We start from the raw sequence: 72089 nt of genomic DNA, 5'->3' as shown, positions 1-72089 counted from the left end.
TTCTAGGGCCTGTTTCACAGGAGGTCAGACTAAATGATCACAGTGGTTTTTTCTAGCCTTGGAATCTATGACTGTGTTATGGAAAGAGTGAGCCAGTATTTTTAATGAAATTGTACTTAGAATAGGCAATAGGCAGGGAACTATATTAATTTTCAGTATTTCAATTATCTTTGCCATACATTTCAGTCTCTGCAGGATTGGACTACAAATCTGTCATGGTCTCATTCAATGTTTCTGATCTTGGGAGGGTAGAATAACAAAGCCAAAAGCCTCACTAGAGGCTACATTGTCTGGCTTAATACCTAAGGAGCTTGTAATAATACAATGACAGTTTTAAGCTGCAATTTATCAATACAAAAATCTAAGGAAAGGTCAACCATAAAAATGAATGTTCATTGTACCTACTGTAGAAATGGAAAATGAAACAAAGAGGAATTTGAAGAACAAATTTAACAGACAAATGTGATAAGGGTGACTTACCTGGCTACATTCAATGTGGAAATACAAGACATAATACAAGCTCTTCCAGAGTAAATCTTTAAAGGAAGGTTCGGGAGACACGCTTTTCAGGTTTATTATATTTCAAAGAAAGGATATCCTCGGGATCATCTAAAGGAAGTCTCAGTTTGGGACTATGTTCCACTGTTTGGACTTGCACTAATCACAGCAGAAAATAAAGTATATTCAGCATTTTTAAACCTTAAATGCCTAAAGTTAGGTACCTAAACAGGGTGTTGATTCTGACTCTCTTGAGAGTCAGAGTCAAGCACACCCATTCCATCATGTGATCAGACCCTATACTGAAACAACAATCCACAGCTCAGCATCTCAGAGCCCAGGTCAATTGACTCAGCTTAAAATAGTGGCGTAGATATTCCGTCTTAGGCTGGAACCCAGTCTTAGCCCAAACTCAAACATCTACACGGCACTTTTTAGCCCCGTATCCCAAATCCCCCCAGCCTGAGTCAGTTGATCCAGATCAGCAGTAGGTCTTGTATTGCAGTGTAAACATACCCCAAGTGGCCTGATTTTTCAAAGTGCTGGATATATGCAACTCTCATAAATGACAATAGGACCTGATGCATGCTCAGCATCTGAGAAAATCACTGCACTGATGTATTGCCTATATATGGCTTTAGGTCCCAGCTGGGGGCACTCAAGTTGGAACATTTCAGCTTAATCATTAAAAAGATTTTAAGGGGAGCTGTTCAGAAAGTTAAAAAAAAAAAATCATTCTTATCACAGGATTGAAAAATTCTGCTACATTTTCTATGGAAGTTTCCTCTTCATTTGTCAGCCATCCCTAAACATTGTTAATATCATTGATAAAATAAATGTTGGCTAGATATGTTTAACATAGGTGAAGAGTTTTTCATGTTTCTTTTGGTACAGTGAAGGACTTATGGCAATCAACAAAAAGAATAGCAGGATATTCTCAACGGTAAATCAAACTTCCTTTCTGGAATGTTTTCCCATGCCATTGTATGAATATATTGCTGGATTTTCAGAACCGCTAACTACTCACTGAACCCACTAATGGTAAAAGAGAACTGCAGGTGCTTAGTGCCTTTGAAAATCAGCTTAGTAACGTTTTTGTCCCCTAACTACAGCTGCAGAAAAATCATGGGGGTGAAAAATCTTGTGAAGTCAAATTCTCTATCATCCTGGCTGCATGAAGGATCTGCACTTTATGATTAGAAGGGAAATGGTTTGAATATCAGACACGAGAACAAGTCAGTTCTGAGGACATGAGTTCCTCCCACTTCGTGTTTGTTGAGTTCTCATTCAATGGTTGGTAAACTAGTACAAAGAAAAAAAGCACTTGAGAGAGTAGTTTGTAATAACGTAATTGCTGTGGACCCTCTGCTCATTCATTAAGGCCAAACAGTGTAGGTTTGCTATGATAGGATCAGCTCTCAAATGCTGAAGTTGGATGTAAGCGATGCACAGACCCTGTGCTGACTTGCTGCACCTGGGTAAAATTCACCTCAAATGCATTAGCTTGTCCAAGCCTGAAGAATGGTGATCACATGGAGGTGTGATGGCTTGCTCTCATGGGGAAAACTGCATAGGGGTCAGGGCTTAGGTCCTTTGACATGCAGTGAGGTTGATAGGGGAGCCCAGGCCTTCCCACTCCATTGGCTCTGGCCCAGGGCCCTTTGAGGGCTATCAAAGGTCTGACATCGAAGAGCATCTAAAGACTGCCCTCCCTGAGCCACTTCTTACCACTCCACAATTGTCCAAGGTTCGCAGATGGTGGCAAGAAGGTGCGAAGGGGTAGGTTCACCACTGGGTTCCTCCTCGTGGCTCTGCTTGGCAACTCTCTCTCGGGTCAGCAGCTGCCTCCTCCTGTCACTTGGCCCTCCAGCCAGGTCAGTACCCAGTCTGTCCCTTGTTCAGGTAATCCATAAACAGCACAAGGGCAATTAACACAAACTGAATTCATATGGGTTGGGGAGGGGGAGGGGAGAAGAGAATAGTACTTCCCTCTGAGGGTGCATCTGAAGCATCTTCAGGCCCTTGTTGTTAAGAGAGATCCTGCCTTGCCTGAGGAACTGTTCTGCTCCCTTTCAACTCCTCCTCCTCCAGTCCATGCATCTTTTCCAGGTGTGATAGGGTGAGGCTATGGAGTTTGTATATCCCCCACACAGGAGGGTGTTACATTTATCATTTGAAAATAAATTGTGTTCAAGGATGTCCACATGGTTTGGTTAGTGATCCTATGCTTCTCTTTATTTTGCAAAGTTTATGCAATAGCTTTATTCACAGATTTTTGTTGCTATGTCTGGAAATGCCATCTTGGGCTGCATGCCTCAGGAACCTTGTAGTACTACATGGAGGTTGTAAATGCATTCTGGTCATGGCTTTGACATCCTTTTCTCATACAGTGGTTCCAGTTTATATTGATATCTTTCAGTAGCTGAAAGAGGAGGATAAACTGGTTGAATTTAACTGAAACAATCCTTTGGCAATGGGAGAAACAAGGCTAGGTTGTTATCTTTGCCCAAGCAGTATATAATCCCTGCAGTTTACCCTCCTCAAAACAAAAAAAAAGTTTGGTTTGTATTCTATTTGCTTTGTATTAGAGTTACAGCAATTTCCTGCATATCCTTGGGAGACCTTACTGAATTAAGATTAAGTATATTTTGGGTCCATTGCCTTAAACTGATTGTATATGTATTCTCTAAGTGGGACACAACAGACGTGAGACCTGGGAGTTCAAAGGATGATATTGAAAAGTGTGCCAGATGTCAATGGACTTTGGGGAGAATCCCCCATATGGAGAAGTTAATGCAAATTCCACACCTCTGGTTATGCAAAATCCCAGCTTTTTGAAGCTACGCCCTGAGGAGAAGATGATTATCTGCTGCTTATTTGTTCCTAGAGACGGGCAATCAAAGGCCCAAGCTGTATAAAGAAATGGCTCAACTGCCAGGTTGGGTGCTGGTTCTGAATCCGAGTTATGAACCTGTAACCACAGGGGAAAAAAAGAGTTGTGGATTTTGAAGGCCTGACACTTACCAGAGCCTGAGGTTGGATATGGGGTGAGATCTGTTAAGCTTTTAACCATGGGTGTGGTTTTTTTTTTTTTTAAATTAGTGTTTTTAGTATTTTTTTTTTTTTTGGTAATGCTTTCACCTTAATACATATTTTTTTCTTAGAAAGAGCTGTATGCAATTGCCTGCAGTGACAAGTTACCACAGTTCACCGCTTTCAGAGGGAAAAAGCAAAGTACAGATGTTGGCCTATTTAGGCAGTCTGGCTTGCTAGAATCATCATAGAGGAAGCAGATAACTGTGCAACCTGGAAAAACCCTGGTCAGGAGGGAGTGGGACTTGGATCTGCCCAAGAGAGGTGATGGCTAGGAGCTGGAAACCTTTAAGTGGGTGCCCTCAAAGGATCATGGAGGGGAATTACAGGTGCACTTACCTTGAAACTGACCCATTGCCATTTCTTTCATTTACTGCACTAGTCCACGTCTTTGGCAAAATTAATCCTCCCTCCTTCAGCCTGCTGTACAATGAGTTCTGTGACCATCATAGACCTACTAGGGATAACATGTAGAGGGGAGAAAAGTGAATTTTCCTGGTGGCCTTTTAAAGCCCGCATATTCAATAATAAGGAAAGACTGAGTGTCAAAGTCTTTCCAGACAATAGTTCTATTCATAGCACCATGGCCTCTGCACATGACTATTTTATCTTTAGTAAGAACAAGTATTGAATTTTATTTTGTATTTTTGGTGTTGACATCCAAAAAGAGGAGTCAAGATGAAGGAGCAACAGATGTGCTGAGTATCATACTGCACAGACTAGCCAGTAACACAAGTGCTCGGGGTTTTTTTGCAAGATTGGAAAGAATCATTTTCATTACTAAAGGAAGCAGGGAGATGGTCACTTATTTTTTTGTCTCCTTTTTCACGATCATTGCATTCACTTATGCTTATGGCATCATACATCAGCTGTGGCTATAAATCCAAGGCCTGGTGGATACCAGCAGCTGCAAAAACTTTGTGACAACATTCATCCACTTACAACTTGCTTAGAAGGTGTCACAAACACAAGTTATATTTTTCTGACTATTTAAGGATTAATGTTTATCCAGAATGACCTGCAGAGCAGCAAAGCTTTGAAAAGAGGCCACTTAATTCTAAAGATAGACTAAGGAAAACTTTGGCATTCATAAATGAGGAAAATGAATGGCTGACCTTTCTTTGTCTGTTAAATATGATCTATGCTGTGAAATAAAAAACAATAAATAATGATAATACAGGCTGATTTGAGACACTTGCAATACCTTTAGGAAAAAAATCCAGAAATAGTTTTTATGAGCAAAAATGGGATTATAAATTTTGTACATGAAATTTCAAAATCAAGTCATTCATCTCATGGCACATTCCTCATCAAGACATCTCTAATGTATGATCAATAAAGTTATTTTTAAAAAAGTCTTGCTTAAAACAGATGGTGTTGAAGGGAAACAGGCAATATGTACAGAGAAGAGCTAACCCCTTCATATAGTAAAATAAGGGTCTGGCCTTCAAAGTGAGCTAGGGATGTTCCCCTTGGAATTTTAAGATGATTTAACTGTTTAATTTTGATAGGTCTGGATTCCACTCTCACAGACACTGATGAGAATTAGTCAATGGAGTTATCTTGGTATGAGATCAGATTGAGGGTTTGTCTGTGTTCCAAATCCATGTGAATTAATGCATTTATTAGACTGTACAATACTGTTCCAAGAGAACTTGGTGAGACATTGAAAATTAGCCTGTGCAAAATAGCAAAAATACACAATAAGAAAGAGTGCTGCATTGGCAAGGAGATGGACTACATGATCTGACAGGCCCTTTTCTGTTATTTTATATGATTCCATCAATAGCTGGAGAGAAAGCCAATAACTTTCTGAATGTGAGATTAGTGCAGATCAGCCCTCTTTAAAATGATCAATCCTCGGGCAGTTTGAAGATTTCACCTCATTTATACCTGAACAGATAGGCTATGATTTTTAAGATTAAAGACTAAGAGGTCTTCTTCAGTCTTAGTATCAATCTAGTTCCACTTCTTGCCATCCTTCTGCCTAATGTCCCAAACGTTTTATTTTACCAACTCTTAAACACCTTTAGTGTTGATGCCTCACGTTAAACAGATAATTACACTGCCAAATTACCTTCATTGTTAAGTTTATTAAGACTAAGCAAGTTAGTAGTCCCCAGGCATTAATTCTTTCCCTGTTGTTTAAGGCACTGCAAATAACTCCTCCTTTCCTTGGTTTTACAGTTCAAACATTTGTTGACAAATCATTTCTTAGAAATTCTGTAAAAAGAGACATGAGTGAAATCCCCATTAATGTCAAATACAAAACTCCCATTGATTCAAATTTTCATCCAATATGTGTTTATCAAGTTGGATAAGTGTGTGACAATAGATGGGGGAAACCAGTACTGCTAGACAACTTTTTAGCTAGATTTCATTCGGCTAGAATACAAATGAAAAATGTACTTTCTAAAGTATGAAACATTAAGTTCTTATTATCCAGATTTAAAAAGACCCCTAATGTATTATCATCAAGTATGCACTTTATGGCAAAGTCCAGGACACTCAGTGTGGCTTTAGACCTGGTTGTTACAGCGTCAACCATATATTTACATTGAGACAGCTTTTTTACATAAGAACGGCTATGCTGCGACAGTCCAATGGTCACCCACAGTGGCCAGTGCCAGATTCTTCAGAGGTAATGAACAGAACATGGTAATTATTGAATAATCCATCACCTGTCATCCAGGCCCAGGTTCTGGCAGTTGGAAATTTAGGGACACCCGGAGCATGAGGTTGCATCCCTGTGCAGCTTGGCTAACAGCCATTGATGGACCTGTCCTCCATTCACTTAATTCTTTTTTTGAACCCAGTTATACTTTTGGCCTTCACTACATCCCCTGGCACTGAGTTCCACAGGTTGACTGTGCATTGTGTTAAGTACTTCCTTTAAAAAAAAAAACCAAAAAACAAAAAAACCATCTGCCTATTAATTTCATTCGGTGACCCCTGGTTCTGGTGTTATGTAAACAGGTAAATAAACACTTCTTTATCACTCTGTCCACACCATTTATGGTTTAATAGACCTCTATCAGATCTCTGCTTAGTCATCTGTTTTCTAAATTGAATATTCCCAGTCTTTCATTTCACCTTATATGCAAACTGTTCCCAACACCTAATAGTCTTTGTTGCCCGTCTCTGCAGCTTTTCCAATTCTAATATATATCTTTTTTGAAACGGGGGTGTCATGACTATAAAGGGAAGGGTAACAGCTCTCCTGTGTACAGTACTATAAAATCCCTCCTGGCCAGAGACTCCAAAATCCTTTTCCCTGTAAAGGGTTAAGAAGCTTGGGTAACCTGGCTGACACCTGACCCAAAGGACCAATAAGGGGACAAGATACTTTCAAATCTTGGGGCCGGGGGGAGGGGGAAGGCTTTTGTTGATGCTCTTTGTTTTGGGGTTGTTCGCTCTTGGGACTGAGGGGGACCAGACATCAATCCAGGTTCTCCCCATCTTTCTAAACAAGTCTCTCCTATTTCAAACTTGTAAGTAAATAGCCAGGCAAGGAGTCTTAGTTTTCCTTTGTTTTCTCAACTTGTAAATGTACATTTTACTAGAGTGTTTATCTTTGTTTGCTGTACTTTGAACCTGAGGCTAGAGGGAGGTCCTCTGAACTCTTTAAGTTTGATTACCCTGCAAAGTTATTTTCCATACTGATTTTACAGAGATGATTTTTACATTTTTCTTTAATTAAAAACCTTCTTTTTAAGAACCTGATTGATTTTTCCTTGTTTTAGATCCAAGGGGGTTAGATCTGTAGTCACCAGGAGTTGGTGGGAGGAAGGAGGGGGGGGATGGTTAATTTCTCCTTGTTTTAAGATTCAAGGGGTTTGGATCTGTATTCACCAGGGAATTGGTGAAAGGTTTCTCAAGGCTACCCAGGGAAGGAAATTAGCTTTTGAGAATGGTGGCAGCGGACCAGAGCTAAGCGGGTAGTTAAGCTTAGAAGTTTTCATGCAGGCCCCCACATTTGTACCCTAAAGTTCAGAGTGGGGAAGCAGCCTTGACAGGGGGCAACAAGGACTGCATGTAGTGTTCAAGTGTGGGGCATACCATGGATTGATGTAGTGGCATCATGATATTTTCTATCGTAAGAACAGCCATACTGGGTCAGACCAAAGGTCCATCTATCCCAGGATCTTATCATTTATCCCTTTCCTAATGAGTCCAAATAGCATTAGCTTTTTTTGACTGCTGCTGCCCATTGACCAGATGTTTTCAGAAAACTATCCATAAAAGGACTCCAGGATCTCTTTCTTGACCATTTTCTGGCCATTACCATCAACCAGCCACCACTTCACAAACAACTCAGTACTAACTTGTCCAGATAGGAGACATGAGCATGTGACAATTGTCAAATATCTGGGCATCATCTTAGAGCTGGAAGATACTTAAATATGTGGATACTTGTATAGTAGCAGCTGCTTCAGAGACCTCTTTGGAAAAGATGTGACATCAACTTTGCTGCAAAGCTGCAGATCTATAGAACCCCAGTTCAACCAACCGTATGATATAAAAGTGAAACCTGGGCACTGCGGAACGCTGAATAGCACCAGATTGATGCTGTCTACTGTCATTGTCTTCGTCAGCTATTCCTTATTAAGTGGCAGGACAAATTCCAAAATGAGGCTATTCATAGTCAAATCCATCAATCGTTTCTATCAGCACTCGCCCAGTTCCGGCGGCTTTCTTGGTATGGTATTTTAGAATGTAAAACCAACGAATTCTGAAGCATATGTTCCAAGCAATGCGACTATAAAGGTTGGTGATCAGCTGGGTGCCAAGAAATTCAGTAGCATCATAAGATTGCTAGTAATGGACATACTGAATATCCAGCTAGACCCCCTTAAGAATTTAGCCAGAGAGTGATATGTGTGGCAATCTGTGAAGAAGCCACATTCCTTTGACTTTTGCCATGATGATGAGGATATATTGTTACAAGTTAAGCCACGTTGAACTGCTATTGTGTTCTTTTGAGTGTCCTGATGAAGGAGTCTGAAGCCAGTGCTTGAGGAAGAGGATTCTTTATTGAAGTTAACACCCAGCCTATTCCAGCATGTAAGAGCTGTTAAAAACAAAACTGAAACTTCTGCGGTAAATGTACCAACTCATTAGAGCTGCTAAGGGATGAGAGAGGGAGAGAGAGACAACTGGGTCACATGGTAGCTCTTAAAGAGACATGATCTTCACAACTGCACCCCTTCATTTAAGATAGTGGTAGTAGTAGTCAGTCTTCAAACTAAAACAAAGGCAAGGCCACTCAAGAATTTGAATGATTTCATAATGGTCCTTAACTATGCGAGTGGAAGGGCTCCTCTGGGTATTGTCTGGGTAAGGGAAAATGTGTATGAGTGTGTGAGAGAGAGTGCAAAAAGGCGGGACAAGGTGAGAAGCAGGAAAGAGGCACACAGAAAAAGAGTGTGAAGGAAGCTGCTGATACAGCCTGGACACAGATAGTGTTTAGTTCTGATAGAGGCCTAGAGAAAAAGATTTGCACCCAGTGTTGACTAAAAAATTTGGGGCTGTAAGCAAGAAAACCGGCTCCTGGGTTCAGGAAACAGGACTTTGTACACTCTATGTAAATAAACACCATTGTATCCGAAAGTAACTGGGTTCATCATCAATTCCACCTCCTAACTGGAACAAGCTGCAAGTCTCATTTTTTGACTAGCTGCTTGGGCTAAATGCTTGGGCTACCTGTTTGAAGTCATACTTTCCACCAGCTGAATGGAAGAGAGTTACAATTTTAAAAAGACTGGTCTGTGTATAAAGGACCTCTAGCCTCAAATGGCAAGAATATGAGAATTTAATCACATTCCATAAGCTATATATAAGCAAAATATATAGTTCATATAAATAGTTAAATATGGAAAATTATGCACTGACGCAGCAGGGATTAGCAGTGTTTATCTGTTGTGTGTTTTTTTCCCATTTGTTCTTTATCCTGTTTTAGGACTAATTCCTCTATCCCTTACTCATATAAATGAGTAAGGGAGTAAGAGCTATGGGATCAGGGTCTTAATTAGTTGTTTATATTTGTTAGCTTTCTTTTTTACTTGGGAAAAGATTCTTGTACATGCTTTATTATCTCGCCTGCAAGATTAATACGATAAGACAAAATTAATATTAATTACATAAAGATGACAAGGATTTAATATAAGAAAACAGATTGCTATTTAACATTACTTAATTTGTAACTTCTATGGTTAATAAACACGTTTAATATCTTTGATAATTATAACTGTGATGCTAATTAATGCATACTTTGTTCCTATATTACTCAGCTTTATTGCTTATAATTGTGTTGGAAGAAAGACTTCTGCCAAACTATTTGCATTTTGTATAAAGAGTAGAACTTTTGGAAAGTATACATCTATCAACTTGTCCCATTAAAGTTACAGCGTTTGTTTTTACACTTCTCCAAAAGGGGTCACAATGGGGGGGGGGGGGGGGGGGAGAATGTATTCCAAAGAATTTCATATTAAAAAAATCAAGTTAGAAAAAGAGCAGTTCAACCACAAGGTTGTGGACTTGATTCTCTTCTCACAAGAAGTGACTGGTCCAAAGCTTACTGAAATTAATAGATTTAAAGTTCAATAGGGACCACTGATAGTCTATTCTGACCTCTTGCATACCACAGGCCACAGAACTTCCCCCAAATATTTCCTGTTTGAAATACATGTATTTTAGAAAAACATCCAATCTTGGATTTTAAAATTGCCATAGACAGAGAATCCACCACAATCTCTGATAAATTGTTCCAAGTTAAATGGAGTCATTTGACTTTCCTTATTTAGGGCCTAATCCAAAGCCAATTGAAGTGTTATTGAAAATAATGGTATTTTACCAGTGTAAAACTGGTTTAAGCAAAAAGCATTGGGTCCAGGTGATTAAAAAAAAAAAAAAAGTTGTGCTAGAAATAGGTTAGTTGTTTAATTAGTTAAAAAAAAAAACAAAAAATAATTAATAAAAAACCCCCACAAGACAGAGCTTACTTGGCCCCAATCCTGCAAGCACTTACGCATATCAGTATCTTCACCATCCACGTTTGCAGGATCATTTCCGCAGTTCAGAGCTCCCATGTGCACATTTTGGAATGCTTTGCTGTTGGCTACGTTTGCCCAGATTCTGTTCTGGGTAATTTGACCATTTTAACTGCTAAGGCTTTGCTAGCAGGGAGTGTTTATAGATAGCACATCTTTATACAGCTGACCTCTTCTTGCTTCCTGCTCGCCCACTTGGTTTACTTTGCCATGTGAACTGTTTTCAGTCAGATGTAATAAACCCAAGCTAATCCACAGACTCCCACAAGTCTCTTGTGTTCGTGTGTCTGCAAATTTACATATACTGAAGGATGATAAAAGATGAAAAAGGAGAAGACAATGTGCAGCTTAAACATCTGTTCCTTATGGCCTGCTGATATTCTTTTTGTCAGGGTCAAGAAAAGATTTAGGAAGCTTACTGTTTGAGATCAGGTGCTGAAATTATACTGTCTGCACTTCAGGGCTACAGCTGATCCATACGTGTAAGGCTTTCTGCAAATCTTAGATCCTACAGGAAGCAACATATATAGCCAACAGGAAGTTTTAGATGATACTAAAATGCTTCCTGTAGGATCTAAGATTTGTAGAAAGCCATAGAGGTATGGATCAGCTGTAGCCCTGAAGTGCAGACAGTATAAAATATAAAAAATAAAATAAAATAAATAAATTTCAGATGTTTTTGATGAGTATATATAAATAAGTTCAGAGTATGTTTTTTAAACTGGTTGGCAAGGGATGAAAATAATCCTTGACTGATACCAAAAGCACTAGGAATAGTTTTCTTTGCGCAAAAGAAAACCACACAAGTTATTTTTTTTTGTTTTGTTTTTTTGTTTGTTTGTTTTTTTAGAGCAGCCCTGTAGTCATTTGCAGGCTGGCTAAGAAGCAATCTATAAAAGCATCCTCTCGTCTTCAGTAAGAGCATGGCTGAGCTGCACGTTCCGAGTTGTTAGAAGTTTGCTTCTAGTGTCAAGTCTTTGCTGGAGTATTATTTGACTCAAATAGGGGCCTGGAGCAAAGGAAAGCTCACCCCACTGAGAAGTGTCTAGACCTTTAAAAATAATTTGTTTTTATACCACTTTCAATGTGGAGGATAAAAATATTTCTTCAACCTCACAAAGATGTGTAATCACTGCCATTTTCAAGCATGGGAAATGGAGGTACAGGGTGGTTAAACAGCTTATCTAAGATCACACAGCATGTCTGACAGTTAAGAACAAAGCTCAGATTATTTGACTCTCATCCCTGAGCCATGACCCTGAAGGTGCCCTTCCCACAAGCTTATATTGACTAGAGGTGGCAAGTTCTAGTCTTGGGCCAATATTTGTGCTATTCAAACAATTGACATCCCAATCTCATATTGTTGTTTGTCTTAATTCAACACATCTCTCCGTGGAAGAAAAGACCCAGCTTTTGGCAGACATGGCAAATGAAGTGGATTTGTTTATCAACAAGGGGAAGACAGAAAGTAGGAGCCTATATAAAAAAAAAAAATTGCGACATCTGGTCACCCGAATAGAAAGACACTAGAAGTCAGTTATTTTACTTATGATAAATTTTATGGTCAATTGCTTGACTACACTTTAGTTTGTTATGAAATCTAGTCAAGAGAGCAAAACCAGTATCAGACAGGTTTATTGCTAAAAGCCCATGATATAGAAAAGGAAATGGTTCAAAATACGATACCAAACTCTGGAAACCTGTCTCATGCAGCATTGTTACAGTCATCTTACACAGAAGGTATGCTAGGCATATTAATAGGATGATTTCACAAATTGCAGAACTCTTTATACATCCTTAATATTCACCCCATTATTGTGTCTTAGTTCTTTAACTTGTTGTTCTGTTCCTTTCGTTACCTTAGTTTTTGATACTATCATTCCAGGTACTGGCCTGTGCAGGCATCACTCTACTTTGTGCTAAGGGGTTGTCTAGAATTCATGTGGCACAGCTGTGATGTTGCAGCGCCTCAGTATAGACACTATCTTCACGGACAGGAAGGATGCTCCTATCAGAGTTGTTTCAGAGTAACAGCCGTGTTAGTCTGTATCCGCAAAAAGAAGAACAGGAGTACTTGTGACACCTTAGAGACTAACAAATTTATTAGAGCATAAGCTTTCGTGGACTACAGCCCACTTCTTCGGATGCATATAAGTGGGCTGTAGTCCACGAAAGCTTATGCTCTAATAAATTTGTTAGTCTCTAAGGTGCCACAAGTACTCCTGTTCTTCTTCTATCAGAGTTGGTAATCCATCTTCCTGAGAGGCGGTAGATAGGTTGACCGCAGAATTCATCCCTTGACACAGCGACTTAGGTCAGCTTAACAATGACACTCAGAGGTGTGGATTTTTCCACCAACGTGGTTAAACCAACCTAAATGTATAGGCCAGGCCTCAGAGATACAAATATATCTTGATTTTCACAAGTTTCCTACATGTTTAAGCCAAATGCTGAGTTGTGTTATTGCAGGGTATTGTGGAACCTAACTTAGCATGAGTGAACAGAACTCTGGGAAAAACACAGGCAAGTTCAGCTCTTGTAACTGCCAGGCATTTGTATAATGTAGCATATAGTAACCTTACATGTGTGTGTTGGGTCACAGGTCCCTGCTTGTCACTGATTATTATATCAGGGCAACACCTTTGTTAAATTAATATATAAAGCAATGATAAAAAGATTCATCAGACTTGTACTGTTTTAGAAAACTATGTAAGTGGCCATACATAATTAATATGATTGAAATGAATACTTTTTTGTAATACGAGCAAAGCTTTAAATGAAACTTCTATCCAAGTGTGGTAAATTTTGAATTTTGGATTTATTTTGAGAAACTGGAATAAGTATTATTGTCTGACCACAATGCTATGTAAATAAGGAGTAAACCAGAAATTTGGAGTAGTGAAATTATAAGTGAGGTCTTTAAAAATTGTTTTGTGAACAGTACTACTTATTCAAATTATTCTTACTGCTAGTAGCCACACACTGGAGTTGTGATATTAACATCACCACATAGGCACATGTCTCAATTCCCTTAATGGACCAACAAGCTGTGTGCAGTATCCCGAAGTTTTGCATTGCTGAGTGAAACACCAGTAGTTGAGGTAGATCTAGACTTCTTTTGTAGATGCCATATCCAGGTAACCTACTGAATGGACAGTACCTAATTTATCAAATATTGCTTTGTCAGAGTCCGCTATTGGTAGCAATATCGTAGAAGAATGATACGTAAGGAATTTAATTACATGATTTAACACTTTGCCAATTTACACAGTTTTTGTTATACACTGAGGGCAATACCATTTAGCTGTTTATTGCTAATAAAGTCAGGCAGTTTTCCTTTTTCAGTATCCCCTAATGAATTGGCTATGGTAGTTAATACACAACTTCCATAAGCCATACAAATATTTTTTCTACCAACATAGGTTTTCCCTTGCCTTCATATTATTTACTGAAATTAGTTTAACAACTTTTACTTGTTTGATTAAGCACCTTAGCAATATCATGCATATTGTACTCTATGTACTGGTCAGTAACCAGGCCCTTGATACTATGAATCATAAGTTTAGAAACTGTTTAAAATAGGTCATTTTTTTCATATTGCCCTGTTCCAAAGAGACATTCCAGATTTAAATAATCCTGAAATGTAACCAATAATTCCATCTAGACTCTGGAGTCCCAGGACGTCTTTTGCACAGCCATTGAGTCTCACGTACATTCCTGATAAGAGGCTATTATTCTGATTAATAAAGTAGTTGATAGCAATGATATGTTTGCTTTTACAAAGTAGCCAAATTCAGCCATATTCCAATGAGAGACATTTAAAACCATAGTTACAGGCATAAACTCACTTTGCTTAATAAAATACAGTTTAATCAATAGTTAGATCTGACCCTGCTAGTGGTCTTTATAATAACTCTATAGTCTATTGCATACGCAGTTGTGTGCATGTTAAAGGGTAGTTGACCAGTCTCTTATTAACAAGACACTCTTTTCTTCACTGTGCACTGCTATTTTTGTGTCTCCCATCTGTGTGATGCACCCTTAAACAATTTAAATTAACTCCTATCAAGAGAGTGAGTTGTGCAATAATGGCACTCCCATGCTAGCTATCAAGCAACAAACAACTTTCACAAACTTGAAAAGATTTGGAAAAGTAGCATTAGCACGGATACAAAAATACACATTTTTAACTCCATCATGTCTGTCCTCATTTATGAATTAGAGTCATGGAAACCTACAAGAGAATAGTGACTCAATCCAATCGACTCAAGTAAATGCCTGCAAAACATCTTTAGAGCTCATTTGGAAGAGTTTCTTGCAACATCAGAAATATAAAAGTAGAGCAAACCAACCTAAAGCATCAACCCTGGTAAAATGACAACACCGGAAATATTTAGGACAAGTTTCTAGCATCCCCTCAACATAGAACATGGATATCACCTGGAAAGAGAAAGAGGGTGACCTAGAAAAACATTATGCAGAACGAAGAGAAAGAAGCCAAATCCATTAACATGACAGTCAGAAGCCTGAAAAGCACACAAGACCAAAGTAAATGGTGGAAACTAGTGGATGCCCTATATGCCAGTCTCAACCAGCAGGTAGTATTTCAGCAGCACTACCAAGAAACTTCCTTTTCTGGTCTATACTTTTTTCTTTTTGCTCATGCACTGGTGCTGCCACGCTGATGTAAATAAACGGATGCAACTCTCCCAGTGTAGAGTCACTTCACAGGTGTAAAGAGTGACTTGCACCTGCATAGCTTACCCTGATTGAGAGAGACTAGCATTACTGCCTCTTCTTCCCATTCCTTTAAGTGTCCTTTATGGTTTGCATCTCATGACCTCACTCTGTAGTCAGTGTAAGATTAATTTAACAACATGGCATGGTAACATATGCAACCAGAAATTAAGCCAGTTTTAGGGTGCTGTGTAGCAACCTCCCTAATTCAGAGGTCAGATCAGCCTGGGCCGAGGCATTACTATTTGCACAAACTCCCAAGAAAAATTAAGGAATCCTCTCACTCTGTCCCCAAACATGATGCTAGCCCTTTCTCACTGCCCCCTACCCTCTGATGGTAGATGCCACTACTCTTCTTGTTCCCTTCTCATCTTTCCTTCCCTTCGCTCCAGATCCACCTTCCTTTTGCTGGCTGCCTCCTCTTACCACTTCCTCCTCTCACCAGCCCCTCATCTCTTTAATAGCTTCTCTTCAGCTCAGCATTCCCCCATATGAATGTGGAGTTGTCATAACTATAAAGGGAAGGGTAACAGCTGTCCTGTGTACAGTACTATAAAATCCCTCCCGGCCAGAGACTCCAAAATCCTTTTCCCTGTAACTTTTTCCCTGTAAAGGGTTAAGAAGCTCAGGTAACCTGGCTGGCATCTGACCTAAAGGACCAATAAGGGGACAAGATACTTTCAAATCTTGGGGGGGGGGGGAAGGCTTTTGTTTGTGTTCTTTGTTTGGGAGTGCGTTCGCTCTCAGGACTGAGAGGGACCAGACATCAATCCAGGTTCTCCACATCTTTCTAAACTAGTCTCTCCTATTTCAAACTTGTAAGTAAATAGCCAGGCAAGGCGTGTTAGTTTTCCTTTGTTTTCTCAACTTGTAAATGTACCTTTTACTAGAGTGTTTATCTTTGTTTGCTGTACTTTGAACCTAAGACTAGAGGGGAGTCCTCTGAGCTCTTTAAGTTTGATTACCCTGTAAGGTTAATTTCCATACTGATTTTACAGAGATGATTTTTACCTTTTTCTTTAATTAAAAGCCTTCTTTTTAAGAACCTGATTGATTTTTCCTTGTTTTAGATCCAAGGGGGTTGGATCTGTATTAACCAGGGAATTGGTGAGAGGTTTCTCAAGGCTTCCCAGGGAGGGAATCCATTGGGAATGGTGGCAGTGGAACCAAAGCTAAGCTGGTAGTTAAGCTTAGAAGTTTTCATGCAGGCCCCTACATTTGTACCCTAAAGTTCAAAGTGGGGACACAGCCTTGACAGGAGTCAAGGCTGTAATCAGGGCAAGGTGAGCGGGGCAGCCACCCGGGTGAAAAGCCATTAGTGCAGGTAGAAAAATAAGTGACATAAAGCCCTGTACAGTAGGGCTTGGTTGAGCCAGCCCTGCCTGGCGGGGCTCAGAGAGGGAGCACCACCTCCACCCTCAACACACCTCAGTGACCCATCCAGCTTGCCTGGTTTGGGGGGAGCACAACCAAAACATCTGGGGGGACATGTGACCCTAGGTGCCCCCCACATCATCTCTGGGTGGGAAAAATGACAAACGACGCAGTAGGGGGTGCAAATATGCTTGCTCATGCTAGGTGCTAAAATGCCTACTTATGGCTCTGGTGGTAGCCTCCCATACAGGGGAGTGGAAACCCTACCTTTCTACTCCCAGGCTTCAGCATAGAAGAAAGTCTTTTGTAGAAGAAAGAGGAGATCTTTGCCAGTCTTCTCCCTATTGCCCTGCTGCTCCTGTCATTAGCCAAGCCTAGCTTTTACTGGAGTCTGGTGAAATAGAATAGGAAAATATGTTAAGGAGATCAAGAAAAGCAGTAGTTGAACAAGGTTGTGAATAGAGAAACAGAGAATTCTAAGGGATAAGACCTTTATAGCCAAAATTATCCCTGGGTCTAAGTTAATGGGAACATTAGGCAAAAGGCCATGTCACTGCCAACACTCTGAACTCTGTTTGATAATACTGATTTAGAGCAGCAAGCTATCCACATCAGCAGTAGAAAGCAGCATTAATATAGCAGGATTTGGGTCTGAACACAAGATAAGATGTTTCATGCATGAACATTTAAATGCCCGACAGAAAAATCTGTGTTTTGGTACCTTTAACACACAGCCATGTTATATCAAGCCCTCCAACTGCTACCCCTTCCTACTTCTCCATGTGGGCACCAATGATACCGTCAAGAATGACATTGAATGCGTCACTACAGATTATCCTTCTTCCCAGAGCCACGTAAAGGACTTTGAGGCACAAGTCGTGTCCTCGTCTATCCTCCCTGTAGAAGGAAAAGGCCATCGAATAGTGGAAGTAAATATGTGGTTATGCAGGTGATGTCGGAAAGAGGACTTTGGATTCTTCGACCATGGGTTTTTTCCCCCTGGTCAAAAGATTGCTAGGAAGAGATGGGATCCACCTAACCAAGACAGTGAAGAGCATCTTCGCAGGCAGGCTTGCTAACCTAGTGAGGAGGGCTTTAAACTACATTCGCCAGGGGATGGAGACCTAAGCTCTGAAGCAAGTGGGGAAGTAGGATACCGGAGAGTAACTAAGAGTGCAACAGGGGAGGCCTCCTGATTCATACTGAGAAAGCAAGCAATCGGCTAGTTACCTTAGGTGCCTGTACACAAATGCAAGAAGCCTGGAAACAAGCAGGAAGAATTGGAAGTCCTGGCACAATCAAGGAGCTATGATGTGATTGGAACAACAGAGAATTGGTAGGGTAACTCACATGACTGGAGCATTATCATGGGTGGGTATATACTATTCAGGAAGGACAGGCAGGGGAGAAAAGGTGGAGGAGTTGCACTGTACGTAAAAAAGCAGTATGATTGCTCAGAGGTCCAGTATGACACTGGAGAAGAGCCTGTTGAGAGTCTTTGGGTTAAGTTTAGAGGCGAAAGCAACAAGGGTGATGTCATGGTGGGCATCTGCTATAGACCATCAGACCAGGAGGATGAGGTAGAGGAAGCTTTCTTCGGACAACTAACAGAAGTTTCCAGATCACAGGCCCTGGGTCTCATGGGAGACTTCAATCGCCCTTACATCTGCTGGGAGAGCAATACAGCAGTGCACTGACAATCCAGGAAGTTTTTGGAGCGTGTTGGGGACAACTTCCTGGTGCAAGTGCTGGAGGAACCAACTAGGGGCCTTGTTCCTCTTGCCCTGCTGATCACAAACAGGAAATAATTGGTAGGGGAAGAAGAAGTGGGTGGCAACCTGGGCAGCAGTGATCATAAGAGGGTCAAGTTCAAGATCCTGACAAAAGGAAGAAAGGAGAGCAGAGAATATGGACCCTGGACTTCAGAAAAGCAGACGGACTCCCTTAGGGAACTGATGGGGAGGATCCCCTGGGAGACTAATATGGGGGGGGGGAGGGAAGAAAGGAGACCAGGAGAGCTGGCGGTATTTTAAATGAAGCCTTATTGAAGGGCTCAGGAACAAACCATCATGATGTGCAGAAAGTATAGCAAATATGGCAGGCAACCAGCTTAGCTTAACAGATAAATCTTTGGTGAGCTTAAACACAAAAAGTAGGGTTACCATATTTTGTGCCTCAAAAAGGAGGACACTCACGGGGCCCCCAGCCCTGCCCATGCCCCAACTCCGCCCCTTCCCCAAAGTCTCCGTCCCCTCCCCTGCTTCCCATGAACATTTGATTTGCGGGAAGCCTGAAGCAGGTAAGGGGGATGTGTGGGGGGAGGAGGCGCGGCCCAGTCTGGCCCCCCCGGCGTCTCCAGCCTGGGGCGGCCCGGCCCCCCGCGCCGCCGGCCCCCGGCCCGGCCCCCCGCGCCGCCGGCCCCCAGCCCGATTTTCCCGGACATGTCTGGCTTTTTGGGATTTCCCCCCGGACGGGGATTTGGAGCCCAAAAAGCTGGACATGTCCGGGAAAATCTGGACGTATGGTAACCCTACAAAAAGAAAGCTTAGAAGAAGTGGAAACTTGGCAGATGACTAAGAAGGAGAATAAAAATATTGCTCGAGCCTGCAATCAGGATGTTGCAGCCCTATGCTCTGTCATGGCATCTGGATGGCCAATTATCGGTCAGAAGGTCACATCCGTGTCGTGTGCAGCGCCTTGGTGCCGTGTGCTACCATTCTCAAACCTTCCGCCTGGTCAATTATGGGTCACATTGGTACTGTGTGCTACAATTCCAGTGTGCCGTGTGCATAAGCTTAGGGTGCAGTGTCTGTTTACGTAGAGGGCACCAGGTCGGACCCTGGTTGGTGTAGGAGCGGGGAACCAATTAGATGCTAGCACATGCAAAGGTTTATGTCCTCGCCTAAATCAGCAGGAGTGTCCGTGTGTTAGCTGGAAGGCCTGATCACCCTTTCAGCCAGGATCTCATCCGGATTTAGCCGGCTCATGTCATGTCATCTCAGGTTACATCTTATGTCCCTGGTGTCTGTACTGCTGGTCAGCTGCGCCTGGAGTGTGGTATGTACATATTAATTTTTGTAGATATTCTGTTTGTTAGGCCTTTTTTCTTTATTACTTGGTACCAAATCTCATGTGTAGTGTATAGAGGACGAATTGTTACAGTTTACTCAGCTTTGTATGTTTGTTCTGGTTTGTCAGTAAATGGTTGTAAATTATCTGATTCTTTGTTGTTAAGTGTACATAGACTGTTTTATATTACTGCTCTGGTGATATTTCTGGTTGGTTACTTGTTCCTATTTCAATTGAATTTGTATTGTTAGTTGGTAAAAGTGCTCCTCCCCAGCCCAAGTTGTGATTTATCCCCCATTAATAAACGGCCACCTGTTTTGAATTTCAATCTGCCTCTGTCTCAATTTTCCTCTTCCACTTGAATCCTCATTCGAACCTATATTGGTCTCGGACACAGGAAAGCCAAAGCACAATTGGAGTTGCAGCTAGCAAGGGATGTGAAGAGTAACAAGAAGGGTTTCTACAGGTATGTTAGCAACAAGGTGGTGATCAGGGAAAGTGTAGAACCCTTATTGGAGGCAACCTAGTGACAGATTATGCTTTTTTTGCCTTGGTCTTTACAGACAAAGTCAGCTCCCAGACTGCTGCACTGTGGAGGCTGTTAGCAGCCCTCAGTGGTGAAAGAACAGGTTAAGGACTATTTAGAAAAGCTGGATATGAACAAGTCCATGGGGCTGGATGCAGTGCATCCGAGGGTGCTGAGGGAATTGGCTGATGTGATTGCAAAGACATTAGCCATTATTTTTGGAAAAAAAGTGGCGATCGGGGGAAGTACCGGATGATTGGAAAAAGACAAATATAGTGCCCATCTTTAAAAAAAGGGAAGAAGGAGAACTACAGACGTCAGCCTCACCTCAGTCCCCGGAAAAATCATGGAGCAGGTACTTAAGGAATCCATTTTGAAGCACTTGGAGGAGAGGGGGGTGATCAGGAACTGTCAACGTGGATTCACCAAGGGCAAGTTGTGCCTGACCAACTTGATTGCCTTCTATGATGAGATAACTGGCTTTGTGGATAGGGGGAAAGTGGTGAAAGGGATACATCTTGACTTTAGCAAAGTTTTTGATACAGTCTCCCAGAGTATTTTTGCCAGCAACTTAAAGAAGTACGGATTGGATGAATGGACTATAAGATGGATAGAAAGCTGGCTAGATCGTAGGGTTCAACGGGTAGCGATCAACGGCTCGATGTCTAGTTGGCAGCTGGTATCAAGCAGAGTGCTCCAAGGGTCGGTCCTGGGGCTGGTTTTGTTCAACAATCTTTATTAATGATCTGGATGATGAGATGGATTGCACCATCAACAAGTTCATGGATGACACTAAGCTGGGAGGAGAGGTAGATATGCTAGAGGGTAGGGATAGGGTCCAGAGTGACCTAGACAAATTTGAGGATTGGGTCAATAGAAATCTGATGACAAGTCTGATAACAAGGACGAGTGCAGAGTCCTGCACTTAGGATGGAAGAATCCCATGCATTGCTACAGGCTGGAGACCAACTGGCTAAATGGCAGTTCTGCAGAAAAGGACCTGGGGGTTACAGTGGATGAGAAGCTGGATATGAGTCAACAGCGTACCCTTGTTGCCAAGAAGGCTAATGGCATATTAGGCTGCGTTAGTAGGAGCATTGCCAGCAGATCAAGGGAAGTGATTATTCCCCTCTATTTGGCACTGGTGAGGCCATATCTGGAGTATTGCATCCAGTTTTGAGCCTCCCACTACAGAAAGGATGTGGACAAATTGGAGAGAGTCCAGCAGAGGGCAATGAAAATGATCACAGGGCTGGGACACATGACTTACAAGGAGAGGCTGAGGAAACTGGGCTTGTTTAGCCTGCAGAAGAGAAGAGTGAGGGGGGATTTTATTGCAGCCTTCCACTACCTGAAGGGGGGTCCAAAGAGGATGGATCTCAGCTGTTCTCAGTGGTGGCAGATGACAGAACAAGGAGCAATGGTCTTAAGTTGTAGTGGGGGAGATATAGGTTGGATATTAGGAAATACTATTTCACTAGGAGAGTGGTGAAGCACTGGAATGGGTTATCTAGGGAGGTGGTTGAATCTCCATCCTTAGAGGTTTTTAAGGCCCAGCTTGACAAAGCCCTGGCTGGAATGATTTAGTTGGTGTTGGTCCTGCTTTGAGCAGGGGGTTGGACTAGATGACCTCCTGAGGCCTCTTCCAACCCTAATCTTCTACGATTCTTCTAATAGCTGCATCCGAGAATACCCAGAATGCAAAGTATATGAAAAACCTGCGGTCAGTTCCCAAATGTAGCCACTAGAGGGTACTTTAAGTGATAATATATGCATCAGGATTATGCATGAAGTACATTTACAGTCTATCATTAATTATTATTTTCATTCAACCATACACAGTTCCTGTTTATTCACAGTAGTTGCACTTTGACACATTAATGAAGGAAGACAGGAGTACAACCTTAATGCTTCTCAGAGGGGAAATACAGACTACAAAGGGAAGGAAGAGAACAAACAATCAAAGAGAGAGAGGATGAGCTGCATAAAGAAAGGAGAAAGCAGTGAACAATGAAGAGGGAATATATTCAACCTTTCACCTCTGTCATACCAGTTTAAAGTCTTGAATACTCCAAAGCAGCACTATTAATGAAACAATAATAAATATGTTAAGGCTGAGCCATTAACCCCCATTATTCTTTGGCACAGCCCTGGAGCAAATATGTCATTGGGAATCTCAGCACAGTGAAAGCCTAATAAACTCACTTTAACAGTTAAAAAAAAACTGAACACAAACACAGGGCATAAGTAATTCCAAAAGATAATTGTTTTAGAGAGCCAAAGATAATACATAAAGGATGAGCAGATTCATTACGAGTCTGAGAATAAAATATGATCTGCCAGGATTTGTATTATCTTTAGCCCCAAACTTCTGTATTAGTATGGAAACTGTCATTCTAATATACATTAGCATTGCTTTCTAGTATATATTAGCATTGCCTATGGGGCAATAACCATGTCTCCTTACTAGTTTGTACAGCATCTACCACACTGTGGGAGGTATGCAAATGAAAAATAAATATCATGGGGACAGTGGGGTTCAAAAATGCTCGTCTGCTTGCCGGGGCTGCTCCTTGGTAAGGATTCCAGGGATACCTATTTCATTCCAAGGAAGGAGTGAGAGCAGCAGAATAAGAACAATAGACTTTTAACGGAAAAAAAAAGAAAAAAGAAAAAAAAAAAAGCAGCAGACTTTAATAAACCCAGAACCGGTAGGTTAGGACCCAATGGAAGAACATCTAAGGGAAAAAGGAATTCAGGAGAGCTGGCAGTTTCTCAAGGAGGCAATATTAAAAGGCACAACTGCAAACTATCCTAATGCACAGAAAGTGAGGAAGAATAGTGTGTGTGGGGGGCCAAATATGGCTCCATCAAAACATCTTTAATGACCAGAAAAAATCCAAAAAGAATCCTACATAAAGTCAAAATATGGACAAATTGCTAAGGAGGAGTACAAAAATAGCACAGGTATGTAGGGACAATTTCAGAAAGACAAAGGCACAAAACGAGTTATACCTAGCAAGGGACATGAAAGGCAATAAGGACAGGTTCTTTAAGCCCAATAGGAGCAAGAGAAAGATGAAGGAAACTATAGGTCCTCTGCTTAGCGACAAAGAAGAGCTAATAACGGAGGCCATCAAGAAGGCTGAGGTGTTAAAGCCTATTTTGCTTCAGTCTTCACTAAAAAGGATAATGGCGACCAGATACTCGACGTGATTAATATTAACAACAAGGGGGAAGGAACACAAACCAGAATAAGGAAAGAATAGGTTAAAGAATGTTTAGGTAAGTTAGAGATGCTAAAGTCAGCAGGGTCTGTGGAAATTCACCCTACGGTACTTAATAAACCACCTGAATAGCTATTATCTTCAAAAACTCAAGGAGGATCGGTGAAGTCCCAGAAGACTGGAGAAGCACCTATGTTTAAAAAGGGGAGGTGGGGGAGAAGAGGAAACAGGGAATGATAGACCAGTCAGGCTAGCTTTGATACTTAGAAAGGTACTGGAACAAATTATTCAACAGTCAATTTATAAGTCCCTAGAGGACAAGAGAGCAATAAATAGCCAACGTGGATTTATCAGAAACAACTCATGCAAAACTAACCTAATTTCCTTCTTTGATAGGGTTAGTCAACTAGTGGATGGGGCGGGGGAGCAGTAGAAGGGATAAATCTTGGCTTTTATGAAGACTTTTGACACAGTCCCACATGACATTCTCATAACTGAACAAGGGAAATATAATTTAGATGAAGTGACTATAAAGTTGGGTGCACAACCTGTTGAAAGACCATATTCAAAGACTGGTTATCAATAATTTGCTGTCAAACTGGGAGGGCATATCTAGTGGGTTCCCACAGGGGTCAGTCCTGTGTATGATACTATTCACTATTTTCGTTAATCATTTGGATAAAGGAGCAGAGAGTAAGTTTTTAAAATTTGCAGGTGACACCAAGTTGCAAAGTATTACAAGCACTTTATAGGACAAGATTAGAATTCAAAACAATCTTATTAAATTGGAGAACTGGTCTGAAATCAACAAGATGAAATTCAATAAAGACAAATGCAAAATACTACATTTAGGAAAGTAAAAATCAGCTTCAAAATGGGGAATAACTGGTGAGGTAGCAATGCATCTGAAGAGGATCTGGGGATGATAGATCACAAACTGAATATGAGTCAATAATACGATGAAGTTGTGAAAAAAAGCTAATGTTCTGGGCGGCATCAACAGAAGTGTCATAAGTAAGACAAGGGTCATAAATTGTCCTACCTTACTCAATACCACTGAGGCTTCAGCTGGAGTACTGTGTCCAGTTCTGGGCACCATGCTTTAGGAAAGATATGGATAAACTGGAAAGAGTCCAGAGGAGAGCAACAAAAATTATCAAAGGTTTAGAAAACCTGACCTATGAGAAAAGGTTAAAAAAAATGGGCATGTTTAGTCTTGAGAAAATAGGACTATGGGGCAACTTGATAAGAGACTTCAAATAGGTTAATGGCTGTTATCAAGATTCTCCATGTCCATTGAAGGTAGGACAAAACACAATGTGTTTGCAACATCCAGAATATAAACTGACAACAAAGGAAGAAATCCTGGCCTTACTAAAGTCAACAGCAAAAAGTCCCATTGACTTCAATAAGGCCAGATTTCAATCCAAGATTTTTGGGACTCTTGATTCTTATATAAGTAATGCAATCAGTGCCTTTTAAAATTAGACTATCAATGTGATTGCTCCAAAATAGGGGTAGGGGATGCTAGTGGCCTAGGTGCAGCATACACTGCCACTCTCTGGACTGTATCTGTTCTGTGGGCAAAGAGATTATAATTAGAGCAGTGCCTACAGACTCCAATACATATCGCTAGAGTCAGTCCTTGACAGGAAGACAAGGCTGACAAAGTGTCGGAGTGGAAACAAAGGCACAAAGAATTAAGTGACTTGCCCAAGGTAACAGAGCAGGTCAGTGGCAGACCCAGGAAAAGAATACAGGTTTCCCAAATCCCATTCTAGTGCTCAATCCACACTGCCTTTGAAACACACAATAGTTAGCCTGATGATGATTCCTCTCTCGGATCCTCTATGTTACCAATTTCCTAAAACACCAGGCTCTTCCAGGGGACATATAAAAGCCAAGTAGGCAACAGCAACACCAGGATTTCATGTTAAAAGCAACACGCACACAGACTCTGAACCTTTCCTTCTGCTTGTTGTTGTGTAATACTCTGCTAATCCAGATTTAAAAAAATTCTGACATAATTAGAGCAAGTTTCTGGAAAAAAGCAACTACCACACACATTGGTTTAAAAAAGTGGAAACTGCAGCAATGACAGCAACAACAGTAGCAAAATGTGTTTGTCTTTCTCCTTTGGGAGCAATAGAACATGTGGAGTCATGAGGGCTTTGTCATTTGCAGAAAGTACGGCAATTTTACTAAGACAGGACCCATCTGCTTGAAGAGGAGTGGAAGATTGTTTGCTTTATAACAACTGCTTTATGTCTCGCAGAAGATCTCCTAGTGCATTAAGCACATAAGGAAGCACAATTCCACCTTCATCTATCTAGCTGTATTTCATCTATGTCAATATTACAAAGAATTTTTTTCCTCCCATGCACACACGCAGTTTGGCTTTATTTAAAGAAAAGATTACAAATGGTATGTGGCCATGATGCTGCTTTCTCTTAATCCTCATTAAAGGGAGATGTCAGGTCCACTGCCCTTTGGAAACCTTCCAAGGACATCTCTACCCTGATAATCACTATCGACAATAGACACCAGTTATTTTCTCAAAGTATTTACTAGATATGATTAAACCAGGTAGTAAAAGGCAAGCAATAAAAAAAACTTTAAAAATTGACTTTTCGTGCGTTTCATCTGCCAGGTCTGAAAAACAAAACACAGGAAATATGCAAAACTGAAGAGTCAAGCAAAGCGCCAATAGCAATAAAACTAAAGATCTTGCTTTCAGACTTGACTTTTGCTGAAGATGATTTAAGACTTTACTCAGGACTCACCAGACATGTAATAATTAGTATGTACAAGGAATGTATACCACTTGTACACCCATGGACTAGTGTAAATACACAGTAGTTAATGGTTGCTGTTTTGGTCCTCAAAACCACTTCATTTAAGCGTTTCTCTTTTTCTGGAAATCTTTCACACCCTTGTGCATCAACCCCATAGAGGGAGACTATCATGAACTAATGCAGCCAAGAGTCACACCAAAGTATGCTGCTGGTACATGTGCCAGGTGCGCTGCTTGGCCTAGATCACAACCTGGTGTGGCTTACAGCTCATTATAAGTTACAGCACGCTAGGAGTGGAATCTGGATGAAGAGGAAATGTATCCAGTCCCCTAAGTTTAGGCAGACCACCTGGTGGTATGAACCTAGAAGAGAGGTACCTACAACACAACACACCCCAGCTACTAGTGTAAGGGGCCTGGCCGGCACATAAGTGCTAGAACTGCCGCATCCCCCAGCTTGAAGGGATTTCCTTTATATACAAAGTTTACAGTTTGGTTTGATGGCTCTCAGCACCCCCACTATACAAATGGTTCCAGCACCCCTGGGCAGGGATGACCATACCTAGTCTGTTCCGACTCCTGGCTGCAGTTTTGGCCCATTAGGGCCATTAGCAACCAGCCTAAGTCACAGGAAGTCTCAGGTTGTTCTTTTACTGGGCAATGGCTCTGCAGATCCAGCCCCAGGAATGATCGAATTTAAAGGTGGGCTTGACACCACCTTTACACATGTACCCCCTGATCCAAGATGTGTGGTCTTTATCCCTAGCAAAAGTTCTGATCCAGGCTACATTCCATTTGAACAATTTTTTGGGGGGGGAGAAGAGAAGAGAAAAAACTCTGGACTTTTTGAGCATCTCCTTCCTCCTCTGCATAAAAGCCCAGCTGCCCTGTCAGCAGCTGTTTGTAGCCCAATTCACTATTATAAAAACTAAGGGTAAAATTCAGCCACAGGTGATGCGTAGCGGGGACATGGGGGGTGGGGGTGTCAAGTGCCCACTCACAGATTGGCCTACCAGGGGTAGGGAAGTAGAGGGGCTCTGTCCTTGTCTCCCTACTCCTCTCCTGTGGCACCTTCGGCCACTGTCCCTAGCTGCCGGGTGGGAAGCAAGATGGTGCCGCTTCTGCCTGAGAGAGCCTGACTAGAAGGCAGAGCTCTCTCAGGCAGAAGTGGCTCCATTTCGCTCACCACCCAACTGCCAGAGAAGTGGCCCAATGTGCCAGTGGGGGGGGAGAAGGGTGGAGGCACAGGGAGAGAAGGAAAGACCCCCACCCTCTCACACACACACAGGTAACACAGGGCAGGGAGAGTGCTGCCACCCAAGACTGGGCAAAGGGATCACTGGCCAGGGGGGACATGTAGGGCAGTTACGTCCTCCCCTTCAGCTTGTGCGCCCCCTATATGGGAAGGCACCAATAGTCTATGAGTTCAACCTTCATACACAAAGTTGCAGCTTCCATGGATTTCATTAAGAGCTTGCTTGTGCATATCTGAGCTCATAATGTATCCCTATATTCTGCATACTCAACCATTGCCAATTTAGGGCCATATTTTCAAAGTTATTTGCACATAACTATTTCTGTGTGCCTAACATAGTGGTCAAATTACACATGTGTATGTGTAAATAGCCAATGTGTACACACATTTGTTATTCAAACAACTAAGTTAGAAATACACTATTTCAAAAATCAGGCTCTTCATTTTTAAAGGAAAAGGGGGTTATAATAGATGGAATAGGTAATCCTCAAGAGTAATTTAGAGAGACCAAGATAATATCTTGTTGGTGAGAGAGAAGCTTTCAAGCTACACAGAAGCTCTTTGAGGTCTGGGAAGAGTATTCAGAGCATCACAGCTAAATACAAAGTGGAACAATTGTTTAGTATAAGTAGGTAACATTGCAAGGGACCATTCAAGAACAAGTGGCTAGTTAACATCTCTGGAGTCTGGAGAAAAAGGTAACTTGGCATTTTAGGGAAGGAACAATTTTAAAAACTTCCACTTGTCCTCCAACCTCTTCCTCTCCCACCTAGGAGAAGATAAGGGTATCAGCCAAATAACCCCTCATTAACAACCCCTCTCTCCCACTTCTGCCCTACCGAAACCTAATGGGTAAAAGGGTTTTGTTTTCCAGTGCTGAAATCCTAGCTATGCTCATTCGGGAGTTGACATACGTGTGAAGAGGAAGTCAGATACAACTGGTCAATCATAGTGTAAAGTTAGATAATCCACATGCCCTTCTGTATTCTAATAGCCGTTCTCTAATTCTGAAGGCTCCATTAAATGAAAGGATTGTTAAAGAAAGAATTTACCTTATAACAGTTTAGAAAATATTATGCTTCCATTCATATTCAATGGTGAACTGCATGTCCTTTATCTCAATGCACTTCCCAGCAGGAGGTACAATCTGATAAAATACCAGCAAAATGTCAGCTCCCACTGAGATACACAAGCACCATTCACTGAATGGTGATAGGTATTTCAACCACCAACTTAAAAATTCATGTTTTAATAAATTGTCTATTGTTATCCAGTAAATATGTACTTAAGGATGGATAGTATGAGAACCACTGCATTTACTTTAAAAGTTTCTAGCAATGGGCTTGCTATACTACTTATCCTAGAAGAATACATCATGAATTAATAAGTCAACAATTTCATAACCTACAACTGACCATTAAAATTTTCTTTGGCTATTCAGACTAAATGTTCCTCTTCTTATTTTCATCCCACTATTTCTACGTATAACCCACCTTTACTCCTTTGTGTGACACTAAGTTAGTCTTAAACATAGATTAAGAGGTGTGCAAATCGATTTTGCCATTCCAAAAACGTCATGGTGAAACTGTTTTTTTTTTTTAAATACAGCAAGTTAATATTTTTGAAGTACAGGATTTTTCACAGTTACATCATGGGCTCATTCAGGGAGACTCTGTAGCCATTTTCACATCATTTGCGGAGACTTTTCTGTATCAGAAAGTGAAAAGCTGTTTGCAAAAGATTGGGGAGGAAGTCATTCTTTTCCTAAGAGCAAAATTGACAAAAAGCAGCCAGAATTTGCAAATTTGCTTTTCACAAAGCCTTCTCACAAATCTCTAATGTCTTTGGGGTTTTTTTTTTACATGATTAATGGTGTTAACACTTAGCAGGGCTTCCAGATGTGACACATTTGCCCACCATATCATGTCGTTGTGCAGCCTTGAAGAAACATCACAGATGCACTAGGAGTGAATTTATTTTGTCTGCAATTCCACCTTTCAGTCACTAGGAATTGCACTCCAGAAACCTGAGGACAGCTGAGTTGCTCCTCTTCCTCCTGCCTCTTGATGGTTAGCATTGCCCCATGCAGGTTTCCTACTGTACCTATAACATAGGCACCTCAGCATGGCCAGCTAGGAAGAAAGGTAGAGACAACAAGGAGGAAGGGGAGGACTGAGTCCTTTACTCAGGCTTGGAAGGATTAGATTTGTCGGTAAACATCAATTTCACCAAACAGTCGGAAAGTATTTCCATCAATAATCAAAATTTACAGGAGGCAAAGTACAAAAAATGATGCTTGAGAACTTCGAGACCATCATTAAATAATTACAGTTACACACCCCCGTAGTTCCCTGAAACTGCAAACACTTAAATAGAAAAAAGTGTGAAAATAAATATCAATGTTATCTGTCGAAATTATAAAAAGTAAGTTGAATTCAGCCACGCCTAGTTTAACTTTAGCTGCTCGGTAGTTATGGATACAAAGCAGGTGACACAGAATCAAGGAGATCAGCATCATGAGGAGACAAAAATCAAAGAGAACATTGGATGTTAGCTGAATCAGAAGTGGTAGAATTGAGAGTGACGGGGCAAGACAGATAATGGCTTATTTTAATTGCAAAAACGTCTCATCAGAAGGCAACCTCTTTTTTAATGCTATTTTTGAGCCCAAACTTAATATCTGTGGCTGAGTTTGCTCGAAAGCTATAAAGCTAAGGCGGTTACAGTGTAACTGGCTGATCAGTCATAAACGGAGCAATGCTATTGGATGCCACTATAATAAAACTGCAACACTTCTCTGGAGTTGAAACAAAACCTCATGTCTGTTACTCGATAAATTTCTAAAAGATAGGTTCAATAAAAATATAACTAGTTTCCGCACTGCGGAATCTCACAAGGCTGCAAAAGCTGTATATATTTTATTGAATCCTGCCTGAAGCACAGATTTGTAAATGAGAAATTATCTGCTCTTGAATCCCTGCAGGAAGATATCATTTTATTCTCCAAAGCGGATTGTCTACGTTTTTTCCCCTTGCTGGATCTAAAAAAAAGCAGAATAAAACAAGGAAAGTGTCAACTTTGTGGAGTTTGAGTGATTATAAAAAATTACATACAAATCACAAAAACTCAGGATTCCAAAGCTGCATCTCTGCAATGCTTTGGGATACTGCTACCATAGCATGGGCCAGACATTTTATATGATTTTAAGTAGCTTAGATTATTGATGCAACACTCATGTGTTACATCTTGCTCTCTGAAAAAAATTCCAAGTTCTTATCAGTCTGAAGTGTAAGAGCAGTGAAGTGATTAGTTCAGCCTTCTGTACTTCAGTGGCTGTCTTAGAACCAGTGAATAATGTTCACTGAAAAAAGCAGGTGGGTTAACACTACAAGAAATACAAGGCAGTTCACTACAACTTGGCTAGTAATATTATAAAACTCTACCTATCAATAAATTTGTAGGAGTAGAGAGAGGGGTGAAATTTGGATGTGTCCTTTCAATAGAACAAGACTAGTTTCTAAAGCAGAGGGGGACTCTGGCTTTTCATCAGAGTGGAAAGCAGCAATGAGAAATGGCTCACATTTAGTGCTGGAGCCATTGACTGTTCTATATCCTCTTTAATTTTGTCCAGCCAATGGTTGTGGAATTCAGATAGTCAGAGTGGTGCCTCCCTGTGGAAATACCATTGTATTTGCATTATCTTCTGTTGTTGCATACAGTGTTCCATTTCTACACAGATATGCCACATTGTTCCAGCCATCAAAGGAAATGCTGGTGCGGATTGATGTTTGAGTCTTTACACACACACACACACACACACACACACACACAGAAGAGTACGTGCATGCAGCAAATATAAAAAAGGATCAAAGACTGAAGAAAAAGGGTGTACACAGTAGCACACATTATGATGTTTATACTGAAAAGCAATGAAACTCTCAGAGAAAGTTTCCCAAATTAGGCATAAACACAGCACATGAAGAAAATTGTCAAGGCTGCAAGTCTAGTTCGCTCCGCCAAAGCCACAGAAGGTCCCTTGGCAGCAGAACTGAACTGGTGCTATTCCACTGAATGTTGTAAAGGTACAGTATTCAGGTTGGGTGCTGCACAGCTAATTTGCTCCGAATCACATTATCACTGCTACTCCAAAATGAAACTTTCGGCTAGGCTGGAAAAGGCTGTCCAGTCAGATATGCACACACAGTAGAGTTAAGGACTTATTATAACATAAATGGTCACAAATAATTGCCACTAAAAATGGCCTCTCTTTACAGATTCGGAGTAAAGTGCCAAATCCTGTCTCAGGTTGCATCTGTAGTGTGGAAATGATTGCAACTGAATGCAAAGTGAAGTTCCACAACCACAGAGGCTTAATCAAAACCTGAGGGTAGTGGCATCTGGTTTATGCAGCTGCTCAATTCTTACCCAATCAGGGGAGAAGTATCAGACTTGCTGCACCTGAGTTCTGGCTGACAATGTTGGGGGCTGGGGTACAGTGCATGCACAATGCCTCTCCCCCCTTTGGGAAGGTTTGTGAGGAGTCAATGGAAGTAGTTGGGCTATGAAAAAGTGTTGAAGCAAACTTAGTAGTCCCCACAATGAGAAAGCTATTAATGGGTCAAAGTCTGTAGCCTACCCTGTTCTCTTTGCACACTCTGGTGGCACAAAGGGAGCAAAGTAGTTATCGTTTTATTTCTCCAAGGGTTAACGCACTTAATACAACAGAAATTATATTAAACTAGTTCTAGAACTTTATCAATGTGTTATAAGTAAGTAAACGGTCTCCCTGTCCTTGAAGTTTATGTAACCATGTCAGGAGTGGTGACTGCAACTATTAATAGTAATAACGTTCAAAAAAAATTAATAGAAGAACTCCCAAAGTTAAATAATAAATCTTTAGTCATTATCCTTTCAAAATCATCGGCATTGATAACAGTAGTGTCTCTTACTCTGAAAGCCAAATATGTGGCAAGCTTCTTCTCTATCAGTATCAACAATGGAGACAATACGCCTCGTGTCAGCAACGTAGCTGTGAATGGGTCTACCCGACTCCTTAAGCCCTGTTTGGGTAAGAGGTCAGGTAAAAGGGTGGGTCTGGCTTCTCCATCCATATTCAATTGACTGATGTCTGCTTTCCTCCCATTTGAAGATGAGAATGGCATCCAGGGAAGAAGCTTAACCCTGCCCATTTGGGGACAGATAATTGCCTATAGGACACATTTTTGGCTCTGGTCAATTGGCTGGCCAAATGCCCTTGAAAAAGTGCCTACAGGAGAGGGGTGCATTGCATGGTATGACATGTGATTTGAAGGAAAGGAGTAGCTAGTGGTGATTCTGCAGTGACAGAGCAGGTCAAAATGTAGCCTGAGTACAGAGTTAGAAGACAGGCTGGGGCAACGGACACTGAAAACAGTGTGTGGGGGGCATCTGGAGGTTGGGAAATGGAGCCACTTGTCACCAGCTCTAGGGGAGGCAGGCACTGCAGAACGAGATTTCTGCAGCAGGATAATATTAAGTAGTCCCTTTAGATATTTGATGGTGAAAAATTAACGTTGAATCTCCTTATTTTTGTTAGTTTGTCTCAGGCATTTTAATGTTCTTTTAATTAAGATTGTGTAAACTTATTTAAGTCATAGGGTACCCAGGAGGAATAAGCAACATTTTCTGACAAAGCATATATCTTTTCAATTTCACTTACTAAAGCAATTGCGGCATAACGTAGCCAGTAGCAATACTGATGTCAAACTATAAGAGTGCTAGATTATATATTCAGTGACTATAGCTTTTTCTATATAACTGACCAAACTTCAGTCAATCTGAAATCAAGAAAGAGTTCTTAAAAGAACTACACTAATATCTGGGGCCAAATTTTCTGCAGTACCCCGCAGCTCCAATTGTTACACTTATGACCAGATTCTCCAAAGTCCTCAATACCCCATGAGCTGAACTCTTCTGAGTGTCTGGCTCAAACACCAACTGCTGAGCCCTTGAAACTCAGGCCCATCGTAACAGTCTCAAGCCACCAAATTTTGATCTAGGTATCAAATAACGCAAAGTTTAATGGTGATAGTTAAGGCTAAGAGCAGCTTCCTGTTTAAAGAGTGACTGTTTTAAGTGCTCTAGAATCTATACAGTCAGATTGCCTTGAAATTCAGTGCGCCTTACGTGGGAGTGGGATATGGTCAGGAATCCATACTTGGGACAAAGTTTCAGCTCACACTGGGGGTGGGAGAGCGGGGGAAAGACAGCCGTTCTTGAAGCGGATGCATTCTGGCAGTTAATTTGCTCACAGGCAGAGATCAAACCAGTGCTCAGATCATCACACCAAAGTCTCAAATGCTCTAGGGTTACCTAGCAGAGTGCATGGCTACTGCCAGCCCTATGGGGTGGGGGAAGCAAATTTGAAAGAGACTTGGCTTCTCCAGTTATGAATAGGCACATGAGCCTTAACCTGTACCTAAAGGATTACACTGACTAAGTGGACAGAAGAGTTAACAGGACTTTGAGCTTTCAAAGCATCATGCTAGCTGAATACTTCATGGTGATAAACAGGAGTCCTTTAAAACTGACACACACACCCCCGCACACACACAGCCACTGTCAGTTTGAATCTCACCTTAGGAAGAAGATGGGAAGGCATAATTAGCAAGTCTCTGTGTGTATTTAATTTTGGGAGAATATAATCAAGGTATTTTTGTAAAAAAAATCTTAGATGTGAATGCTTGCTGGCAGGGGAGGGACATTTTAGGGCATGAAGGAATAGAGTTGAGAGAAGTTTAGGGCTGCATCCATGAAAGGGGATAAAATAGGTATTAGAGGAGGCACTGGAACAATGTGAATAGTGGGGGTGCTGAGAGCTATTTAACCCAACTGCAAACCCTGCATATAATGGAAACCACTCCAAGCCAGGGTATGTGGCAGCACCCTAGTTCCAGCACCTATGCCGTCAGCCCCACATTCTCCACTTCTGTGTGCGCACATGTGCCAGGATCTAGAACGGTCTGAACCCTTCTCCTGACCCCTCCTATGTGCAGAAGGTGGATTCAGGGGTGGCTCTAGGCACCAGCAAAGCAAGCATGGGCTTGGGGCAGCCCATTTGCAGGGGAGGCAGGGATCCAGCATGGGAGCTGAGACCCAATAGGGGGCCCTGGAAGCTGTAGTTCCTTGGTTAGCTTCCTACCTATAGAGCCAGCCCTGGAGCAGGGAAAGAACGACATTTCCCAGCATTCCCTTGGCCACTAGTAACAGGAAAGAGGGGGAGGGAGTGAGGTAGCTGAGACCTCATGCTGCAGTGGATGGAGAACTGCACTGTGAATAGGGATACCATATTTTAACATTCAAAAAAATAGAACACTCCACAGGGAGGGAGGCTAGCCCAACCCTGCCCCCATCCACTCCCTCCGACTGCCCCCCACAGAAACCCCAACCCATCCAACCCCCCTGCTCCCTGATCACCCCCTCCCAGGACCCTTGCCCCTAACTGCTCCCCAGGATCTCACTCCCTATCTAAGCCCCAATGGTCCTTGTCCCCAACTGCCCCCTCCTGAGAGCCCCCCAACTTCCCGCCTAGGACCCCACCCCCTACCTGTCCCCTGACAAACCCCCGCGACTCCCATGCCTTTCCAACCACTGCCGGTCCCCTGACTGCCCCCCAACCCCATCTAACCCCCCCTTCGCCCTGCCCCTGACTGCCCCCCCCCAAACCTCCACCCCGGCCAACCCCCCAGCCCCCTTACCGTGCCACTCAGACCAGCCTGTCTGGCTCCACGCAGCGCCAGACACGCTGCTACATCCATGCTGCCGTGCTCCCCCGCAGAGCCACAGCCCTCTCTGCCCCCCCCCCCCAGCACCTGCCTTCCTGATTTGAACACCTCAAAATTCAGGACTGCTCAAGCTCAGTTTGGGCAGCTGTTACTTCATTTCTCCCAAATCAAATATACTGATCCACTGTAACTTGCTGTAGAAAAAATAGGATAAAATTGAGCAAGAAATGCTTCCCAGTGGTTATTAGGATTGGAATTGCTATTTTCAACAGCCATTGCCTTTTTTGTTTGTTTGTTTGTTTGTTTACAAGGAGGACAGTGATATTGCATTGGCAAATTCCCTACAGAAAGAAAGAGGAACAAAAGAATAATAAAGGCACCTCAACTTTTCTTCATTTATGTAGGACAGTCTTATAATATGCATCCAGATATCCTCCAGTCACACAAGCTGAAAATTGTTCCACTTTACTGCAGTTCTGTAACCATATGGGAAGCAATCCTGTCTGTGTTCTGTGCACATCTAAAATTCCTGCTGAATGATCTGCCGTGGGAGCGAGTTACCAGTGACCCAGAGCTGCAGCGGAAGGAGGGTGCAGGTGGGGGGGAAGAGCCCAGGGCTGGGGCGGCAGGAGGTGTGTGTGGGGGGCAATGAGGAGCCCAGAGCTGGGGTGGCAGGGGGTGGGGGAGGGAGAAGAGCCCAGAGCTGGGGCAGTAGGGGGGTCCGGCGAGGAGCCTAGGGCTGGGATGGGGGGCAGCCAAAATTTTTTTTGCTTGGGGCAGCAAAAAACCTGGAGCCGGCCCCAGGTGGATTACCTACACCTGTAGGAGAATCCCTCCAGTCTGCATAGGTAGTGTCTATACTGAAACACTGCAGTGGCACAGCTGTGCTGCTGAAACTTTTTACAAGTAGACAAGCCATCAGTGCAGCATATGGAGATATACCTATCTCATAGAGCTGGAAGGGACCTTGAAAGGTCATCAAGTCTAGCCCCCTGCCTTCACTAGCAGGACCAAGTACTGATTTTTGCCCCAGATCCCTAAGTGGCCCCCTCAAGGATTGAATTCACAACCCTGGGTTTAGCAGGCCAATGCTCAAACCACTGAGCTATCCATCTCCCCCAAGACTAGATCTGGTTGGAAAATGCAGAACAATTAGTGAACCTTAATTCAGGCATTTCCTAATTTTTAAGTGCCTGACTTTGCATTACAGTATGTCTGTGTTTGCCTGTTCACTTCCACTACATTCCATTCAAACTGGTTACTTACATTTCCATTACTCGTTAAAAGAACGCTCACTGAGCTGCATAGGCATTGAGAAGAGAACTGGATGAAGCTGCAGTGGTGCAAGAGACAGATTACACTAGGTTCATCACATCTAATCTCAGATTGTCACTGCACCAAGTGCACAGACAAATGCTGTAGCTGGACCAATGGCTAAAACTCCAACCCAGACAAGGAGTTCTGTACAGAATCTTTGTTACTGGTAGTGATGTATAAACCAGAAAGAATTAGCTTTCAATTCTCAGTGCTGTCAGTAAGAAAAACTATCTTGACTTGTAAACCAAGCAAATCTCATATGGAATAACAGAAAGTAAACTTGGAACCTCACAACACCATTCTTAGTCACTTTTCAAAGGAGAACCACATTTTAAGTGGCATTTACCAGGTGTTAATTAGGTGCAACTCTCTGTGCCAGTCTATTAATAATAGAATTGCCAAATGGAAATTAAAGAAATAAAGATCAAATAAAGATGAAAGAGCGAATCTCATTTTGATTCTTGCCTCTTTATTCAGAACAGTGTTTTATGTCATTAAGTCTTCCAGTTTTTTTTTTTTAAATTACATCCTACCGTTCTGGGAAAGCTGCTAATTAAGACAATCAACTGTCCACTGAGGTATTTCCAATTAAGACGACTATTATGGCACTGATCCTGCCAACACTTTGTCGAACATGCAGTCCCACTGCTATCGATAGAGTAGGCACAGGATTCTTTTTCAAACCTAGGCCTGGCTCTCTACTGCCTTGTATCTGGTGTAGGCATTTCTACCTGTGCAAAGTGGGTAGAAAACGCACTCTTTTCCCTGTGAGAGGAGTGGAGAATTCTGACTGGTAGGATTTTGCATAGGTCTAAGTGACTGCCAGAGCTTTAGGTTCACTTTGTACTGGCTGCAGATGTATCTTTCCTTTTTTGTGTGCATGAACGCACACTTAAGGGTGAGCAAGTGAAATGGGGCGATATTGGGGCAGCATATACAACTGGTCTAAAATAGTTTAAGCAGAGATTTTTCCACTGAAGAGTGGCTGTTTGAATGCAACAGATTTCTCAAACTGTGAATCAAATATTCATTTGAGTTTTTAAAATGTGGCCCACCCCCTTTTTTATCCAGTGGAAAAAAATGGAGGTGGTGGGTGGGGAGTGTCACAGGGCACACCACTCACCACTTGTCTGGAGCCTCCTCCTGGTCACTCTGGGGATTAGCTCTCAAGGTCGATGTTACCTTCCATGGCCTCTCAGGTCTGCAGCCCTGCCTCTCACTCCAGGAACCATAGCGTCCCCTTCATGACTCAGCTCTCCAGCTAGGTCACTCAGTGTTTCCCCTTTCCAGGCACAGTCCTTCAATTATCTGTCACTCCCACAACAACCCAAGCAATGTCCCGTTCACTGCCCTGCCAGTCTATGCCACATCCTCAGCAGCGAGTAGGGCTGCCCACTACTGCAGGTTCCAGTCCAAGGACTCTAGTCTCAGCAGTTCCAGGCTTTCTTCTCCCAGCCCTCACTGCTCCTTCCCTGGACTCCTTCCTACAACTCCTGGTTCCCCTCCTTGCTCTGGGTTTACCAGCTCCCTCTTACCAGGGAGAGGCTGCCCTTTCCCAGCAGCAGCCCCTGTCTGTTGCCAGCTTCCTGGCTTAATAGGCCCCACCCATTTGTGCCCAGCTGAACCTGCTTGCAATCAATTCCCTGCTCCTTCCAGGTACAGCCTGTAGAGTTAATAGGCCTACCTGGGCACCTTAACTCTTTCCAGCCCTGTGTAGGGTGGACACTCCATCACAGGGAGAAACATTTTCTTCTTCTTCCTCTTCACCATCATGAAAAAGAAAGGAAGAGAAGGAATGGAATTTGGGGTGGGGGGGAGGATTTAAGGGGAAGAGAAGCATTGTTCCTCTGCTCCTTTTTCCATGGGAAGAGAAAGCAAACAAACAAAACAAAAATATTGAAACCAACCAAAAAGTGACAAAAACGTGAAAAAACTTTCAGATAAAACTAATATTTTTCACGGTCTTTAAATTTTTGTTGAATACAATTTTTGAGCAGCCATACAGTTATATAGTTTTGTTATGAAAGATAATTACTCAGTGTAACTCTGTGATAGGGTTGGTCCTGGCCTTATAGCCAATCACTACTGGGTCCCTAGTCTTGTGCACAAGGCAAAGGTTGTTATTCATCTGTCATTCCCTTCCTGCAGCAGTCTTTCCAAGCAACAGCAAATAAGGCACTGGTAGCAAAGTGAAACAATAGTCCAGCAGCAAGACTACCTTCCCTCAGGCAGGATGTGACTGGCAGCAATGTTTCAAGCAGTTCCTGGCCCAACCAAGCTCCTCTCATGGAGTGAGAGCTGCAGGACTGCCCAGAGGATTCAGGGGGCCTGGGCCAAAACAATTTCAGGGGTCCCTTCCATAAAAAAAAGTTGCAATACTATAGGATACTATAGTCTCATGGGGGCCCCTGCAGGGCCCAGGGCCTGGGGCAAATTACCCCACTTGCCCCCCGCCCCCATGCAGCCCTGGAGAGCTGGCAACTCTCTCCCCCACACCAACACCCAACTTAGCTGGGTTCTTCCCTTTTAACTCCTCCGTCCAATCCTTACACCTGTGGTAGATAGTGCAGGGTGGGGCTCATGAAGCCCACAGCATGTTAACCCTTTCCTGGCCAGTGTTGGATTTGTATGCCCCACCATTTTATTTAAATTTGTACTGCATACAGGCTTTTCTCTTCTTATTCTTGGTTTGACCTTTTTGCATTGTTATATAGTCAGAGTTCATACTAACACTAATTATTACAACGATAAAATATTTTGTTATCCATTCATTATGGATACAATAGTTCTGTGCTCTACCGTGGCTAGATTCTCCTTGGTTACACCAGTATAAATCTACTGTAACTGCAACAGCAACTGGGCCAAATGCTCATTTGCACTACGGCCCATTTGAACCACTCAGAAAGTGAAAAGGGGCCTTAAAGCATCTTCCAAAGCTGTTTAAAGGGAACATAGAAGTCAGTCTGATTCTAATGTATATCAGGTTACTGCAGATTTATGCAAGTTTAAGCAGAACTAAAGTCTGGTACTGGATCTTTGTACCTGTCCTGATTGTAGGACCTGATTCTCATTTAGCAAAAACGGTTCCACACAACATTGTCAGTGTCAAGTACCTTTAGTGTAAATGAGAATCAGACCAATTCAGTCTATTCCCAAAATGCGAGTAGCAGATCTGTGTAACTGTTCTCTTCATTCTTAACTCCTTGTACCTCTTCTTCTCAGTTAGAGGAGAGATTAAAGTCAGGTTGAAATATAAGCTATTTCATTTCAGAGGAACTTAAATACCTTCCCTGGGCCTGTCTAAACTAGGATAAAAAAAGAAGTCAAACTGTCACCAACATGAATTCAATTCCACCAGTGTTATCAAGCCAGCCAAGGCACCCACCACAATTGTAAGCATTTAATCAATTTGATCTTCACTGCTGCAAGCAGGGTTAAATGGCATAGTGTAGGAGTGGTCAAACAGTGACACGCAAGCCATGCATGACTCTTACCATTTTAGTGCGGCTCGTGGAGCCCCCCCCCCCCACACACACACACACATCCCTCACCTACCAGACTGCAGGGAGGAAGCTCAAGACCTCTGCCTTGCGGCAGGGTGGTGTGTGAGGGGCTTCTGTCCAGTGGGGAAGGGGGTCTCAGGGCTTCTGCCTAGTGGGGTGTACCTGCCAGGGCTCAGGGTGTCAGCAGGAGCAGTGCTGGAGCCCCAACCCCAGGCTCCTGGCAGGTATGCCCCAGCTCTTGATTGTCATATGTGGCCATCCCTGGCATAGTGATTAAAATGGCGGCTGAAGCCTGCAGACCAGCAACATTGGGCGTCCATTTAGATAATAATTGTGGAGCTGAGCAAGTATTAGCAAAAACAGAGACAGGGCCTCTGCAAATCCCACAGGTTTCATGCTCGTATTAAAATGTTCTTCTCCTGGACTTAGAAGCTCATTTAAACTGCTTTCCAAATACCATTCTTAATGCAGCTACACTGATTTACACTAGCTGAAAATCTTTAAATGAGTTAAAAAAAATCTCATTTTGGCTCCAAGAGCTATTGTTTCAGATTCATTGGCTGTGCCTATACTTAGCTTCCTACTGTTGCTTCCAGTGGGGAAGTTCCAGTGAGGGGTGTGATAATGTTAGCTCTGTTCCCATGACTGCCAGGGTTTTTACAATTTTGTTGTGTAACTCTACACAGAGCAGGTCTAAACAGCATTTAAAATGCCAGCAGCGAGGGGTGATGTTGTCTACACTCTTACTTCCATTGTTATTGCCCCTCGTGGAGCTCAGTGGTAGAGTTTTGGCACAGAAAGCTTGGTTTTAGACAAGATTTGTGTCTGTTGGACACTCAGACACAGCATCCTTGTGAATGAAGCTCACCTTTGAGTGACATCTCATTACCATAAAGCCTAAAAACTTAGGGTGGAAGTTTCAAAAGCACTCAGGATTAATCATACTGCTGCTATTGAAGTCAATAGGAATTTTACGACAGCACAGAAACTAAGCTTTTGAAAATCCCACCCTTAAGGCTTAGATTCTGCAGATGCTTGTGCAAAGGAGAAGAGTGATGGCCATTTCCTTTGCTGCTCTCTCCTCTCCAGCCTGCCCTGTGCAGCAGACAGTAGGGTTCAACTACATTCGTAGACTGTGCACCCCAGCATCTGATAAGCCTTCTGAAAAAGAGCTTTCTATTGACAAAGTATAATGTTCCAAACTAATTCAAACCCCATTTCTGGAAATTCTCCAGGTCATAAACTAAGAACTTGTGCTTCATGCCAACCACTGTAGCAAGCATAATATGTAGTGACTGAACATTGTGAAAACGTCTTTGTTGTAACTAGACAGAACAGCTGTAGCTAGTTAAAAGAGATCACAGAAATACGGAGAAGTTGTGATGGAACTATGGGCACCATTGTAACTATGGAGAAAAGGTTTCCATTTATTTTTCAGTGGCATACTATTCTTCCTGCTTTAGTAACAGACATGAAAGAAAATAGTTGTAGAAACAGCAAAAGACCCAGTGCTATAAAAAGTGATCTCCACCTTAATACATGAGTGGCCCAAAGGCTCATGGAACCATATATTTTGGGATGAACTAGTAGTAATAATACTTGCATAGCACCGTTCATCTATAGCTCTCAAAGCACTTTACAAAAGAGGTCAGTGTCATTGCCTCCATTTTACAGATGGGGAAACTGTAGTACACAGACTGACTTGCCCAAAGTCACCCAGCAGGCCAATGGCTGTGCTGGGAATAGAACTAAGATCAGGTAGAGTTCTAAGATTCTGCCCTCGTGAATTGTGCGCTATGAATATTATTAAATGGAGATGCACAGCTCATAAGCATCCCTCTCCGTAGATCTCAGTTTACCTTCACACCGTCTAAAGACCTGGTGTTTTCATAATTCATAAATTATTTCCATCAGAAATTGAACTGTACAGGATCTGGTCCAAGAGATGAACATAGCTGAACTGTTCAGTAATAGTAACCATAATGTGATTCAATTTAGTATCCTGATAGGGGGTAAAATAGCAAAGAAACTCACCACAGTAGTACTGAACTTCAAAAAATGGAGAACTACACAAAAGTGAGTAAGTTAGTTAAATGGAAATTAAAAGGAATAGTGCAAAGAGTGAAATGTCTGCAATAGAGGCTCAACCTAGATTTATACACCTCTCCCAAGCCCTCCAACCCCCCACAATACATTAAGACGACCAAAAAATGCCACCTTGGCTAAACAACAAAGTAAGAGGCAGTTAGAGACAAGGACATCTTGTAAAAATTGGAAGTCAAATACAACTGAGGAAAATAGAAAGGAACAAACTCTGGCAAGTCAAGTGTAAAAGTATAATTAGACAGCCAAAAAAGAATTTGAAGAGTAACTACCAAAAAAGACACACAAAGTACAACTATTTTAAGTACATCAGAAGCAGGAATCCTGCCAACAGTGAAGCCAATGGACGACTGAGTTCCTAAAGGAGCACTCAAGGAAGACAAAGCTGTTGAAGAGAAGCTAAATAATTCTTTGCATTGGTCTACATTGCAGAGACTGGGAGGGAGAGTACCACACCTAAGCTATTCTTTTTAGGTCACAAATCTGAGGAACTGTCCAAGATTGAGGTGTCAGTAGAGTAGGTGTTGGAACAAACTGATAAATTAAACAGCCATAAGTCACCAGAACCAGATGGCATTTATCCAAGAGTTCTGAAAGAACTCATGAAATTGCAGAGCTATGTAACCTATTGCTTAAATCAACTTCTGTACCCAATGACTGGAGAATAGCTAATGTAATGCTGATTTTTAAAAAAGGCTCCAGAAGCAATCCTGGCAATTACAAGCTGGTAAACCTAAATTTAATACCAGGCAAATTAGTTGAAACTAGAATAAAGAACCAAATTATCAGACACATAGATGAACACAGTATGTTGGTGAAGAGTCAACAAGGTTTTAGTAAATGGAAATCATGCCTCACCAATCTACAGAATTCTTTGAGAGGAGTCAACAAGCATATGTAAAAGGGTGATCCAGAGAATATAGTGTACTTGGACTTTCAGAAAGCCTCTGGCAAGTTCCTCCACCAAAGACTCTTAAGCTAATAAGCAGTCATAGGATAAGAAGGAAAGTCCTCTCATGGATCAGTAACCAGTTAAAACCTAGGAAACAGAGGGTGGGAATAAATGGGCAGTTTTCACAGTGGAGAGAGGCGCACAAAGGGAACCCCCCAGGATATGCACTCAGAGCAGTGCAGTTCAACATATTCATAAATTATCTGGAACAAGGGGGTAAACAGTGAGGTAGCAAAATTCGCGGACAATATAAAATTACTTACAAGATAGTTAAATCCAATGCAGACGGCAAAGAATTACAAAGCGATCTCACAAAACTCAGTGATTGGGCAATAAAATGGCAGAAGAAATTCAGTATTGAGAAGTGCAAAGTAATGCACATTGGAAAAAATAATGCCATTATACATATCAAATTATGGGGTCTAAATTAGCTATTACCACTCAATAAAGATCTTGGAGTCATTGTGGAAAGTTTTCTGAAAACATCCACTCCATGTGCAGCAGCAGTCAAAAAAGCTAACAGATTGTTGGAAATCATTAGGAAAGGAATAGATAACAAGTCAGAAAATATCATATTGCCTCTATATAAATCCATGGTACGCCCACATCTTGAATATTGCTTGCAGATCTGGTAGCAGATATATTGGAATTGGAAAAGGTACCAAAAAGGGCAACAAAAATGATTAGGGGTATGGAACAGCTTCTGTAGGAGGAGAAATTAATAAGTCTGGGACTTGTTAGCTTGGGAAAGAGATGACTAAGGGGGAATACGACGGGGTCTATAAAATCATGACTGGTGTGAAGAAAGTAAATAAGCGAGTGTTATTTACTCCTCATAACGTAAGAACTAGGGGTCACCTGATGAAATTAATAGGCAGCGGGTTTAAAACAAAAACAACAAACAAAAGGAAGTATTTCACACATGACACAGTCAACCTGTGGAACTCTTTGGCAAGGAATTTGTGAAGGCCAGAAGTGTAACTGGGTTTTAAAAAGAATTTGGAAAAAAACCTTCTGGAGCATCCTGCACCGGCCACTGCCGGAAGACAGGATACAGTGGTAGATGGAACTTTCATCCGACCCAGTATGGCCATTCTTATGTTCTTAATGTTTCAGAGTAAATAATTTCTCATATAATTGTAGCATGTATGCTATTGCTTTTCCTGCGTCCTCGTTCCACATCAGAACCTCAGCCGTTTGAGAAGGGCTGCACAAGTGCATGAAATCATAGTAATTGTCTCTGTAAAATGTAATCCTAAAGGGAATTCATCGGGGGTGTTTAGAAATTAAATAATCCAGAATATTGCTTGTGAAGCTGTTTACTGGCCAGACTTGAATGAAAACATTAAACAGCAGATGGGAAAATTGCAGCAGCTCTTAAATACTATTACAAAGAATGAAAGGAGGAAATGATAGTAGAAATAGTGCCTGAATATCCACAATGGAAAAGGGTAATCATGTTTGTTTCATTTCACTTGAAAGGACATAATTTAAAAAATATTTTTGGCCCCCTTCACAGCACTCTGGCAGAGCAAAGTGGCAAAAAAAAAAAAAAGTGCCCTCATAGGCAGCTGAGAATTTCCAAGATGTAACTACTCTTAACTGATATTCTGTCCCCCTCCACACACCTTCCCCATGCAGCATCAGATGGGATATTTGGGAAGGCGATCAGCGGTGCTGAGGTGATTCCTAGCTGACGAATAGGCCTCTAGAGAGTTGTTGCCAACATGTATAAATCAGAGTAGCTCTGAGGCTCCCAGCAGCCCCAGTCATTGGGGAAACACAAAGGTGACTTAAAACCACCTTGCCCACCCCCATTCTTCAGCTACACTGAGCAAAGAGCTGGTGCAACTGAGGATCTAGCTCACTGCCTATTATGCAATTGCTTTCCATACACTCATGAGGCCAAATTGTATAGCTGGAAAACACCTGGGCAAGCTGGTATGGGTAAACGAGAAATAGCCTGAATGTTTTCACCCCCCTTGAATCAAATTGAACCCAAACCTTTTTAGGCTCTTGAAAATATGTAGGACCCTGTCATAACTATAAAGGGAAGGGTAATAGCTGTCCTGTGTACAGTACTATAAAACCCCTCCTGGCCAGAGACTCCAAAATCCTTTTCCCTGTAAAGGGTTAAGAAGCTCAGGTAACCTGGCTGGCATCTGACCTAAAGGACCAATAAGGGGACAAGATACTTTCAAATCTTGGGGGGGGGGGGGAAGGCTTTTGTTTGTGTTCTTTGTTTGGGAGTGTGTTCGTTCTCGGGACTGAGAGGGACCAGACATCAATCCAGGTTCTCCACATCTTTCTAAACAAGTCTCTCCTATTTCAAACTTGTAAGTAAATAGCCAGGCAAGGCGTGTTAGTTTTCCTATGTTTTTCTCAACTTGTAAATGTACCTTTTACTAGAGTGTTTATCTTTGTTTGCTGTACTTTGAACCTGAGACTAGAGGGGAGTCCTCTGAGCTCTTTAAGTTTGATTACCCTGTAAGGTTAATTTCCATACTGATTTTACAGAGATGATTTTTACCTTTTTCTTTAATTAAAAGCCTTCTTTTTAAGAACCTGATTGATTTTTCCTTGTTTTAAGATCCAAGGGTTTTGGATCTTGATTTACCAGGAGTTGGTGGGAGGAAGGAGGGGGAATGGTTAATTTCTCCTTGTTTTAAGATCCAAGGGGTTTGGATTTGTTTTCACCAGGGATTTGGTGAAGGTTTTTCAAGGCTTCCCAGGAAGGGAATCCATTGAAATGGTGGCAGCCGAACCAGAGCTAAGCTGGTAGTTAAGCTTAGAAGTTTTTCATGCAGGCCCCTACATTTGTACCCTAAAGTTCAAAGTGGGGATCCAGCCTTGACAGACCCCACCACCATACACCCTATTCTGTCCACCCAGTCTGCTGGGACTTCAGCCAAGCAAGTCATTAGTTCCTTTTCAACAAAATGTTAGTTTCGATTCCAGTAATTCCCTGAGTGGTTTTGGGTTACCTCCCTTAGAGCCTGAGGTTCTGAAACCTGCTGTGATCCTCATGAACTCCCAGCTTTTGATTATCCAGTGTAGCATTCATGAAATATATGCTCTTCAGGATGCCAAATACTCGCTTTTCATATTTCAATAACAAACATTTGGAGACCTGTTATTCTAGGGTACATGGACATCATGTAACGCAAATAAAGAAAAACATCAATAGTAAAACCCAGTGGTTATACCATGATGAAAACAGTACCTGTGATAGCATGGTATCCACCTCTCACAAGCAACCCCTTCTGCTCAGGTGTGTTTGTAGTCTTTAGACAATCCCAGCCCTGGTATCAGGCCATACCCCCAGGAAGCAATGGTTTCACCCTCTCTGGCCCCAACTGGGCCACTCAGTAGTTCAGATCCCCTTCTGGGTGGTTATCAGTGTACAATTGTAGGCCACTTCCCCAGTGTCCCATGGGAGAGGGACCCAGGTCTGCCCACTGCTCCAGGTCCCAGCCCAAGGACCCTAAGAATAGCAACAATGTCCCTTTAACAAAACAGCCTGCAGTTTCCTGGGTCACTTGCCCATGTCCCCAGCCTTCACCAAAGCTTTACCCTTACCTCAGGCCCCTTCTATGTTCAGGCCAAGCCACCAGCTCAATGCTGTTCCTCCCTCCCCGCCAGAATTAAGCTGTACATGGTGCTGCAGTTCCCTTTGGCCAGACAGAAGCACCACCTACACTCCTCTAACTCCAGCAATGAAAGAAGTGGAGTTTGGACTGCAGCCCCTTTTATACTAACCTGCAACCCTCTGATTGGCTAGCTCCTTGAAGCCTCCCTCTGATTGGCTGCTTTCCTGCACAGTTTCATTAGGCCCCTTCAAGGACTTAGCTCCACTGCTCCTTTCCTGGGATAGGTGTGGCCCTACTCTGAATCCTCCAGCAGGGGGCCCCTGGGCCTAGTCTACCCCTAAACCCAGCATTTGCAACCACTTAGGGAAATCCCTTAAACCACAAGAGAGAAGTCTGCTCAGGCTGTGCCATGGAGCCTAGTGTCTTGGGTAGTAGCTGCCTATTGTTTCAGCTATAACTACACAAAAGGAGCATTTTATAGTTTCTTCCAGTTAGCCTGAACTAAGAATGCTTAGTACACCCAGCAACTTTAATCATATCTATAATTGTCTATAAATCAAAGATCCACTGGTGACATACATTAACATCTCCAAGTACAATATTTTACAGTTAAAGGAATATTTAAACTCTTTGTTCAAGAAGCAAAATACAGGATCTATAGGATTCCATCTATTTTTATGTAATTGTGCATGATACAGGCTGCTATGAACTAGAGTACACTATGAACTTTAAATTCATTTTACAACTTCTTTTCTTCTTTGTAACAAATACATTAGTCTAAAACTAGATAACACTTCTAGGACTAGATAACACTTCTAAATTCTCATCAATGGTAAAACCAGACTATCAGATAAAGGATAAAAATACAAAGAGAAAGATAATCCTGAAAACTCTTATTCATGTGAGTAATCATCAGTTTTACAAGTAGTCCCACTGAAGTCATTGGGACTTCACTACAACCACTTATGAGAGTAAAGGTTGCTGTTCTAGCCTTGCTATAGGTTGACTTAAAACCTCATTAAGATTGATGGATGTGAATGAACCCTTTAATTAACACAACTGTAAGGATACGTTAATCACAAGACCCACATTAGACAAAATGGTTAGAGAAACCAGCCCAAGAATTTCTGACAGGGTAGACAGAGGGGCTTTTGGCTGAGTTTTGTTTTGGCTAAGGGGGTGTGTGTCTGTGTGACAGAGAGAGAGGAAGGGAGGTTGGGTGGATGGCAAGCAGAATACAGAACCAGAATGACAGCCTGAAGAAATCCAAGCAGCAACATGTAAGCATGGTGTGGTCTGGTAGAAGCTATAAAGGGAGCTTTTGGGTCTGATGCTGGCTAAACAGACTTAGGTTGTAAGCAAAGACACTTTCCCCTGTTTTTGGTTCCTCTCGGGCTCAGACGCGTGGCATGTATAAAGTGTACATGCATTTCTGTAAATTTGGGCCCCTTCCTCCTCACCCCACTTTTCTACCACTAAAATAGAGTAGTAGTAGCTGAGTCAAAAAAATCATATTTTTTAAAAAAATTGAAAACCCAAGTCAGTTAGAAATGGGCCTATGCCACAAAGGCCCCAACCCTGCTATCTGGCCCAGACAGGTGTACTCCCTTGCTGAGGAGAGCCCCTTCCTGCAGGTGTAAAGATCCACTCACGACGATCCGATTACGGGATAGGGGCCAACATTCGAAGCTGGCCTTCAATCATAATACATTTATTATTGTATACTTTATGCTATAAAGCTAGTTTTTATTACTATAAAACTTACTTTTCCATTGTATTACATCCTCCCCAGGTGAATGTTGGAGCTCAGATTGGAGACAAGTCTCTTTCTTTCCTCTCTGTCATTTTCTGCTGCTTCCATACCAGGATGGTAGCCTGGTTCTGGCTCTATACCAGTGGATTTTTTTTTTTTTTAATGAGGCCAGGTGGTTAGGTTTGCAGTCATCTCTCCCCACTTTATCTGGGTTTGGGCCCAACAGCCGCATCAAGGTGCAGAAAGAAGGGTTATAGCAGTTTACCATACTAAAAGCTAGCTCTATAGGCAGACTGACTAATGTATCCTCTGAGAGTGTTACACGTTTACAAATGGGAATACTGAGGTTTTACGTTCAATTAACAGCAAAACATAGATTAGAAATCAGGCCCTCCTGATTTCTAGCCCTGTACTCTTTCCACCACAACACACTGCTTTCATTAGCCATTTGGATTATTCAGATCTGGGTTACTGGTTTAGGCTCAGCTCTAGTTCAGTTAGGATGTTATATATATAAAAAAAACACCTATACGCTAGAGAACGTTTAGCCATTTACATGCTCAATCTAAAACAAGGCACCTTCCAAATTCAGATTTTCTTTCACCGTGTTTATAATTTAAACAAGGGGGAAGTCAAATTAGCACTAAAGTACTGTACCTTGTTTAACTCTGGAGATAAGGTGTGTGAGCTAATATCTTTTATTGGACCACTTACAGTTGGTGAGAGAGACATGCTTTCTTACTGGAAAACTTGTCTCTCCCCCCAACAGTAGTTTGTCCAATAAAAGGTATTAGCTCACCCACCTTGTCTCTCTAATACTCTGGGACTGACATGGCTACAACAACATTGCATACAATATTGTTTAACTCTACTTTAAATAGGACACACTTTTCTACTTTAAATAGGACACACTTTTCTAATATCTTTGTGGCTTAAATTTTGTTTACTAATGTTTATAAACTGATCCAAGATATTTTGTGTATCTTTATGGAATTAAGTGTTAAACCCTAAAAGCTGAGAATGAGCAAGCCTGAGGACAGAAACACTTCAGGATGGTCTTTATCATGCAAATGAACTGCATAACTACTGTACCTGAACCCATAGGTGCCACATTTCGTGCAGCTGCTGGTGTAACAGTTTATGCCAATTATAGGAGGAGGTTGGGAGGGAATAGCTAGAAGTTAGTTGTGGGGATGGGGAATTCAAGTTTGGAGACAGGTGGGTAGGGAGTTGGATATTTGGGATTATCCAGGGGGAAAGCTGGGAGACTTGGAGAAGGTGGGGGTAGCCACAGGGGATGAGATTAGGGGAATATGCTGGGAACAGACAGATTTTCTGAGGGTATCAAGGGACATGATGAGAAGTGGAGGCTATTGTGTGAGGCAGCTGGCTGGTTAATGGGAGGAGGGAAGCCTGAGGCCTCCCATCCCTTTTGTCCCTGTCCCCTTGTCCCTCGCTTGCATGCTTGCTCCAGCTGCTCTTCTCCCACTTGGATGTGGCAGGTAAAACAGTGAGCCAGAAGCTGCTTGGCTGCCCGGCCAGCTGACACTACAGTGGCCTTGAGCTGCAATTGCAGGTTATTCATATAGCCCAGTTTGAATGCGTGACACCTCACCTGGGCTGTGGGAACACATAAGAGGACTGGTAAATCCATGTCACCTGAGATGTCTGACACTTGGTAGTTCTGTGTAGAACACTCCCTGGGGATTTGGGACATGCTGTCAAGGCCAGGTTGTCAGCACCTAGTGGCCAGAGCCAGAGTCCAGTCAGGAGTCAAGAATCAGCTGGATCAGAATGCCAGCAGATCAGAAGCAGGAGACAAACTCAGGATCAAAACCATGAATTGGTAACTGTATCAGGCTGGGTCAGGATACTAGGGAATCAAAGACAGGAGACAAACTGGAGATCAAGAGCCAAGCAAGGTCAACATGCCAGGGGACTAGGAAGATATATAATGCAGAGCCAGGTGAATCCCAGTTGTTCAGTCAGCTTCCTGTTCCTGATTCAGGCTTAAGTAGGTCCAGGGGCCAATCAGATGCTCTGGGCCTCTGCCAATCGGACATCGGGGCGGAGCCTCAAACTGGGGCTGAGCTTCATGGTCTGGGGTCAGTAGTTGTCAGTGGGCTGTCAAGTGAAGGATTGATGCATGGCTGCTCCTGTGAATGCAGGTTTGAGGCCCATAGGTCATGATGTTTCCAGTACTAATAGCACAAGCCTTTACCACTTGAGTTAAAGAAGTTACTTCTCCAGTTGACTGCTGTAGTAGACTTTCATTTCCTATGTGAAATGGCCACTAGAGAGGGTTGCATAAGACATACTGAACAGTTGAGGTATATTTGTACAGCCTGTGTAAGCAAGCCCCCCAACCTGGGTCAACAGACTCTGACTAGTGGGGCTCATGCTACCACACTAAACATAGCTACGTAGACATTGCTGCTTGGGCTCTGAAACCTGGGGAGGAGGTTGGGCCTCCAGGACTGTAGCAAGCTCTGATTTTTGTGTTATATTTAAACAAAAAAATAAATAGTTGAATGCGAGTAATTGTTGCTTCGATGCACAGAAAAAATACACTGCCCAGATTGTGTATAACATGTCCAAAAAATGTTACAAAGTAATATTTCAGTTTGAGAAACAGCCAGGTTAGATGTTAAAGAATTTGAACTAATTTATTCCCCTGTGACAGAATTCACACAGCTAGATCACTGCTCTAAACTGGGGAGAGGAAATAAAGTTAGTTATTAATGGTTTGTCTGTAAGGAAGGGAAATTTTTATTTTAACCCATATATTTTTATTAGTGATGCTGTTCATTGATCTCTCTCTCTCTCTCTTTAGTGTTCAGGTCCTATTCTGCATATCTCTTGCCTCTATGGTTTATTAATAAGCTTGAAGTTTCTGCCCAGATTAAAACTTGATTTCTCTGATGTCCTAGGATTAAGTTTTTTTTTTTTTTTAATGAGTTCTTTTGTGGATAAGAGCTGGGGAGGGGGAGGAGGGAGGAGAACAGCTGTCAGTTATGTTTTAGAACTTGGTTTTGACAGAGACATTTATTTTGTGAGCATTGCAGTCAGAACTGTCCAGAACTGATAGCCCAAGGTTAAACCACAGTCTTCTTTGGAAAGTAAACAATGAATCTTTTTGAAGTATTTTGACGGGAAACCAATTGTTTCCAGCTGAAGTGATGTGGGTATGTGTATGTACACATGAGGATGTGTGTGAATATCGAGATAGGATAGTAGCTTTTGCCTCTAATCTAGTAGTCCAGCACTAATGTTCAGGGCTTCTTGACTAAAGTTGAGGTACTTTACTAGTGCAGTATTTGGTGTTTTGTTGGTTCTTGGGGGAAGCCTGAAAGCAATGAGGTGTGCCTCGGATGGAGCTATCTTGGACCGAGGGAGGACTTTAACAAAAATAATTCTACAGGCCAGTTCAACTCCTCCCTGGGAGAAACCTGAGGGAGGGAAATTAAAGGAAAAGAAAACAGCGCAAGCTTCACCTGTTTTAGTTGTTAAGAAATTATCACTTTGAATCAGAGGGGCTTTGGGAGAGTAGTGTGGACAAGGGTGAGGTCTCCCCACCAGTAGAGCCTAAGTAGTGTAAGTAAGCCTGAGACACAAAGGCAGAGCACTGGGAGGGGAGTTCTGTCCTGTCATCTCTTGGTTCCTTTCGAAGTCATGCTGCCACAGGAGGCCACAGAGCCTGTAGATGTTAATGCTGCTTTAAGGTTATGTCTACACTTAACAGCAGTGGGTAGAGTATATACACTGCACACACACCATTGCACAGGTATAGATAACAGCATAGATGGTGAGGGCCTTCTTAGATGCTAGAGTATGTATTCTACACCATGCTCTACCTGCCCAAGCAGGGCTTCCTCTACAGGGGTGCCAGAATGGGGAGGACCAGGGGGTCATGGGTCCACCACTTTTTACCAGCTGTAAAGAGAAGCGATGGGGAGGACGGCGGGGTCTTGGGGGGAAGAGGCACTGTGGGAGCAGGGCCTTGGGGGGAAGGGGCAGGGTGGGGCTGCGGTTCAGGTGTTCATGCCCCTCTCATTGTTAGGAAACTTCTGCCGCCTCTGTTCCCCTATCTACTGCTATTTTTAGCAGTCTAGTGTCCCACTGCCTACCTGCTGCTGGAACGTTTCCCACGGCAGGGAAAGACTCCAGCAGCGGCGAAAGGCTCTGGCAGGGAGCAAGCAGCGAAGCAAGGTTCCAGAGCTTTTCACTGCAGCATGTAGCTACGCAAACCCTACACACCACCAACAGGGTACGCAAGGCCTAACTGTCTGAGTTGTCCACTGGGATTTTCAAACAGAAATGCATTGGAAGGTGGGGGTTTCTGAGAGTGGCTGAGTCACTGCTCTACCCTCTCTTTTCTGCTGCCACAGTTCCAAAACCCACTGGGCCCACTTCCTTGCAAGCTGCAATGATAGGGCTTTCATGTGACCCCAACTAAAGCTAGGTCTATACTACCCGCCTGAATCGGCGGGTAGAAATCGACCTCTCGGGGATCGATTTATCGTGTCCCATCGGGACGCGACAATCGATCCCCGAATTGGCGCTCTAACTCCACCAGCGGAGGTGGTAGTAAGCGCCGCCGACAAAAAGCCGCAGAAGTCGATTTTGCCGCCGTCCTCACAACGGGGTAAGTCGGCTGCAATACGTCGAATTCAGCTACGCTATTCACGTAGCTGAATTTGCGTATCTTAAATCGACTCCCCCCTGTAGTGTAGATGTACCCTAAGAGGAGGAGGAGGAGGAGAATGGTTCACAGTTCCCCACCTCTCTTGTCGCCAATACAGATCTACTGTATCTCAGTACCATCCATTCACAGAAATGAAAGGCAGCGTTTGTAGACTTTTTTTTAATTGAGAAAAGACAGGACGAGGAGAAGGGTCTGCTTCCTTGCTCCCAAAGAGACTAACTCAGCTCTGGCTAAAAAGAATCATAATAAAAAAAAGAAGCGACCAGCACAACCTTTTATTCCCTTACTGGAGCTGCTATTTTCAACATATAGCAAATCCAAGCTAGGAAATAAACCCGCCAGTCATATTTAGAAAACAATAAAAAAAAACCCCAACTGTTAACATACAAACAAGGAAATCTTTTCCAGATTAAACAAGACACAGTAGAGCTAACATTTCTCATTTGTTACAGCTAATAAGCTCTAACATGGGATACATAACTGGGGAGAAGGGGGCCAAATTAGCCCTAGCTGTGTCTTTTTAACATGCATCCACCTTATATAAAATTATGGAAGATTTTTATGGGAAAGGTTTAGGGAATAAATATACTTTTTGTGGTTGATTAGATCATTGAAACAGCACCAAATTACTGAATAAATTAATGTGCTAAAGCAACTATTCAAAAGATTTCATGAACATTTTTCATATTACTTCTTTGAAATGTATTCTTGACAGTTCATGAATTAAAATAAAAGATTTTTTAAAAGAGATTCATGAACATTCATATACATATGAAAATGCCTCCTTTTACATAAAATGTATTAATATGAATTTGAATATTTGCCGCTAAACTTGGGTCCTTTGGTCCTTAATGATTTTATACATATTCACAAAATTCATAAAAACAGTTCACCTGAGTAGTGTCATTATCCCAAGGTCTTTTGATTGCAAAGAGAGTATAGAGAGCGCTCGTCATGTGAAATACCTGAAATATTACTATCAATCTGCATTTGCATTTTCTTGTTGAGTTTTAATGTACTTTTCCTCCCCAAATTAGTTAACACTTTTAAAGAGCTCTTGCACCACCACATTTGTCTTTTTATAGCGCACTTTATGTAGACAAAGGTGAGCTCTTTAAATAGATACAATTTTTAAAAAATCATTATGAGTCAGACAAGACAAAAAGATTTATTTTCAAATCTGATCTTAAAGATTGATGGAATGGGTGGGGCTCACTTTGCATGAGCGTATAAGCAAGGGGGCAGACAATGCTAGCATCAACTCATCAAAAAAAGAGGCATATTCAGACATGACTGACAGCACTTTAGTTACCAAAAGAAAGAGGACTAGAAGTTCAGCCCCCTAAGTGGATAGGTATGTTAAGGCAACTTATGGAATTGTTGAATGTGTACAGGACACCCATGCGGTGGAACAACAAAATAGCTTCTTCATGAGCACCTTTTTGCAAGATTCTGAAAAATACATTGATGCAAATACAGTGCAATATGCTGGAGAATCTATATTTTAAAGTGAAGGTTTGAAGAACTGTTTTAAAACAGGACCTAGATGCAGTTTCACCACACTAGTTTTGTAGAATGTATAAAATGTGGATGATAAAAACATGAACTGTTGTAAAGAAAGCTAAATTCTGCCAGATTATTTTCTTTTTATTAGCATATATTAAAAATGGATATTTGAATGTTGTCTGCATTGATGATAGTTGGGAAGGTGATATATTCCTTAGGTAATATCTTTTAATATTATGGCATATTATTTTCTGCTCAGGAAGGATATATAAGATTTTAATACACAGAAACTGAATACTTATTACTTGGGCAAAATGCAGCGTATAGTAACGAGTCTGTAGCAAAAGAAAAGAAAGAGAATGTAATTGACCAAAACAGCCAATTTTCTGTTGGTTTTTTGGATGATAATTTAGACCCTCAAGCCTGCAAACATACCTGCTTAACTTTATTCAGGTAAGTAGCCCCATTTACGTCAATGGTGCTGTTTGGTTGAATAAAGTTATACCCATGTTTAGTGGATTGGGGCCCTAAATGCCGTTCTCTTGGATCACCCCCACTGCAGCCCTAATACCAAGACCTTCTTGGGAGTGGGTGTTGTGCTCCCACTCCATGCTTAATCCATGGGGGTATGACTCTATTACATTTCTCAGCTTGACTCTTTAGCTCAAGCTGTAGAGACTCTCACTTGTAGGTCTTGACGTCCCTAGTTCACCCCCTCGTGCATAGGGCAAGATGGCAGCTGTCTCACATACATGTAGTACACAGGCTCAGCTACAGGGTTGGTCTGCTCACAGCTGTCTTGCACAGTATTAAACTGAGCACAAACACTTTTGCAGGCACTCATACCAAAAGTGATTTTGAATAGTTTGTGACAAAACAATCTACTCAGCATTTGAATGCCTGGAAGTGCATTATTGTTTAAAGACAACTGCTGGTATTTTACTTAGCACTTTTGTTAATTTAGCAATGATTTAATCTGAACAATATTTGTATTGCACCAACCTTGCATTCCTTACTCAAAGAAAACCCTCATGGGAGTAAAGCAGCAGGACACAGCCCATTTCTACATATTTCCTACGTAACAGGTACTAGAACTAACCTTACAGAAATAGTGAAAGTTTTCAGCCTCCCTTGTGTATTCAAACACACATAGAACGGGGGACATGATCTGGGCTAAAGTTTTGACACTGGAACAGAGGTTAAATGTGACTATTGGACCATACACTGCTTCTGAAAGAGTAGCTTGCTTGGAACTTTGTAGGAAAGGAGCAGTGGGAAAAATCCTAATAGTTTGTGCTTCCTCGTCTCTCTCCTGCTTTACTTTTCATTGAGGCTGAAGACTGTCCACTTCATTAGTATCATTTAAATCCTAGGGTGGAGGATAAAAAATGGTTTATCTTTTTCTCACGAGTCTCTCTCAACCCCTTTCCTTCCATCCACACATTAAACATAACTGTGGAGGTGGAGTGGTTCTGGTACTGAGGCCTCTGTGTATGATTGGGAGTTGGAACAATTAAAAAAACCAACTGGCTAGGGAAAATGTGGTTTTAGTCACCACTTATACTTTAGATTATTACCCATTTTAGCAGTAATTATTTAGCTATTTAAGGTATTAGCACTAGTCACTATGTTTATCATAAAAAAAAAAATCCTAAACAAGGAGATTCTAAGGAAAGCTAGAAAAAAGGGCATGCCGCGAATCATAAAAGAAAGGGGTGGGGAGAATTAAAAAGATCTGTTTTCTGTCTCCTGGTATAAAAAACAGAGGTGTTAGATTTATTATATGGGTATGATACTAGTCCAGTGTTTAACTCTGACGTCATTTTGTGAGCTAAATGAGATAGAATACTAGGGGTAACACTGAACTATGATGAACTATTAGGCACAACCAATAAATTTGTTCTGGGGTAGCTACATCACTGAAGTTTTATATATATGCAAACCCCTAACACAGACAGGTTTCACTTACGTTAAGTGGGATGTATACCAACGCATCTTAGTTGGGTAATTTACCAGATTGTCGCATGAATGATTAACTAGTGCACATATTACTAATGTAGATCTCTCTTACTTTCATTCTACATCACAAGTGAGAAAATTAAGCCCAGGCTTTAGGACTGTTCATTTTCTTCACCTAACCTACTTGAGAGCTGTGCCACCTTCTTTGCATTTACTCCAACCACTGCAGAGCCCTACAGAGATTCTATTTATGCCAAATGTCCCTCTTCTGCGCTTTATTGTTATATGTACTTTATACTGTGTGCTTCTCCTTCCAAGTGACAGACACATTATACACAGCAGGTTCAGAGTTCCATTTTACAAGTGGTTGTTGTGAATAACCTTTCTGCTATTTGAGTGAGACATTTCCTCTTGAAAACCTCAGTAGCATTCTCTGTCCAAATCCTCCCTCATGACCTGCACTGCTCATAAAAAAAAAAATTCACACATAGAACCATGGATTTTTACCTTGTGTTAGAAAAATCAATATACAGTACAAGCTATAACCAAGAGTAGCTGTTTAGATTAGAAATGGATGGATGGAATTTTTATTGTCAGTTGTCATCACCTTCTGGACAGGTTTCTGGGTGAAACAGTGAAAGCTGTGATAAAGCTTGATTCTCAGTACAGGTCTGTCTCATCTTACGCTGGGGTTACATTCCGCAGTCAGCACCTAAAGCGAAAATCGCATATAGTCAAAATTACATTGAGTGTAATGGCAGGCGTAATCACCTGCACTACAGAAACAGTATTTAAATTGTTATTTTTCTCTTTTTGTTGTTGTTGGTTTTGCCGACCGCGTAAAGCTGAAAACGTGCATGTTAAATGCGCCTAAGATGCGACAGACCTGTATACTGGTAAGTGGCTGTTTTTATCTCCAGCATTTGGAACCTTGAATAATCTAGATAGACATGGTTCATGTTTTATATACACACCTTGCAAACAATGATTCTCTCATTAGCTAGCTCGCTATCATCATCTAAGGGTATGGTCTTCACTACCCACCGGATCGACGGGCAGCGATCGAGCCAGCAGGGATAGATTTATCATGTCTAGTCTAGATGCGATAAATCAACCCTGAGTATTCTCCCCTCGCCTTCCATACTCCACTGCCGCGAGAGGCGCAGGCAGAGTCAACGGGGGAGCAGCAGCAGACAACTCACTGCGGTGAAGACACCATGGTAAGTCAATCTAAGTACGTCGACTTTTGCATCCGAAGAAGTGAGGTTTTTACTCACGAAAGCTTATGCCCAAATAAATCTGTTAGTCTTTAAGGTGCCACCAGACTCCTTGTTGTTTTTGTAGATACAGACTAACACGGCTATCCCCTGATACTTGACTTCAGCTACGTTATTCATGTAGCTGAAGTTGCGTAACTTAGATCGATTCCCCCCCCCAAGTTTAGACCAGAGCTAAGTGACAGAAACTCCTTGAATTCACAGGTTTATGTGGCACATCAGGTAATGCACACTATGCAAGCTGCACAAGTAATGGTGTGTGCACAAGACAGTATGCCCTCTGTCAATTCACATCACTGTGTGTCCACACAGTAGCAGTTTTCTGTAAACCGAGGGTGTGGGGTTCTCAGAGGGTATCCCATGCTCTTTTGCTTCGCTGCTGAATGGTGTGCATTGTGGGATACATAGTGGAAGCCAGGGTAGCTCAAATTTTCTAAAAATCCATAATTCATCTGTCGCCAGCCCATCTTTCCTTTAGGAGCAGATTAGTGCCTTTTCTGAATTATTGTCAGCCAGAATGGACCCAAGAATGCTCCACCTTGTTATGCTGGCAACCTCAAATATGCAGAGGCTGCTTCAGCACGCCGAGCTGGATAAATTTGGCTTGGGACTTTGCTTAGCACCACACCGAGCAGATTATGCGGCAGAAGCAGCTCGCGGCTCTTCAGCGGTGGCAGAACCAAGATGTAGATGAGCAGGAGGGCTTAAAGTCACAGGTCAGTATGTGTCTTGGCTTTGCCTTTTCTTGTTTATGGGACTTCTGGTGTGAGTGTTAAGGCTCAAGGATACCAGGGGTGATAGAGAACTCAAAAGAGCAGGCGTCCCAGGTGCTGAGGTCCATGAAGTGACTGGCTTCTGGGAGCATGGCTGCAGGGATGCTGGGGAGAGAAACTACTGTTTTGCCTAGTAGCCTGTAGTGTCCAGGGGCTACATAACATAGATGGGTGTTGGTTTACAGTACTGCATTGCCTGCTGGCCTGATAGTAACATGTGCTACAGCATGACATTCTGGCGTAATGCCTTCAGAAGGTGCCTCTGCACGTCCTTGTTTCTCCATACTGTCTTTGGCCATGGCAATGTTTTCCCTGGCAATTGCCCTGCTGTACTTTACCAATGCAATGATCTCCCTAGAAAGCTAATGTTGGATTCCCTCTCTGTCCCAGTCTGGCTTTGCAGTTTTGCAATGTCTTGGAGGTGTTTATACTGTGTCAGAGGGGTAAATATGGGGGCAAGCTCCCTCGTAATCCCTTCTGCCTCCTCTTTAGGCTGTTTTGACTCTCAATGAAGTTACACTGAGGCAGGTGATTAGGAGGCAGAGAATAGCCTACTTTAAGAAGGCAAAGGGCAGACCAACACAATACTCTGTGAAGCTATTCACCCAGATGGTTTCCCCTGAAGTGTTGCATGAGTGGAAGAGAGTTGTGAGCTATGCTAGAGGGGATGGCCATGCAGCTTTTCCTCATAATCTCTGAGCAAACCCCAAAACTGAGCAATTTCTCAGCCTTAGATTTTGCTTTATCTCCCATGAAGACATGTTGTGAGAGTTAAGAGAAAAATAGAGTTCTGCAATGATTGCTTGAAGCATTCACTGTTCCCACTCTGTAAGAATGCATCTTACAGGGCATTTAGACCTCAGCAGGGAGCTGTACTTGCTGTATCTTTACTGCACGAAGTATCAATGTCTGCCTTGTGTGAGACTTTTTTACCCCCTCTAACCAGTCTCAAACTTTTGCATTTCAGTCACCCAAGAGAATGTTTTCCTTATTCCAATCTTCTGCAGGAGCAGGTGGGGTAGAGGCTGCAGCTGCTCCATGCTGTTGGCCGCCATTTTGAGGTGGCAAACATAGGAGGAAGGGCGTTTGCTAGGCAGGACAGCTGAGGGAAGAAGAAAAGGAAATAGGTGCATATGGCTTCCAAGGCATAGGCCTAAAAATGGTGGCTAGTTGGGGCTTTAAAATAAGCGAGAGCAATTGCCCTGCCACACTAGCTACCATTTCGGAAAGGTGTACGGGGGGAGGAGAGGGGCATGCACATGGACAGCGTGGGGCAAGGGAATGAGGGAAGAAAAGAGACAGGGGCCTAGGACTTGGAAAGGCTTCCAGTTCACACCTGCCTACAGTGGCTGCATCCCTGGGGGATCCAGAACAGACGATATTGTGGTAATGTAGCAAAACATAAATGATAAGAAATATTAATTTAAAAAAAATATATATATAAAAAGGCTTACATGCCAAAATTCCTTCTGTAGGATCAGCCTCCTCAGTCCCAGAATGGGTTGCTGCCTGGGAACTGGAGTTGGTTGCTGCAGGGCAGAAATTGAACTCTCCTTCTACTTGGCTGGTGTCAAGGTACTAGGCACTGAAGAAATCCTGGCTCTCTGGGGAGGTCTCTTCACTGGCCTACTCATGCTCATCCTCTGCTGAGGCTTACGGGTCATCCTGGGGGGGAGGACATAGCCAGCAGGCTCCACAAGCTTTCTTGGTTGGTTATATAGTTATGCAAAATCCTGTCCAGCTCCTCAACAAATTTACAGGTTACTTTCTCCTGTCATCCCTCGTTTTAATGTAGGTGCTCCTGAGCTGTTCTCTTTTCATTTGTCACTGTCTGGCATCCTAATCAGGGGCCCTCATGGACATCTGCCTAGCAATGTCCACAAAAAGGTCTTCATTCCAGTGTCTAGCCACAAGAGATTCTTGTGCTGATGCCTCTCCCCAGATGGTGATGAGATCCAGTGTCTGGACACAGCTCTAAGCAGCTTCTCGAGGCACAATGTAGGGCACCTGCAGTATTATCACAGCTATTATGATATACTGGAATCTGGGAGCAAATGGACAAAAATCCAGCTCTGTGCCAGTTTATAAATGGGGCAAGACACTCTGATCAACTTGACCCTAGAATGGGGCGGGCACACAGCTAAACAGATGGAGTGCCTTCAGACCACAGTGGGATAGGCGTTGAATAAGTGCCAAAATACTTTGCAGCAGCATTGCATGCCCACAAACAATACACATTGCTAATTCATTTGCAACAAAGTTAGGTGCCTTTGAAAGAGAACTCAAGAGTTCAGAATAAATGTGGAGTCAGTGTGCTACAAGGAATTGTGTCATGTGTATGCAAGCATTTTCAGACTGAATTAATTTGATTTGGTCTGGTTTTACCCCTTTTCCCCCCACCCCCCTTCTCCATGTAGACAAGTCCTTAGCTGTTCTAAAGTATCAGATGGGCCACAATGTCTAATTTCAGATCTGGATTTGGGCTTGTTTAGATCCAAGTTTTTAATTCAAGCCATTATATATTAAAAAAAATAAATCCTGTCTTTTGTCTCAAGTGAAAATAGTTTAGGGAAAAAGAACAGGAGTACTTGTGGCACCTTAGAGACTAACAAATTTAGGGAGTTCATCCTAGTCCCCATTTTTGCACATCACAGAGTCATCACATAATTTGGCACAAGTGGCAGTCTACGTAGAAGTCCATGCCTGGGATTCCAGAGATGTTCTTGAGCTGTTTGTCTTCTACAACTCTTGTCTTCAGTGAGTCTGTCTTAAAACAGTATTACTCCATTAGTTTCATCAGTACAAATTTCATTCACAAGAAGAATGCAGCAATCTGGTACTTGCATGAATTCAAGTAAACAATTTGTATAAAACAGCAGTATGGGCTCCATGTCTAGCCCATTAATTACTGGAAAATTGCTCAGCCTAGTATGATCATCATCTGGCCTTGATATAGTCAGGTCCATCCTGCTTCCATGGAATTAAATATCAAAACTCCCCTTGCCTTCACTAGGAACAGAGGCTGGCCCTTAATTAAGCAAAATACTGTCCTAATAACTCATTGTGCAAAGAAGCAAAGTGAATGACTATTGGAGATGGGCAAAAGCCAAAATGCCAGATTTGAAGTTTGTGGCTTCAGCCTCTTTCTAATACACAATATTTGTTGGTCCCAGAATATGAAGCTATTATAATGACTACAGCAGTCTTGTTGTCATGTGTGGCCTATGTTAAAAATACACAGAGCAAATTTTATACACAGAGACACTAATTATGAGATTTTTCAAAGCTGATTAGGGGATTTAGCCACAAAATTCAAACTGAAATTAATGGGCCTGTCTGGCCAAATTCCATATTCAGCAATGAGAATCTTAACGTTCGAAAAAAGGTAGCCTGAGAAAATATGTTATGACAATATACAGGGAAGATCTTTTTCCTCCAGGAAAACCTGTCAGTGCTTCTAATATAAATAACTTTAACCTACCCTCTTATTTTTTTGTTTTGGTTTCCTGTGAATGACAGACCATATTTGTGGTTTTATGTGTAACTAACTATAGAGGGGTTCACGTTGTTTTATGAATCCTGAATTAATCAGAAGTAGCATTAATGTTCTATGCTTTTTATTGTTTGTAGATTCTCTATGTCAGTCTCTTTTGCTTTTATACAACAGGGGTTCTCAACCAGGTGTACACTTATCCCTGGGGGTACACAGCAGTCTTCCAGGGGGTACATCAACTCATCTAGATTTTTGCCTAGGTTGGCAGCAGGCTACATAAAAAGCACTATCGAAGTCAGTACAAACGAAAATGTCATACATACAGTGACTTATTTATACTGCTCTATATACCGTACATTGAAATGTAAGTACAATGTTTATATTGTAATTGATTTATTTTATAATCATATGGTAAAAATTAGAAAGTCAGCAATTTTTCAGTAATAATGTGCTGTGACACTTTTGTCTTTTTATGTCTGATTTTGTAAGCAAGTAGTTTTTTAGTAAGGTGAAACTTGGGGGTATGCAAGACAGATCAGACTCCTGAAAGGGATACAGTAGTCTGGAAAGGTTGAGAGCCACTGTTATACAACATACATAATATGAAGAAATGCCTGGACCTCATTGTGCTCATAACATTCATGTTTACTAACTATATACAACAACAGGCAAGGCCTAGCTACATGAACACATTGTTGCTCTGGTGGCTTCTAAAATGTAGACGACAGTGAGGACTACTAGAGGCTCTCATTATTTAAAGCAGAGATTTTCAAACTTTTTAGGTTGCGTACTCCCTTCCAAATAATGCCATCTGCTGCATACCCCAAGCTCAGATAGGGTCATAATACACCTATGATTAGATTGCCAAGTCTTACTAAATAAAATGCATTGTCCACCATTACAGGATTTTTCCTCACATACCCGCTGATGAGAGCTCGTACCCCAGTTTGGAAGCCACTGATTTAAAGGGACACCATCCAATTCCTATACACTTAGCTTTCCTTTCTCTAAATAATATAGGTAGCTAGTCAACATAATTTAGATCGAAGCTGTGAAGTGAACTCTAATGCAACTAATGTTGATGATGTGGGTCCTCAAATTGCAGTATTGCACCCTGTCAATCCTTCCAAAGCCCAATGCATGACAAGCTTTTAAAATATGTGACAATTACTCCAAATAAAGTCCTCAACAAGGGTAGAAGAGAAAACATATTGAGACGATGGAAGATTAATCTCTTTAGAATGGATAAGGTTTCTTGTAATCTTTGATTTACATATCATTCGATTCCTTGCCCTGAGGCCTGGCTGCAGCCTTCTCCATTCTCTTCTCAGGGGTATGGATCTTGGATTCATCTATAAGGGGCACCTGGTGCCTTCACCCATGGAAACCTCTCCTGATGGAGAGCACAGGGGGCTTGTCCTTTGTGGAAATATTTAACACACAATCTGTTATAGAACACAAAAAAGAAGATACCTATCACAATTCCCAGAGTAATAAAACACTTGCCAGGGCTTTATTATGTAGGGGGAACTCAGGATAGGAAACAATGGAGAAAGATCAGAATGATAAAAGACAAACCACAACAATACATCAACTCTACTCCTCCCACACTCCCAGCCAATACAAACCGCCTTATGCTCCCTCCCAGAACCTCACTAGACAAATAGTGAATTTAGGCTCAGCCTTTGATGCGGGTGGTACAGTACTAAAGGCCAGGGCTGGTGCAACTATCAAAGCAAAAAAAAAAAAAAAATGCCGGAATGCCGCCCTTGGAATTGTGCCTCCCCAAGCACGTGCTTGCTTTGCTGGTGCCTAGAGCCAGTCCCACTAAAGGCAGTGGCCATCTTAAAACAAAATAGCAAATTAAACCAACAGGAATGTTCTTACAAAGTATCCATGCCAACAATGGTAAGATCATCCTTGAAGTGCTATGGTCTGGATTCCACTGCACAATTAGGCTACCAAGAGCCAGTATAACCACAATCCTTTCACTATCCTGTGTTTTGGGTCTCTGCTGAGATGAAACTGTTCAATGTCCCAGAAGTCCCAATAGGACTCAAAATCTTCCTTGGGTTGGAATGGTCCCTTAGAGAGTCAGTGTGGTATTTCAGGAGCACCATCTCCAAAGCCATTACACACAATTCAACCTTTCTGATAATATTATGCAACAAAGACCACCAAGGCAAAGATAAGGAAACTTACCTACTTAATAGTCTTTAATTAAGTGAAATAGGACCATCTGTAGAGTCCCATTGCTATTACAACTTAATCTGAACTGGAATTCAGGAGATCTGTGTTCAGGTTTCAGCTTTTCTATAGGTTGTTTGTGTATGATCTTATTATAATAATTAATGGCGATATCCCATCTCCTAGAACTGGAAGGGACCTTGAAAGGTCATCAAGTCTAGCCCCCTGCCTTCACTAGCAGGACCAGGTACTGATTTTGCCCCAGATCCCCAAGTGGCCCCCTCAAGGATTGAGCTCACAAACCTGGGTTTAGCAGGCCAATGCTCAAACCACTGAGCTATCCATCTCACTGTACCTCAGTCCCCCATCTGTAAAATAGGAATAATAGAACTTCTTTTCTCCGACCCTTTATCTTTATTTTGATTTACAATAAGTCAGATGTGATCATTCACAAGTTCTAATCATTCTGCCACTTACTTTACCTTTACAAAAATTAAATGCAGTGCAGATCAGCTCAACCCTTCTACACAGCAGCAGCTGTCAATAGATAAAAACTGCCATTGCCAGACACTGACCTGTATCTCAGTCCATTTGCCCCACCTTAAAGGGCAAGTAAACCAAAAGGGTCCTGCAGTGTGTCGTATAGTTATCGAACTTGGGCTACTTTGGACCAGGGGAGGACATTCCAGAAACCTGGGGCCCTTACAGAGCACACCTTGCCAATAGCCCCCTCTCTATTATGTATAGAGAGCTAGCATCTCTGCCTCCTCTGACTGTAGCTATGCCAGTACATCATAGGGAGAGCCTGTGTCTGCCCTGTCTGTTTAGAATGTAAGCTCTTCATGGCATGAACTATCTTTCACTAGACACACACGCCACCCAGCCCAACTGATCCTGGTCCTCTAGGCGATACTGTAATACAATAGTAATATTGACAGAAGGTTGAAACTGGCAGGGGTGAGAGTTTCTTTTACTCTAGTGGTTCCCTGTATTTGTAAGATCTGGAACAATAGTCAATGCATTAGAAAACTGATATTAAGAGATGAGTGACAGGTTTATAAAATACAATAATTCGACAAGAAGCTGAATGCCCTCAACTTCCACTGAGATCACACCAGTGTACAATCCATTAACAACTTTTAAATGCAAAATATAATTCGCATCTATGACCATATTATTTATAAAAATATATGGTTCACCTTGAATTGTGCTGTCAGAGAAGGTACTTCAGTTCACTCTGGGATTAATAAACTCAAGTGTGTGCTGTATAGTACTTTAAACAGCCTCGTATAAATAGCTAACTGGCTTGTATATTAAATCGTGGAGTGGACTGACCAGAATATTACATCATATTGGCACTAATCGCCTAGGATGGTTTGTATTTCAAATAACCCTGGCACTTAATATCCTGGAATTGTTAATACTGGGAGAAGGAAAATGTCAGCCTGCATTCCAGCCCTGACTACTGCTGAGATACCTTATGTTGAGCTGGGGGGAAATGAGGTCATACTTTTAGTACTGACCTTTGTTTATGTATAGCGATATTCATCTCCTACGAGCATATTTACAACACTGTTAAACCAAGGGGGACATTTACAAAGGCACAGATGTCACCTAAGTGCCTGATTCACACTGAAGGTAGATTTACATGGCATTCTGAAGCTTGCTGGAGCCAGCCTCCCTCTGAGGGTCAACAGATTTGGCTTAGCAGGGATTGCGCTAGCGCTCTAAAAATAGCCATGTAGAAGTTGCTGCTTGGGCTGGAAATCAGGCTCTGCACTGTGAGATGGGTAGGCATCAGAGCCTGAGCTCCGGGTCAAGCTCCAACTTAAAAACAGGATGGAGGTTCACTCCTGCAGGCTCCAAAATGCTGTGTAGACATACTCTGCAAGTCAACTGGAGTTAGGCTCCTTCTTACCAATTATGCTTTTTAAAGTGCTCCCCCCCCCCAAGTCTTCTGTTCAAAGGGGAAGTTAAAATGGGAGGGATCATTCCAAAGTGTACCAGTATGGGGAGCTGTTCATTATGGTTCTTGTCTGGCTGACTGTGGGTACCAGTGTGGGAAGTATAAGAATGGGTGGGAAGTTAGGAAAGCTGACCTGGGAAGAGTGAGAAACAGGGGCTAGTGAAGTTATGGTGAGATCATGCCTTCAACAGGATGGGGGGGGGGATTTTCCCCCTTTCTTGGGGCAATTCTAGACTCCCAATCCCAAGACTGTTCAGGGTGGTTCAAGGTATGGGGGAGCTCTGCCCAGGGAGTTAAGGATGCCCAGGAGAAGTTTTTGTGACTGCTTCCGTCTTCTTGTAGTAGAGGGCTATGGAGAGATCAGTGCTGGAACCGTAACAAGGACACCATAATGCACCAAAAATGCAATAAATTCATAGATTCCAAGGCTAAAAGGAACAATTATGATCACCTAATCTGACCTCCTGTGTAACACGGGCCACAGAACATCCCCAAAATAATTCCTAGCGCCAATCTATTAGGGAAAAAAATTTAATCTTGATTTTAAAATGGTCAGTGATGGAGAATCCACCATGATCCTTGGTAAATTGTTCCAATGGTTAATTCTCACTGTTAACAATTTATGTCTTATTTCCAGTCTGATTTATTTAGCTTTGGCTTCCAGCCATTGGATTATGTTATACCTTTCTCTGCTAAACTGAAGAGTCCATTATTAAATATTTGTTCTCCATGTATGTACTTCTAGACCAAGGGATGATTTGATCATCATCTTCTCTTTATTAAGTTAAATAGATTGAGCTCCTTGAGTCTATCACTAGAAGGCATGTTTTCTAATCCTTTAACCATTCTTGTTGCTCTTCTCTGAACCCTTTCCAGTTTATCAATCTCCTTCTTAAATTATGGACTCCAGAAGTGGGCAAAGTATTCCAACAGTCCTTGCATCAGTACCAAATACAGAAGTAAAATAACCTCTCTATGCATTCAGGGCTCACATTAGCCCTTTTGGTCACAGCGGGAGTTCAGATTCAGCTGATTAGACACCATGACCCCACACATTTTCCCCCGGAGTCACTGCTTCAAGGCAGAATCCCCCTGTAGGACAAACCCACAGCCAAACTAGGACTGCTCTCTTAGGGTATGTCTACACTACGGGATTAATCCGAATTTATATAATTCGGATTTGAAAAACAGGTTGTATAAAGTCGAAATGTATGCGGCCACACTAAGCACATTAATTCGGTGGTGTGCGTCCAAGTACCGGGGCTAGCGTCGATTTCTGCACCGTTGCACTGTGGGTAGCTATCCCATAGCTATCCCATAGTTCCCGCAGTCTCCCGCACCCATTGGGATTGTGGGTTAAGATCCCAGTGCCTGATGGGACAAAAAACATCGTCGCAGGTGGTTCTGGGTACAGCCTCACCTCTTCCCTCCCTCCTCCCTCCCTGCATGAAAGCAACGGACAGCAGACAACCATTTTCGTGCCTTTTTTCCTGGTTGGGTGAACACTGCAGACTCCATACCACGGCAAGCATGGAGCCCGCTGAGCTCAAGACAGCAGTCATGAACATTGTAAACACCTCGCGCGTTCTCGTGGAGTTTATGCTCAGCCAGGACCAGAAAAACGAGGCGAGGAGGCAGCGGCGGCGGCAGCGCAGCGACAAGCATGATGAGGACATTGACATGGAAATGGACACGGACACGGATACAGAATTCTGTGAAACCACGGGCCCCGGTGCTTTGGAGATCATGTTGTTAATGGGGCAGATTCTATCCATGGAACGCCGATTCTGGGCAAGGGAAACAAGCACAGACTGGTGGGACCGCATAGTGTTGCAGGTCTGGGACGATTCCCAGTGGCTGCGGAACTTTCGCATGCATAAGGGCACTTTCATGGAACTTTGTGACTTGCTGTCCCCTGCCCTGAAACGCCAGAATACCAAGATGAGAGCAGCCCTCACAGTCGAGAAGCGCGTGGCGATAGCCCTGTGGAAGCTTGCAACGCCAGACAGCTACCGGTCAGTCGGGAATCAATTTGGAGTGGGCAAATCTACTGTGGGGGCTGCTGTGATGCAAGTAGCCAAAGCAATCACTCAGGTGCTGCTACGAAAGTTAGTGACTCTGGGAGATGTGCAGGCCATAGTGGATGCTTTTGCTGAAATGGGATTCCCTAACTGTGGTGGGGCGATAGACGGAACCCATATCCCTATCTTGGCACCGGAGCACCAAGCCACCTAGTACATAAACCGCAAGGGGTACTTTTCAATGGTGCTGCAAGCACTTGTGGATCACAAGGGACGTTTCACTAACATCAACGCGGGCTGGGCGGGAAGGGTTCATGACGCTCGCATTTTCAGGAACACTACTCTGTTTAAAGGGCTGCAGCAAGGGACTTACTTTCCGGACCAGAAAATAACCGTTGGGGATGTTGAAATGCCAATAGTTATTCTTGGGGACCCCGCCTACCCCTTAATGCCATGGCTCATGAAGCCGTACACAGGCAGCCTGGACAGGAGTCAGGAGCTGTTTAACTACAGGCTAAGCAAGTGCAGAATGGTGGTAGAATGTGCATTTGGCCGTTTAAAAGGTCGCTGGCGATCATTATTGACTCGCTCTGACCTCAGCCAAAGAAATCTCCCCATTGTTATTTCTGCTTGCTGTGTGCTCCACAATCTCTGTGAAAGTAAGGGGGAGACCTTTATGGCGGGGTGGGAGGCTGAGGCAAATCGTCTGGCTGCTGATTACGCGCAGCCAGACACCAGGGCGATTAGAAGAGCACACCAGGAAGCGCTGTGCATCAGAGAAGCTTTAAAAACCAGTTTCATGACTGGCCAGGCTACAATGTGAAATATCTGTTTGTTTCTCCTTCATGAAAACCCGCCCCCTTTATTGACTGATTTTCTGTAAGGAACCCACCCTCCCCCTTCCCCCAGCTTTCTTTCAAACCAAATAAAGTCACTATCATTTAAAAAATCATTTATTCTTTATTAATAGATTAGAAAAAGAGGGAGGGAACCCGGGTGGTATTTGGGAGGAGGATTGTTGGGAAGGAAAAAGCCACAAAGAAAAGGTTAAAAAAATGACAGCCTTTTGCTTGGGCTGTCTACTGGGGTGGAATGGGAAGGTGTACGGAGCCTCCCCCGCCCCGTGTTCTTACACGTCTGGGTGAGGAGGATATGGAACATGGGGAGGGGGGAACAGGGGCTGAAGCGGCAGTCTGTTTTCCAGCATCCGTTCCTGAAGCTCCACCAGACGCCGGAGCATGTCTGTTTGCTCACGCAGCAGCCCCAGCATTGCATCCTGCCTCCTCTGGTCTTCCTGCCGCCACCTCTCATCTCGAGCGTCTCTCCTCTCCTCACGTTGGTCCCTCCTGTCCTCACGTTGGTCCCTCCTGTCCTCACGTTCACTGGCTTCTTTCCTATACTTTGAAACTGTTTCCTTCCACTCATTCAGATGAGCTCTGTCACTGCGGCTGGATTCCATAATTTCAGAAAACATCTCGTCTCGCGTTCTCTTCTTACGACGCCTTATCTGTGATAACCTTCGGGATGGAGGAGGGAGGCTTGAGGAATTTGCAGCTGCTGTAGGGAGGGGAAAAAAGAGAGAATTGTTTAAAAAGATACATTTTGCAGAACAATGCTTATACTCTTTCACGGTGACCAACACTATTCACATTACATAGCACATGTGATTTCTGTGCAAGGTCGCATTTTGCCTCTTAATGCTGAGTGCCTGTGGCTTTGCTGCTAGAGAGCACAGGTCTGGGCAACAGAATTCGGCTTGCATGCGGCCATGGTAAGCCATTGTTTTACAGCTTCTGCGCCCTCCTTTCCCACATACCAAGCATAGCCTGTAGAGTGCTGCGGTTTTTCTGTTAACATTCAGCAGCAGCAGCAGCAAACAAACTAACCACCCCCCCCTATCGCCATGAATTCTCTGGGATGATCGCTTTACCCTTCTCCCCCCCACCGCGTGGCTGGTATCAGGGAAGATCCCTGCAGGCACCAAACTAACCACCCCCCCTCCCGCCGCCGCCCCCCTCCCGCCATGAATTCTCTGGGATGATCACGGTAGCCCTCCCCCCACTGGGTGGCTGGTAACAGGGAAGATCCCTGCTAGCCAAACGCGAAAAACTCAGGGCCAATTTCCCATCTGCGCTTGGCTAACTGCAGGGAAGGATTTATTTTCCGTCACAGGCAACAGCCCAGTAGGAACGGCCACCTCTGTCCCCTTAATTAAGTTCCCGTATTTCAACCAGGTTACCAGGAGTGATATCACTCTCCTGAGGATTACACAACAAGATAAAGAACGGATGTTGCTTGAATGCCAGCAAACACCGGGACCATACGCTGCCAGGCTTTGTCAGGCAATGATACCAGATTACTTGCTGCAAGCATGGCGTGGTCAAGTGTCCTACCATGGAGGAGGGAATAAGGATGCACTGCCCAGAAACCTTCTGGCAAGGCTTTCGGAGTACCTCCAGGAGAGCTTCATGGAGATGTCCCTGGAGGATTTCCGCTCCATCCCCAGACACGTTAACAGACTTTTCCAGTAGCTGAACTGACCGCAAATGCATCCCAAGTCCTCAGGGCAAAGTAATCATTAAAAACCGTTTGCTTTTAAAACAAGTTTTATATTTTAAAAGGTAAACTCACCTGAGGTCCCTTCCATGGGGTCAGAGTCTTGGGAGGCTTGGGAGGGTACTTCAGTCAGGGTGAGAAAAAGATCCTGGCTGTTGGGGAGAACGGAGTGCTGTGTGCTCTCTGCAAGCTCATCCTCATCCTCCTCCTCCTCCTCTCCCCCATCGGCAGAATCCTCAGGCGTCGCTGATGAGACTATCCCTGACCCAGAATCCACGATCACAGGTGGGGTAGTGGTGGCAGCCCCCCCTAGAATTGCATGCAGCTCGGCGTAGAAGCGGCATGTCCGCAGCTCTGACCCGGAGCGACCGTTTGCCTCCTTTGTTTTTTGATAGGCTTGTCTGAGCTCCTTGACTTTCACGCGGCACTGCTCAGAGTCCCTATTGTGGCCTCTTTCCATCATGCCCTTGGAGATTTTTTCAAAAGTTTTGGCATTTCGTCTTTTAGAACGAAGTTCTGCAAGCACTGAATCCTCTCCCCATACAGCGACCAGATCCAGTACCTCCCTCACGGTCCATGCTGGTGCTCTTTTTTGATTATCAGCCTGCATGGTTACCTGTGCTGATGAGCTATCTGTGGTCACCTGTGCTCTCCACGCTGGGCAAACAGGAAATGAAATTCAAATGTTCGCGGGGCTTTTCCTGTCTACCTGGCCAGTGCATCCGAGTTTAGATTGCTGTCCAGAGCGGTCACAATGATGCACTGTGGGATAGCTCCCGGAGGCCAATACCATCGAATTGCGGCCACACTAACCCTAATTCGAAATGACAATATCGATTTTGGCGCTACTCCGCTCGTCAGGGTGGAGTACAGAAATCGATTTAAAGGGCCCTTTACATCGAAATAAATAGCGTCGTTGTGTGGACGGTTACAGGGTAAATTCGAATTAAAGCTGATAAATCAGAATTAAAGTCGTAGTGTAGACCAGGCCTTAGCTGCCCCTCCAATAGAGCCAAAGTGAGACATCACTCAGGTATGGGGCA

Source organism: Malaclemys terrapin, chromosome 5, assembly GCF_027887155.1.
Source record: "Malaclemys terrapin pileata isolate rMalTer1 chromosome 5, rMalTer1.hap1, whole genome shotgun sequence".
Classification (NCBI taxonomy): Eukaryota; Metazoa; Chordata; order Testudines; family Emydidae; genus Malaclemys; species Malaclemys terrapin.
The sequence above is the reverse complement of the archived record's forward strand: the minus strand, read 5'-3'. Positions refer to the sequence as shown.